We start from the raw sequence: 72,089 nt of genomic DNA on the forward strand, positions 1-72,089 counted from the left end.
TCCTAAAGGAAATGAACTCTGAATATTCATTGGAAGGACTGATGCTGAAGTTCCAATACTTTGGCCGCTTATGCTAAGAGACAGCTCATTGGAAAAAAACCCTGATCCTGGGAAAGATTGCAGGCAGGAGGAGAAGGGGGTGACCGAGGATGAGATGGTTGGGTGGCATCACTAACTCAATGGACATGAGTTTGAGCAAACTCTGGGAGATAACAAAGGACAGGGAAGCCTGACATGCTTCAGTTCATGGAGTCACAAAGAGTCAGACACAACTTAGAGACTGAACGCTTACTCTGCTCATGAAACAACCCCAGAAGTAGAAAGAGCAGGTTATTTTACTATGAGAAACTGAATTTGGAGAATTAAGTAGTCAACCATCAGGAAAACCTCAGGTTAACTGAACACTGGGGATGAGTTTCTGTCATTGAAGAAAGTCCCTGCAAGAAAGCTATTGAAAAACCTCTATATCCAGCAGAGCTCTGGGAACTCTGAGATGAGTTGCACTATCTGAGGTTACTTAATGAAAAAGGTATATGATACTTACCATACCCAGAAGAATGTTTCTTACTGAACTCAGAGTTTCTGCAGCTGCTGTGTCCAATGTAACCTACATTAACCTGGCCATCCTCCAGCAAGATGGCAAAATAAACAATAAAAACATATGCTCCTTTCACTTAATCCCCAGAACTGTGTACTGCTATAATGTGGCTGAGTTTTCTGGCCTGAACACTAGTTTTGTTTTGGCCTCAATCAGTGTCCCTGGAGTTTACTTTGTATGGAATATACTTTCCAGGTCCTTCCCAAGGTTCCCCAGTGTAGGGATGGCTACTTCAATCAGCACAGGGAAAACTGCTTTATCGCTGCTGCTGCTACTGCTAAGTCACTTCAGTCGTGTCCAACTCTGTGTGACCCCATAGACGGCAGCCCACCAGGCTCCCCCATCCCTGGGATTCTCCAGGCAAGAACACTGGAGTGGGTTGCCATTTCCTTCTCCAATGCATGAAAGTGAAAAGTGAAAGTGAAGTCGCTCAGTCGTGTCCGACTCCTAGCGACCCCATGGCCTGCAGCCTACCAGGCTCCTCTGCTCATGGGATTTTCCAGGCAAGAGTACTGGAGTAGGGTGCCATTGCCTTCTCCTAGGAACACACAAAGTTAACTCAGTTTTCTATTTGCAGATTACCACCCTGAGGTCATTTATGAACTTAACTATCTCATCATATAGACTTTTGATCCAGCTGCCATAGCTGAATTAGGTTTTTTCCTGAATTAGTATTTTTATTCCTCTATTATATTATTTAAAAATTTTAAAATTTTGTATTGGAATACAACTGATTAACAAACAATGTTGTGGTAGTTTCAAGTGAACAATGAAGGGACTCAGCCATACATATATATATATCCATTCTCTCCCAAATTCCCTTCCCATCCAGGCTGCTATATAACACTGAGGAGGGTTCCCTGTGCTACACAGTAAGACCTTGTTGATTATGCATTTTAAATATAGCACTGTGTACATGTTCTTCCCAAACTCCCTGTATTCCCTTATTATATTGAAAGCCAAGCCTCTTTCTACAGCTGGCCTGCTAGAGAGTGATGGAAAGACAGGGTGATAACTATTTCTCTAAACTGAGTTCCTTGAAAGAATCAGTATTTGAGACATAGTGGTGGGTAGCAGATCATTCTCATCAGGTAAGAATTTCAGGATAAGAAAGCAGCCTCTGTTACACTGATGTTGCACACTGACTCCTCATCTTTTGCTGGCTGCCTCAGTGATGGCTGCTCCTGGAGCCTTTGCTGTGTTGAAACTGATCTGCCTGGCAGTGGAAGAGTCTTAATCCAGGATAAAATGTGGTAGAGGAAGTGGACAGTGGTAGAGGAAGAACGTAGAGTAGCTTCTACATTCCATTTCACACTGATATCCCATTATAATAAAAATAGTCTTTGTTGACATTTTACCATATTCATCTTTGGGTAGAGTATACTCTCTCATTACTTCTAGAATAATCTTCTTTCTTGTCAGACATCATGGAGAGACACTTGGCCCTGAATCCTATTACTTTCCCCCCTCCAGATCTGCCTGTATAGTGTATAGCAGCTTTCTCTAGCTGAGTTGTTCTCAGACCCATAAATCTTAACAGTTTTCAGAAAATGTGCCATAAAGATAATTTCTAACATTTACAATAGTGGGGCTCAGAACCTCTTGGCAACTGCTACCAATGGAACATAGCCCTATCCCATAGTGGCTGAGATTCTGTGGATTAAATTTCTCTGAATAAGTTTATAACTTATCAGTAGTTGTCCCAGTATAAGCATAAATATCTCTCTAGAAGAGAAGAATGGGCAGGAAATGAGTAACAGGACGTTTCTATACATAGCCAGCTCACAGAAGCACAAGTCACATCCATGCCAGCTTTATTGTGTTAACAATAAAATGTGGAGGAGAACAATAGAATCCCCTTCAGTGTAGTATGGAAACCAACCCAGAGTTGGTGCCTAGAAATGAAAACAAAGCTATGGAAAACCGTCATCTGAATTTTAACTCTTTTCTGTATTTTAACTCTTTTCTGTATTTTAACTCTTTTCTGTATTTCAGCCCCAGGCTGAAGGTGCCTAAAATTTCTGTAAGTAACTAGGGGTCAAAGAGAAAGAATAAAAAATGGAAGAGCCACAGACTTAATAGCCAGCCTCTAGGACTGATAATAGATTCCTTTCCTAGTTAATCCACCCCACTCCCAGAGAGTCAGCGACATCACTGGTCCCAGCAACATCATAGAATGATTTTCAAGACCATAGCGTAAAGAAGACCAGCCTCCCCAGCCTGTAAATAAAGGATAGAATCACTCTTGTCTCCCACCTCTTAATCTGCATTTTTCTTAAATTTTTTCCCCATATAATTGGGGTGATGGAAAGACCTTTGGCAGGAGGAACAGAACTTCTCACATCTACTTTCTCGTTCTTATGAAAGGGCTCTTCTTTGTTGATTTACCAATCTTGGCCCCAGCTGGGATCATGTGAAAAAACTCTGCTGCTACTGCTAACTGCTAAGTCACTTCAGTCGTGTCCGACTCTGTGCGACCCTGTAGATGGCAGCCCACCAGGCTCCCCCATCCCTGGAATTCTCCAGGCAAGAACACTGGAGTGGGTTACCATTTCCTTCTCCAATGCATGAAAGTGAAAAGTGAAGTGAAGTTGCTCAGTCGTGTCCGACTCTTAGCGACCCCGTGAACTGCAGCCTACCAGGCTCCTCTGCTCATGGGATTTTCCAGGCAAGAGTACTGGAGTGGGGTGCCATTGCCTTCTCGGAGAAAACTCTAGTGAGCACAATAGGAACTCCCCACTTCCTTTTCCTCCTGTTAACCGTTTGGAAGATTACAATCTCAGAAATGGGAATATTTCGTTAGGGTCATAGTGAAGCCCTAATGGAACATTTGTTGCTAATACAATGCAGAACATAAATACTGAATTTATTTAAATGATCAGGAACCAGGAGAATAGAAATGGTGTCAGTTCCCTATGCCCTTGATAAATAGATGAACAGAGTGTCAGTAATGGAAGGCAGAACAAAATTGTGTTTCTTAAGAATAGTTAAGAAACTTAGGAATAGGAAAGGAACAAACTTTCCTTTGTTCTTTGTTGAAATTCAAAGAAAAGAAATAAGAGAAGAGTCAAGAGATAGATGTTTAGGAGTATTTTAAAGCACCAGTTTGGACTTTTGCTCTCATGGGATAGGTTTGGCTTAGATTTGCAAAGCTAGCATTCCAGAAGTTGTTTTATTTCTACCTAGGTATTAATTAAGCTATCACTAGGTGCCATTCTCACAGATAGTGGTTTTGAGGGTCAAAGATTGACATGCTTTTGAGTTTTTTAAAAAGGAATAATATTCTCATAAAGGAGCTAGGCACAAATAATTTCTAGAATTATCCTTAAGTGTAAAGAATTATACACAATTGGAGGCATTTTCAAAAAATACATAGGTGTGTAATTAATTTTATCCTATACTTATTTCAGTGTTATCAGTCATTGCTTATTCTAGTATTATCTTTCTTACTTCATTTTATCCAAGCCTTAAGAACAAAATTTTCAAATTTACCCTGAACTCTTCTTGAATTTGGTCCTCCAAGGGCCCTCATCACATTTCTAGGATTTTCAGCAGCTCTGCCAGCTACCAAAACTTCTTACTTCTTCCATGGAGGTTTTAGCAGCTTTAGACTGGTGTCTGCTAGTCTTGAACAAGCTTAGGTGACTCTGCCCACTGTGCCGAGTGCACAATATCCGAGTACTCAGAGCTCTTTCCTTCCTCAGCCGAAGAAGAACTAGAGGGAGAAAACACCTCCTTGACTACCTTTGTGATGGTTAACTCTGTGTGTCAGCCTGGCCCAGTTGTTTGGTCCAACACCAGTCTAGCTGTTGCTATGAAGTTATTTTTTTAGATATGATTAACATTTAAATCAACAGACTTTGAATAAAGCCGTTTACCTTCCACAATCTAGGTAGAGCTCATCTCATCAGTTGAAGGCCTTAAAATCAAAGACTGAGGTTTCCCAAAGGAAGAGGAATTCTCCTCAAGATTGCAGCATAGAAGCTCTGTCTGCCTGCCCTAAAGACTTCAGACCCTCCACCCTCTCAAATTGCACGAGCCAATTCCTTAAAATAAGTCTCCCCCTCTCTTTCTCCTATTGGTTTTGTTTCTCTGCAGAACCCTCGCAAATACAACCTTTCTAAAGTTATTTCTAGTGAAATAAGTCAGAGAAAGATGAATAGCAAATGATATTACATATTTGGAATCTCATAGAAACAGAGAAAATGCTGGCGGTTGCCAAGAGGAAGTGGATGATGGGGATGGGTGAAGGGGTCAGAGGCACAAATTTTCAGTTATAAGAAGTAAGTTCTGGCATCTTCCCTGGGGGTTCAGTGGCTAAGACTGTGCACTCCCAATGCAGGGGGCCTGGGTTCTATCCCTGGTGGGGGAACTGGATCTCACTAAGAGTTTGCATGCCACAACCAAAGATGCATGTCACAACCAAAACTGAAGGTTCCGTGTGCTGCAGCTAAAACCTGGCACAGTCAAATAAATAATAAACTTTTTTTTTTAAATAAAGATGTTCTAGGATGTAATGTACAGTGTGATGACTACAGTTAATAATATAGTATTATATATTTGAAAGTTGCTGAGAGAGTAGATATTGAAACTGTAATCACTAGAAAACAACATATGATTATATGAGATGAAGAATGTTAACTAGGCTATTGTAATCATTTTGAAATGTTTACATATATCAAGTCATTATATTTTACACCTTAAATTAATACAGTGTTATACTTGGGAAGAAAGAAAGTTATTCCTCTGTTTTTGCTTTTAGCATTTTTTTCTTTGAAACCAGAATTAAACTTCTAATCTGCTTCAATTACTTGCATTTATTTTCAAGCATTTCTTCATGGGTTCATGGGTTTCCTTAGTAATAGCTCTAACAGATTTCTACTGTGCAGCTTTTTTTTTTAAACCTTATTATTCCTGTATCTTTTCCAGAGAAGGACATTTCAAAATTACATTTAGTAGAAAGTACAGTTAATACATAAATACAAAGTGATTTCTTCATACTCCTTTGTCCCAATTTTTTCAGCTGAAGCTCTTGAAAGTATTTCAAGTCTTGAGGATATCTATTAGATAACGTCCATCTTTTTTTTCCCCTTTACTCCGTGAGATTAGAGTTTAATTTATTTTCATATTTTAAGTAAAACATTTCTGGAAAGGTTTAAATATTTCTGGTGGCATATTTGGTTTTGTGAGTGCTTTGCGTCTGGAGCCTGTTTGGAATTCTCACTTTTGCACTTAGAACAGCAGTGGGGCTGGACAAGCTACTTGTTCTCTCCTCAGTGTCCCCATCCATCAAATAAGAATGACAGGAGAGGCTGCCTAGTAAGGCCGTCGCACGGGTGAAGTCCTCTAGGATTGTGACTGGGGCTCATCTAGGGAGATGAAAGAGTCTTCTGGGATGTGACGTATTTATTAATCTGCTCTATTAAGTGGTTTAGCTCTTCTGTGTCATGTTTACCACTCTGAGCTTAACTCAGACTTTCCTGGCTATTTTATTCATTGTTTCTCCTTGGTTTTTGTCAGTTTTCTTGACCTTGTCGAAGTCAACTTTTGGTTTCATTTTCTCTAATTTTTTTTGTTTGTTTTCTACCTCACTTATTTCCAATCTAATCTTTTTATCCCTCCTGCTTGCCGTGGGTTTATTTTGCTCTTTTTCTGGTTTCTTAGGTAAAGGATTAGGTTGTTGATTTAAGATTTTTTTTCTAATTGGAAGATAGTTGCTTTATAATGTTATGGTGGTCTCTGCTGTACATCCACACCAATCAGTCATAATTATATATATATCCACTCCCTCTTGAGCCTCCTTCCCAAGATCTTTCTCTTTTAAGGTAACTATTTACAACTTTAAATGTCCCTCTTTTGTGTTAGCTCCATCCCATAAATTTGATATGTCGTGTTTTCATTTTCATGTATTTCAAAATATTTTCTCACTTTTCTTGTGATTTCTTCTTTGATCTTTTGGATATTTTGGAGAGTGTTGATTAATTTCCATTTATTTGTGAATTTCAGAAATTTCCTTCCGTTGTTGATTTTTAAGCTCAGTCCACTAGAGATGGGAGAACATGAGAGAACATGCTTTTTAAGCTCAGTCCACTAGAGATGGGAGAAGATGAGAGAACATGCTTTGTATGATTTCGGTCCTTTTACATTTTATTGAGACTTGTTTCATGGCCTCGTACGTGATTTATCCAGGCTCCCCTGGTGGCTCAGTGGTAAATCACCTGCCAATGCAGGAGATGTGGTTTTGATTCCTGGGTCTGGAAGATCCCCTGGAGGAGGAAATAGAAACCCACTCCAGTATTCTTGCCTGGAGAATCCCACGGCAGACTATAGTTCATGGGTCGCAGAGTCAGACATGACTGAGTGACTAAACAACAACAATCTCTTTTTAAAATCAGAAAAGGTATTTAATAAGTTTAAAGGTATTTAAAGAAGAGGTATTTAAATGAATTTAAGACATCAAAGGCTACAAAACTGATAGTAAAAATGACAGAATACAAATGCAATTTGTAAAGGAGAAGGTGGAGCAGTTAGTAGTGATAAACTAAGAATCCTATGGGAATTTCTCCTAATAAACTGGTAGCATATAGAACATGTGACTACCTTAAGTTCCTTTTTCCTCATCTCCCCTTTGTCTAAAGCCTCAGTGATGTCCCACCAGAAGGGCAGCTTTCCAAGACTGCAAGAATGCCTTCTTCATGCACATACTTGCTGGGGCTTGTGTGGCATGTAGGTGTTTCTTTGGGTAGGGAGATAGAAACACCTAGAAATATGATTTAGTCCTTAAAGAATAAAGGAACCCACTCAAAGGGGAGGATAAAGTTCCAAGCAATCAGCAACATTTTTTTGAGTACCTATCAAATGCAAAGCACCTCACTCAGGCTCTTGAGAGTGGTTCAAAAGGAAAAAAAAAAAAAGCAGGAAACACAGTTTATTTTCAAAGAAATGGACTGATCCTCGAAAGCAGAATATACTCTTTACTATTTAACAACTCCCAGTAGGATTTAAAATCTACATTCTACCTGTGGGAGCATTTTTGCCCTTTACTCAAGAACCGTATGGTAGGTCCCCAGAGGAGAAGAGGCCAGCTCTATTTCTCCAGTACAAATGCCCAGCAACAGCTGTGCCATCTATGTGCTCTCCACAGGACTTCTGCAGAAGGTGATGTCTCCAGGGCCACAGAGCTCCCCCTTAGCACTGAGTGGGAGAGTTGACCACTTGAGAATAAAGGAAACGTGTGTGAAAATATTTGACATATTTAAGTGGTATGTGTAAAGGGAATGTGATGTCTAGCTTTGTGTTTTTCCTTCTTTCCTGGGACCTGTTTGGGCAATTGTTATCAGTTAGTAGAAGTTGCAAGTCTGAATAGAAGCTCTCTGTTCTGTCCAAAGGGTGAATATAGCTGATGATTGAAAACTTGCCATTTCTAGAGAGAAAGAGGTGGCAGTAGCTCTTTTGCAGATGTCAGGCAGTGGTGAGAATTCTGGCCCTTTGTCCCTAAGTGTCATATTACACAAACTTCAACTTTTTCATTCAGTACTTTATTCAAGAGAGAGGAGTAAAGGATGAGTCTTGAGTTTTTAGCCTGAGGCACCAGAGGGATTGGGGGCAGGAGGAGAAGGGGACGACAGAGGATGAGATGGCTGGATGGCATCGCTGACTCAATGGACGTGAATCTGAGTGAACTCCGGGAGTTGGTGATGGACAGGGAGGCCTGGCGTGCTGAGATTCATGGGGTCGCAAAGAGTTGGACACGACTGAGCGACTGAACTGAACTGAACTGAACTGAACCAGAAGGATGGAATTACCTTAACTAAATAAGCAGAGGCAGACTCAGGGAGAAGTTCACTTTGGGACATGTGAAAAGTGAGACATCTATCAGACATGCAAATAGAAATGCTGAACAGGCAGCAGAATATGTGCGTGGCGGCAGGTCAGGGCTGGAATGTACATTTGGACATCATCCACATATGAGACTGAGATTCCCCAGGAGAAACTGTAGTCTTCAGACAAAGAGCCTAGGCTGAGCCCTGGGGCTGTCCTGTGTTTCAGGTCAGAAAGATGGGAGGAACCAGAAAGGAAACTGAGTAGCAGCCATTGAGGAGAGGAGGAAGTCCTGAAAACCAAAGGAAGAAATATAAAGTGATCATTTGTTGAGGACACTGTTGATGGGCCAAGTAAGGATAAAGAAGATGTGCCTTGGATTTTACTAGAGATGTTAGTAGCCATAACAAGGGCAATTTATGAGGAGAGGTGGCGGGAGAGGCCTGAGGGAGTGGGCTCAGAAGAAGAGGGAAGAGAAATTTCAGACAAGAGGAGTAGATTATTTTGAGGAGTTTTTCTGCAGAGGGAACATAAAGAGTAGTAAGCTAGAAGGGGAAGTGAGGTGAGGAATGGAATTTTTTTTTAAGTAAAAGAAATTATTCTCTGTATACTAATGGAAATGTCTTTTGGTTGTTATTTAGCACTGAGTTGTGTCTGACTCTTTTTCAACCCCATGGTTGGCAGCCTGCTGGGCTCCTCTGTGGGGTTTCTCAGGCAAGAATACTGGAGTGGGTTGCTGTTTCCTTCTTCGGGGGATCTTCTTGACCCAGGGATCAAAACACGTCTCCTGCATTGGCAGGTGGATTCTTTATCACTGAGCCACCAGGAAAGCCCAGTGGAAATGTCTAATGGAGAGGGAAAAAAATGTTGAATTGGTAAAGCAATTCTCAGAATACTCAACACATTCTAACTTTGTGCCAAAGTTTGTTCTTACTCTACACAACAAGTGCCGGCAATTCTGGTTAAGGAAATTGTTTCTGTAGAGACAAGTGGAAAGGCTTGTGGCGCTCATTTGAAAGCCACAGTCTCTGTATCCTGGAGCCCAAGGACAGGGCAAGTGGATGAAAATGCTGACCTCATTGTCTCAGCTTTGACCAGAGGATGCGTTTGTTTTCTAGGCATCCACACAAATATCACCCAAACATCCTTTCTGTGCAATGAAGGTCATAAGAAAACCTCCCTAAAACAGATTTGACTGTTTCATTTGTGATCAGTTGAAGGTACAAAAATCAAAGTTTCCCTTTACCTTAGAAATAAGCCTTTCCAAAGAAAAAGCTGTCCACAGAATTATACTGGAAATTTTGTTGTTGTTCAGTCACTAAGTCATGTCCAACTCTTTGAAACCCCCATTGGCTGTAGGATGCCAGGCTCTTCTGTCCTCCACCATCTTTTGAGTTTGCTCAAATTCATGGGAAATTTTATTAGTCTGGTGCAAAAGTAATTGAGGTTTTGCATTGTTGAACTTTGCTGTTTGATATTGGAATACATTCTTAAATGTGGTTATGTTATATATCATTTTAATGCACATTTCTTGCAGTATGTTTTTTTTTGCTAATGACTTATTACTTGCTGTTTATTTTATATTTATTTTAGGCTATAGAAATGATGTTAGACAAAAAGCAAATTTGAGCGATTTTTTAAAATTTTATTTTTAATTGAAGGATAATTGCTTTACAATATTGTGCTGGTTTCTGCCATACATCAACATGACTCAGCCATAGGCACACATATGTCCCCTCATTCTTGAACCTTCCTCCCACCTCCTATCCCATCCCACCCTTCTAGGTTGTCACAGAGCACTGGTTTGAGCTCTCTGGGTCATACAGCAAATTCCCACTGGCTGTCTGTTGTGCATATGGTAATGTATATGTTTCCGTGCTTCTCTCTTCATTCATCTCACCCCCTCCTTCTTCCTCCCCCACCCTCATCCACAAGTCTGTTCTCTATGATTGTTGTACATATATATGATGGAATATTACTCAGCTGTAAAAAGGACCACATTTGAGTGAATTCTAATGAAGTGGATGAACCTAGAGCCTATGATAGAGTAAAGTAAGTCAGAAAGAGAAAAACAAGTATCATATATTAACACATTTATATCAAATCTAGAAAGATGGTACTGATGAACCTATTTGCAGGGCATCAATTGAGTGATTTTTTTTTGAGTTCAAAATGGGTCATAAAACAGCAGAGACAACTTGCAATATCAACAATGCATTTGGCCCAGGAACTGCTAACAAACATACAGAGCAGTGGTGGTTCAAGAAGTTTTGCAAAGGAGACCAGGCCCTTGAAGATGAGGAACGTAGTGGTGGCCATTAGAAGTTGACAGTGACCAACTGAGAGAATCATTGAAGCTGATCCTCTTATAAAGATGAGAAGTTGCTGAAGAACTCAGTGTTGATCATTCTATGGTCATTTGGCATTTGAAGCAAATTGTAAAGGTGAAAAAGCTCCATAACTGGGTGCCTCATGTGAAAGTTTCTCAGTCGTGTCTGACTCTTTGTGACCCCATGGACTATACAGTCCATGGAATTCTCCAGGCCAGAACACTGGAGTGAGTAGTCTTTCCCTTCTTCAGGGGATCTTCCTAACCCAGGAATTGAATCCAGGTCTCCCGCACTGCAGGCAGATTCTTTACCAGCTGAGTCACAAGGGAAGCTCTGGGTGCCTCATGATGTGACCTCAAATCAAAAAAATTGTCATTTTGAAGTGTCGTCTTCACTTAAAATGTAGGCAGCAACGACGAACCATTTCTCGACCAGATTGCTAAGTGCAATGAAAAGTAGATTTTATATGACAACCAGTGATGACCAGCTTAATGGTTGGGCCGAGAAGAATCTCCAAAGCACTTCTCAAAGCCAAACTTGCACCAAGAAAATGTCATGGTCCCTGTTTGGTGGTCTGTTGCCCATCTGATCCTCTATAGCTTTCTGAATCCCAGCAAAACCATTACATCAGAGAAGTATGTTCAGAAAATTGATTAGATGCCCCAAAGGCTGCAATGCCTGCAGCTGGTATTGGTCAACAGAATGGGACAAATTCTTCTCCAAGTCATTGCCCGACCACACGTCCCACAACCAAAGCTTCAAAAGTTGAATGATTTGGGCTACAAAGTTTTGCCTCACCCCCATATTCACCTGACCTCTTGCCAACCAACTACCACTTCTTCAAGCATCTCCACAACTTTTTGCAGGGAAAATCCTTCTACAACCAGCAGAAGCCAGAAAATGCTTTCCAAAAGTCCATCAAATCCTGAAGCATGAACTTTTATGCTATAGGGATAAACAAACTTATTTCTCATTGGCAAAAATGTGTTGATTGTAATGGTTCCTATTTTGATTAATAGAGGTGTGTTTGAACCTAGTTACAATGATTTAAAATTCACAGTCCAAAACTGCGATTACTTTTGTACCAACCTGAAATACTTAGTTTTAAAAAAGGTTTCAGGCATTGTCTTCAATGCATATGCAAATAATGTTTCAATTTAGGAATTGATTTGTTATGAGCCCAAGTTTTCTTATATCAAATCAGTTCATTTCCTCCCACATTTCACTGAGATTCTTTATTAGGCAATGCTTTCTTAACCTACTTTGAACACACTAGAGTGTTAGAAAATATTGAAACTACTGTTCATATAAAAATATTTTGTTAACCTCATTTTTAAATAACTGAGAAAATCTTCTCCCTATACATATGCTTTAGAGAAGTTTTAAATAATTGATACCTTCCTAAGCTTTACTGAAAAAAAAAAGAAAACCAGTTCAATTAGGACTTTTCAGTATTCCACGTGTTACCGTTCCTAGCAGAGGAGAGCAAATAGTACTCTGGAGCATACATGGTTATGGTCAAAGTATGGTCAAAAATCATTATATTTCTTTGAAATCTCTTTTTAAAATATTAACATCCAAATGACTATTTCGCTTTACACTACAATAACGTCATACTTTTTTAAAGTATATTCAAATGTTTCAAATGATAATTTGGAAGGAAAGAAATGTTCCACTTGTCCCCTTGGTTGAGTGAAGAGCCTGCTTTTCATGGATTCTGTCCACGTCAGAAAACTGGGCTGCACCGCAGGCAGCTGACACCAGCACCAGGTTCACCATCTTGGCAATTCTCTCCTCTATTTTGGAGTCTCAGTGTCTCTAGAACCCACACCCACACCCCAGCAAAAAGGCAAACATTTTTTTCACTGCTTTATGGGCTATAAAAGGGGAAATGCTGAGGAAATATTTTTAGAATGCTGCTGGAGAGAGAATTACGGTGCAGCGTTTTCAGGTTCCTGAGATAAACAATTCTAGTAGTTGCGACATCCCACTCACAGGCCAAGTAACCAGTGTCATATGATCTGCTCTGTGACCCAGTCAGCCTTCTTTTTTTCTTTTTTACTGTTTCCACAGAATTCTTGTCAGAGCCCTTTTATGTTGAAGAAGATGACTAATGATGTTTTCTTGTTTTAAAGGAACACTCCCCCCCCACCCCACTAGCTGTGCTGAGTCTTTGTTGCTGCTCTCTGGCTTTCTCCAGTTGCAGTGGCTGGGGAGCCTCTCTAATTGCGGTGCACGCGCTTTTCACTTTCGTGGCTTCTCTTGTTGAAGGGCACAGGCTCTAGAGCATGGTTCCAGTAGTTGTGGGTCAAGGGCTTAGCGGCCCTGCGGCATGTAGACTCTTCCCAGACCAGGGATTGAACCCATGCTCCCTGCATTGGCTGCTGCTCCTGCTGCGTCGCTTCAGTCGTGTCTGACTGTGTGACCCCATAGACGGCAGCCCACCCGGCTCCTCTGTCCCTGGGATTCTCCAGGCAAGAACACTGGAGTGGGTTGCCATTTCCTTCTCCAATGCATGAAAGTGAAAAGTGAAAGGGAAGTCACTCAGTCGTGCCAGACTCTTCATGACCCCATTGCCTGCAGCCTACCAGGCTCCTCCATCCATGGGATTCTCCAGGCAAGAGTACTGGAGTGGGGTGCCATTGCCTTCTCCAGCATTGGCAGGTGGATTCTTAACAATTAGACCACCAGGGAAGTCCCAATAATGTTTTCTGTTTCACTAGAGCCCAAACTTCCTCTATCCTTAAATGAACCAAGAATCTCAAAGAAGTAGTCCTTATGATTTCCATCTAATTCTCAGTCTTTATTTTTATTATAGCAGTTTTACTGATATATGGAAAAGTTACATTAACACCTTTGCAATTGTTATCTGAAATTATTTAGACTGAAAACAAACAAACTAGAAGATATTTAGTAAGACAACTGAGTGAGACTTTATCATCAAAATGAACAAATTAGTCAAGCTATCCAGGTTTTTGTCTTTGGTCATCGCACAAAAAGCAAGTCAGCCCTGAGTTTGAAACTTTAACCTAGTGTACTTCCCCCATCCTGTATTATTTTGAACCAAATCCTAACTATCATATGATTTTACCATTAATATTTCAGTATACCAAAACATTTGATTAAGGGTGATTATGTCAGGAAATTGGGTTGGTTTACAGGGGCCAATAGTTTTGTGTATAACTCAAGTAGTAACAGTGATTTATGAGGTGAGAAACTTAGAAGGTAAATAAGTGTCAATTGTATAGTAGATATTTCAGCCTTTCTGGACTCACTGAGAAATCACATGTTTGTTTGTCTACTCGGGTCAAAGTATAAGCCATGTGGGTCACAGATATCCACAAAACTTGTTTCTGCCTTGTGTAGCAACCTGCATATTCACTTTTTTAAAAAGGCTCCAGAGCTAATATCAATGGTTTCCTTGATTACAACAAAGAATGCCAGAGTTTTCAGTCACTCTTTACACATAAAAATTTTCTACTCTACATTATGCATTCAAGAAAAACACAAGTTTGACTGACATGGAAAAGCAGAATTTTGCTAATTTTACTTGCACATGTATCACAAAACCTTTATAAGAGGCGAACATGTTAAACATTTTTTTTCCACATCCTGAAATAAAACTGACACTGTCTGAAAATGTACCATAGTTATCCTAGAGCTTCGAGGAGTGCAATTAAAATTTTCCAGGAACGAGTATGTCCCTGCTCAAGAGTAGAACGAATCTGAAGCCTTTGTGGTGTGTGTGTGTGTGTGTGTGTGTGTGTGTGTGTGTGTGTGTGTGTGTATTTACTGGCTAGAGGAGGAAATGTGAAAAATGCTCTAGGGGCGTGATGTGTGTAAGACTTCAAGCTGCTCCCTCTCCATGTTAGCAGGTATTAGGGGAGTAATTTCTTGGATTTGGAGGAGAGTGCAATAGGTAATTATTTTGCTTTCCTTCCTATCTCTTGCTCTGTTTTATTCCTCATTCTTTGAACCAGCCACTGAACTCATCACCCTTTTCCTACCTTTCCCCACAATTTTATGCACTGGAGCAGAGGGAAAGGGGAAGTTTGTGAAGAAAGGAACCCTTCCAGTTTTTTTTTCCTCCCTTTAGAGGCTCTCTGCCCTTGCTCTTGAATAATTATTGATAGTTTTATTCATTTTGTAGGTGCTGGTCAAACTGTAATTGGTGGTGTTGGAGAAGACTCTTGAGAGTCCCTTGGACTGCAAGGAGATCCAACCAGTCCATTTTGAAGGAGATCAACCCTGGGATTTCTTTGGAGGGAATGATGCTAAAGCTGAAGCTCCAGTACTTTGGCCACCTCATGCGAAGAGTTGACTCATTGGAAAAGACTCTGATGCTGGAAGGGATTGGGGGCAGGAGGAGAAGGGGACGACCGAGGATGAGATGGCTGGATGGCATCATGGACTCAATGGATGTGAGTCTGAATGAACTCCGGGAGATGGTGATGGACAGGGAGGCCTGGTGTGCTGCGATTCATGGGGTCGCAAAGAGTCAGACACAACTGAGCGACTGAAATGAACTGAACTGAACTGAACTGATTATGAAAAAAAAAGCATGCCAAACCTGTCTCATGAAACTTTATTCCTGGCAATGCTATTATCTATATAAAAATGTCATGACATTAATCAGTGTTCATTCATTCAGTAACTATTATATACCTGTGAAGTACCTGAGTGTGAGGCAGCTAGGAGGAATCAGAAATTAATTTTTAAAAATGGTCCCTGACCTTGAGAAATTTACCAAGGAGATAAAAGTTTGTCTGTACATAAAAACTATAATACAAATTGAAATATGGCATGTTCTCTGTTGGTACTTCTTTTAAGATGGTCTGATACCACCTCCTAAATCAAAATCTCTGGTTGCTGCACTGGAGAATCTGCATTTTAGCAAACGTTCCAAGGTGAGTCTCATACACATTAAAGCATTTTATACATTTTAACATTTTTTTTTTTCTGGGAGAATATGAGAAAGGGATCAATTTCAGCATAAAAAGAATCAGAGGGCTTCCCTGGTGGCTCAGATGGTAAAGCATCTGCCAGAAATGCAGGAGACCGGGGTTTGATCCCTGGGTTGGGAAGATCCCCTAGAAAAGGAAATGGCAACCCACTCCAGTATTCTTGCCTGGAAAATTCCATGGACAGAGGAGCCTGGTAGGCTACAGTCCATGGGGTCACAAAGAGTCGGACATGACTGAGCGATTTCACTTCTCTTCACTTCCCTGGTGGCTGTGGATGAGAAATCGCCTACCAATGCAAGGGATGCATGTTTGAACCTCTAGGGGCAACTAAACTCAGGTGCCACAACTACTGAAGTCTGCTCACCTAGAACCTGTGCTCTGCAACAAGAGAAGCCACCACAATGAGAAGCCCACGCACATCAATGAAGAGTATCCCTGGCTTGCTGAAACTAGAGAAAACTAGCATGCAGAAAAGAAGACCCAGTGCAGCTAAAAAATAAATAAGTAAGAAAAAAGAATCAGAAAAAATAAGACAGTAGAAAAGAAAATGAAGAAAATGTTATGACTTTTTCCAGTAATGAATAAATGACTAAGAAGAAAGGTTTTTTTTCCCAAACTTTAAACTTTTTATTTTGTGTTGGGGTATAGCCGATTAACTATGTGGTAGTTTCAGGTGAACACTGAAGGGACTCAGCCATACATAAACATGTATCCATTTTCCTCCAAACCCTCCTGCCATCCAGGCTGGCACATAACACTGAACAGAGTTCCATGTGCTCTACAATAGGTCCTTGTTGGTTATCCATTTTGAATATAGCAGTGTATACATGACCTTCCAAACTCCCTAACTATCCCTTCCCCCTGGCAACCAGAAGTTCATTTTCTAAGTCTGTGGGTCTCTTTCTGTTTTGTAATAAGTTCATTGGATATGAATCTTTTTAGATTCCACATGTAAGGGATGTCATACGATATTCCTTCCTCTCTGACTTATTTCACTCAGTATGACACTTTCTAGGTCCATCTATGTTGCTGCAAATGGTATTATTTCATTCTTTTTAATAGTTGAGTAATATTCCATCACATATATATATGTACACATATATGTGTACATATATATATCATATCTTTATCCATTTCTCTGTCAGTGGTCATTTAAGTTGCTTCCATGTCTTGGCTATTGTAAACAGTGCTGTGGTGAACATGTATGCATGTATACATGGGGTGCATGTATCCTTTCAAGTCATGTTTTTCTCTGGATATATGCCCAGGAGTGGGATTGCTGGGTCATATGGTAGCTCTGTTTTTAAGCAATCTCCATACTGTTCTCCATAGTGACTGTACCAATTTACATTCCCATCAACAGTGTAGGAGGGTTCCTGGAAGAAAGTATTATTAGACTCTTCTCTTGATAGCTGATGTTAAGAATGTCATTAGCTCAGTTCAGTTCAGTCGCTCAGTCATGTCCGACTCTTTGCGACCCCATGAATTGCAGCATGCCAGGCCTCCCTGTCCAACACGAACTTCTGAAGTTCATTCAAACTCACGTCCATTGAGTCGGTGATGCCATCCAGCCATCTCATCCTCTGTTGTCCCCTTTTCCTCCTGCCCCCAATCCCTCCCAGTATCAGAGTCTTTTCCAATGAGTCAACTCTTAGCATGAGGTGGCCAAAGTACTGGAGTTTCAGGTTTAGCATCATTTCTTCTAAAGAACACCCAGGACTGATCTCTTTTAGAATGGACTGGTTGGATCTCCTTGCAGTCCAAGAGACTCTCAAGAGTCTTCTCCAACACCACAGTTCAAAAGCATCAATTCTTCGGTGCTCAGCTTTCTTCACAGTCCAACTCTCACATCCATACACGACCACTGGAAAAACCATAGTCTTGACTAGATGGACCTTTGTTGGCAAAGCAATGTCTCTGCTTTTGAATATGCTATCTAGGTTGGTCATAACTTTCCTTCCAAGGAGAAAGCATCTTTTAATTTCATGGCTGCAGTCACCATCTGCAGTGATTTTGGAGCCCCCCAAAATAAAGTCTGACACTGTTTCCACTGTTTCCCCATCTATTTGCCGTGAAGTGATGGGACCAAATGCCATGATCTTCGTTTTCTGAATGTTGAGCTTTAAGCCAACTTTTTCACTCTCCTCTTTCACTTTCATCAAGAGGCTTTTTAGTTCCTCTTCACTTTCTGCCATAAGGGTGGTGTCATCTTCATATCTGAGGTTATTGATATTTCTCCCGGCAATCTTGATTCCAGCTTGTGCTTCTTCCAGCCCAGCGTTTCTCATGATGTATTCTGCATATATGTAGTCATTATGTAGCAGATAAACCACTTTCAATTGAAGATTAGGTAGAAACTCCTAAATTACACGGTTAGATGAATTTGAAATATGGAAAATTTCCTTTGTACTTGCCTTTAGGTTTGAAAAACTGCTGGAAATGTAATCTGAGCTCAGAAAATTTATCTGTTTATAAAGCAACTTGGTATGACTTATGATTGAAATAGAATTGGTTATCATCAAAACCACTTTATTATGCTATGAGTTTTGCACCTAAGCACTGTTTTGCCTTGTAACTTTAGGTTGACTTTATTAAGAAACATAATCAAGTCTGCAGCAAAAACTCATTTCCAAAGCTGCTTTGTATTCAATAATAGTTCAGTTCAGTTGCTCAGTCGTCTCTGACTGTTTGCGACCCCATGAATCGCAGCACGCCAGGCCTTCCTGTCTATCAGCAACTCCCAGAGTCCACTCAAACCCATGTCCATCGAGTCAGTGATGCCATCCAGCCATCTCATCTTCTGTTGTCTCCTTCTCCTCCTGCCCTCAATCCCTCCCAGCATCAGGGTCTTTTCCAATGAGTCAACTCTTCCCATGAGGTGGCCAGAGTATTGGAGTTTCAGCTTCAACATCAGTCCTTCCAATGAACACCCAGGACTGATCTCCTTTAGGATGGACTGGTTGGATCTTCTTGCAGTCCAAGGGACTCTCAAGAGTCTTCTCCAACACCACAGTTCAAAAGCATCAATTCTTCAGTGCCAGTGATAGTAATTGAGGGCAATTCTCTTTCACAAAAATTTTCAGTCTTGACCTGAGCTCAAAAAATTGTGTTAGAAACTTTACCATTGCTAAATCATTGAACTACTTCATGGGAGGGCAAGTCAGAATAGTCATACAATTCTTCAGTCATTTAAAACTCTGTATTGACTCCTCCAATAATGAACAACTGAACAGTATCAGTAACATCTGTAGCCATATCAGTAACCCATCAAGAGCCAAGGAAAACCACTCAAAATCATTTGCCTTTATGTTTAATTGATTATTGATGTTGCTCCCAATGTCTTCAACTCCTGTAGCAACGCTTTGCACCAAAAGTGAACTTGCCAGCAGTAAGTGGCTTTCCTTGCTTGGCTAACAAATGAGCCAGTAGGAAACTTGCTTTCATTGCAGCCTTTTTTCCACTTTTTTTTCTGGTGAAGAAACTTTTCTGTGATGAGCTATTCCCTTTAAATTTTTCCAATTTTTCTGATTGTTCCTCACCAGTGAGTTGGGAATATTGTGACTAATATTTAGATTGGTAATGTCAGCACAGCCATAATGTCATTGTATAATAAGCACAAGGCTTTGCCATCTCATTTGTTCAAAATAATGCACATTCCACTGTGCCTTAGAAGCATTTGAAGTCCACTCTGCTTGTTTTGACATGATGGGTATGCACTGATAGTGAGAAAAAAAATGTCACAGATACCGTGATACATAAGGCACTTGAAACACTGTCAAGTTCTAACTGTGTCCGTGTGATTCATAGCTCTTGAGTGGCAGTGTGAAGCAGTGATGATAGCGCCGTGGAAAGTCTCTGTCCCCACTTACTCAACTCTGCCATTGTAAGCACATGAGCAACCACAGACAACACAGAGGGGAGTATGCATGTCTGGATTCCATAAAATGTTATTTATGGAGACTGAAGTGATAATTCCATGCAGTCCTTCGCATGTTGTGAAATATTCTTCTTCTTTTGATATTTTTCAACTACTGAAGAATGTCAAAGCCATTTTCAGCTCCCAGGATGTTAATAACAGGTGGCAGCCCAGATTTGGCCTGCATACCATAATTTGCTGAATCCTGCTTTAGAGGATGAGCAAAGGGAAGAGTTTTTTAAGAAAAAATCTAGCAAATGGCACTGGAACTCTCAGTTCTGTGTTGAACCCAGAGAAAGCAGTTTCTGAAAATGTGGGGGCAAACTTCACATATAAGTGGATGGTAAGAAAGTGACTATGAAAAATATAAGCAATCCTTTCATGAAATTTCCCTCTGAAAGGGGACAAGGAAATGAGAGGTAGCTGGGGGATGATGTTTTGCTGTTATTGTCGTTAAAATAGGAGAGGTTTGACCACTTAACCTTTATTTCCTCTTTCTTTTTTAATAAGGAAACTAACACCTATCTTAAAGTTTATTAGAAAGGTCAGATGAGATAAAGTATATTCTGTACCCAGAATGATGCCTAGCCTATGATAGGCTCTCAATAACTGATATTAATATTCATATATGTTCATTATTTTTTGATAAAACCAACAAAGTTCATGCTTCTTACATTACTTTTCTATTAGATTTCTAAACTATCTTATTTAAAATCAAGACTGTACTCCTATTGAGATGTTTTGGAAATTGTTAAATAAATTGGAAGTTTACCAGTCAAGATTTCGTAACTTCAGTAATTTTGATTTTGTAACTCTCTCAGCTTTCCTTCTAGTCTGTGCTTAATCAATTTAGCCTGTCTCCATGTGGGAACCACTTTCCCTTTAGATCTTTTTCATAATCTTTTTGAACCATAATACAGTGATACCAACCCTTATACAAATGAATCATACAAATCATATACTGATTTGGTGTATTAGTGAGTTTTATTCTTACTAGTTTTTTTTAATGTTAACTTTTTTTGTGTGTGTGTGTCCTGTACGTCATACATGGAGTTACCATATGCCCCAGCAATTCCACTCTGGGTCCACAGGAAGATTTGTACACAAATGTTCATAGCAGCATTATTCATAATTTCCCCAAAGTGGAAATAACATACATGTTCACCAACTGATGAATGGACCAATAAAATGGGAAGTAACTGCCTAACAGAATTTTGTTGAGCCGTAAAGAAGAATGAAGTGCTGACGTGAGCCACAAAGTAGATGAAACTTGAAAACATTTTGCTAATGCTAAGTAAAAGAATTCCATCACAAAAGACCACATTTTGTATGATTCCATTTATTAAATTGGTAGAATAAACACACCTATAGAGATAGAAAGAAGATTAGTAGTGGCCTAGAAGAGAAATGGAGAATGACCGCTAATGGGTATGCAGCTTCCTAGTGGCAGGATACTTTACCGTCTCTTGTTTGATAATCTGGTATCTGGAGTCTCTGTGGATATGTTTCTGTTGAATATTTTGCTGACGGGGTCTACTCATGCATCTGTCTATCTTTGGTTGTGTATGGTATTTTGTATATGAAATTTTATTTTTAGAAACAATTTGCAGCCTAGATAAATACTATGTTGCCTCAAAGAAGAATTTTGATCACTTTTTTCCAGGTACCTGGGAGAGCCTGCAATCAAGTAATCACTTTAACCCAATTCCAAGCTAGAGATTTTCTGGGCTACTCAGATGATTTGAATGAGCTGTAGACAGTGCAAGGACTGGTTCACTTCCACTTTAATTCCTGGTGTGCAACCAGATTGTGTGATTTGGTGAAATTCCCTCAATTTCTTCATCATGCTATTTAGAATTAGCTGTCTAAAGGCTGCACATGATTAGGTACTAAAGTGGATTAAACAAATGCTTATCTTCACTTTCCCCTGAAACTGCCCTAAAATGATAGTAATGTAATAACAAGGTAAAAACCCAAAAGGACTAAGAGAAGGGAAAAAGAGAGAACAGTAGATGACAGCTGCCCTAAATTATGGGGGAGTCAGGACAGCTGATGGAGGAGTGATGTCTAATCCAGACAGCATGGTACAGGCAGCAGAGACCAATGTGAGTCAGTTCACCACAGAATCCCACAGAATATGTGTTGTTCCCATTATCAGTCACCAGGGGTTGGGGGCAACAGCAACTTGCATTCATGTTTTATGGCCCATAATACTGTACCACCTCAAGGATACTTGAGCTCTCACATGTATTGTCATAGTCTGGTCAGGTGGACCCCTGATCTAACACAACTGGACAACATTCTAACACATTATATTGATGATATTATGTGTGCTCAGTCGCTGTCATGTCCAACTTGTTGTGACCCCACAGACTGTAGCTCACAAGGCTCCTCTGTCCATGGGATTTTCCAGGCAGGAATGCTGGAGTGGGTTGCCATGCCCTCCTCCAGGGGGTCTTCCCAACCCAGGGATCAAACCCACGTCTCCTGTGGCTCTTGAACGGCAGGTGGATTCTTTACCACTGAGCCACTGGGGAAGCCCTTTATGACCTTAGCAAGGTCTCTTTAGCTTGATCCTCAATTTTTGAGAAAACAATATCATTAGAGGGCTTCCTCAGTGGATCAGCAGTAAAGAATCCGCCTGCCATGTAGGAGACTTGGGTTCGATCCCAGGGTTGGGAAGATCCTCTGGAGGAGGGCATGGCAACCCACTCCAGTATTCTTGCCTGGAGAATCCCATGGACAGAGGAGCCTGGCAGGCTACAGGCCATGGGGTCACAAAGAGTTGGATGTAACTAAGCATGCATGCATACCTATGTAGTTACCAGTTAACACATTATAGTGGTCAGACCCATGAACTTTATTTTTAAAAGGCTATTCCTGAAAGGAATACCTTGCTTTTTACTAGGAACTAGACCTGCCCTGGCGACATTAGGTATTTTTATTTAAACTTACTTAGCTGTTTCCCTTAGCGAGTCACACAGGCTTGGTGTGCCCTAGGAAGAATGGTAACCCACAGTTGTTGGCACGTGATCTGAAAGCCAGGGATCTGCGGCAGTGTGTTGTGGGGCTGCTGCCTGCTACAGAGCCTGGAGAAGCCGGGGTTGCAGGAGTGGTGGATGGTGGAAAGAGGCCCGAGAGCAACTGTGATATGGAAACCAGGATGCTTGTTTCCCTCCACAACTCTGGCAAGAGAGCACATGCACAAGCAGTGCTCAAGGACTTTAAATAGACTTTATTAAATCATTCAGTTGATCTTTGTTGAAATAATTGTCTTCTTTAATAACCACACAAAAGGCCACTGGAAGAGACGAGATGAGGAAGAGTCCAGGATGGCTTGGTCAACTGAGTCAGTTGTGATATTGTGTTGAGACTGCGATACCTTTGCGCCTCCAGATAGTCTGCAGACAATTGGAACAGTAACTAGGTCTCAGGACCAGGCCTAGATTAGAAGGTCCAGGCCGAGGGTCTCCTCTCCCTCATAGCCCCTGGGAGTTATTGATGGATACATGGAGGGGAAGACCTGTGCACAGGTGGGATAACCTATCAGGACCCAGGAGAGAAGAACAAGCCCCAGGCAAGCACCCTGTGAACATCCACCCTTAATAGAGGAAGAAGACAATCCAGTGAGGTGCTCAAATGTCAACAAGAAGAGATGGGAGAAATCAGCGTCTCAGTAACCCCGAGGAGGAGAGACATTGAAAGGAATGGTCAGTAAGGCCTGAATAGTGTTGCTTGGAAATGACACTGAGGTCAGGGATCTCAGAAGTACATTGAAGTAATTAGGTGGAAATCAGATAGCAAGAGATTGAGGAAATAAAAGGTGAAAAAGTGGAAAGAGGAATAGATCGTTCTTTTTGAAAGCTGAGCTCCAAACAACATTGATAGTTGCCAGAGAAATAGTTTTTGTTTTGAACATTATTTTGAACATGACTATTTGCCAAGAAAACACACACACGCAAGCACATGCACAGAGCCTAGAGTTATGAGATGATGATAACTGATGTAGCAAGTTCCTGAAAGAGAGATTGGTTCTAATCTAAGGACAGTTGTGTGGATTAGACCTGGTCAGAAGGTTCAAGGTTCACCTCTTCAAGGTTCACCTCTTTTTGCAGCAGTGAGAGAAGTGTCTCTATGTAGAGGGCTGAGAAGTAAAGCTGAGTGATGAGAGGAAGACATGACTTTTCTCTTTAGAAGCTTAGCTAGTACAGGCAAGGAGAAAAAAAGAGTTTCACTAGGGAATACAAACACAGGTAAACCTATAGAGGCTTGCAGCAGAAAAGCCAATGGACTCTGTTTCCTCTGTGAAAGATGAAACAATGTGATCAGATAAGAGAATAAAGTGAAAGTTTGAAATAGCCACTGAGGAGAATGTGGAGGAGTGTCTAATAGAATTGCTGAGTAGTATTTGGACCTGGGAATATATACCCTAAATGTGCACCAATCCATAAGATTGTAAGGTTTCTAAAGCAAGATTCAGTCCAAGTGTAGAATGGGCAGGTATTTCTGCGGTGTGTGGAAAAAGACACCAGGAATCAAGGGCATGATGGAAGCCCTTTCGAAGTATACTTCCCCCTGACCGACCTCCACAGATTTTTCATAGGTCAAAATATTGAGCTTCTTGAGAATGGAGACTTTATCCTCTTCCAGGACCTAGTCCCTTATATTCAGAAAACATTTAGATATTGTTGAATGATTGGATTAATCAATAAATGAAATCTGACTGTTAAACATTTCTGAATAGAAGAGTTAGGTTTAAATTTTTATCTACTGGGGATGAATGTATCGATTAATCCAATGCATAAGAATTCTGTTTCAAGAGCTAAGTCCCATAACTTAGTTATGCTTAAAATAATTAGACTGATAAAATCCATTCTGTAACACAAAAGTTTATTAGAATAAAAATACATGTACAGTATCCAACATTAAAATTATTTCACATGACATGTAGGTTTTACCTCCATTAGTTTTTTTTTTTTTAATGCTTTTAAAGTCTGTGCTTTAAATGATGTGCACATCTGTAAACAAATCTTAGGTTACCAAAGTATCCATTAGATACTGAACATGAAAATCTAGAAATTGTAACTTATCGTTATATCCTATTGCACTAAATATTTCTGTAAAATTCTGAACAGAGGAGAAAAAGAAGAGATGAGAATAAACTACTTGAAATGAGGTAAGTTGTATGAAAAGGTTTTTAGTAGCAAATATCACCAATGTTGAGATGAGAAGATTAAAAATATTCATGGAAAATTCACTTAAATGTTTGCATAGTCTAGGTTATTTTTTTTTTAATGAAAAATTAAAAATGAATAGAATTCCTTATCAGAAAAAGAGACAATTATCTGGTTCTACTTAAGATCTGTATACATTCTGAGTCTTTCATTTAGAAAAAAGAAGTGATACAAACATTCACAAGTTTAGCAAAAAGGAAAAAAAAAAGTGAAGATTAGAACCAACATTTCAAGCTGCCTTATGGAAAGAAAATTAAAAACAGAGGTAGACGGTTAAATGTATTAGTGGCCACGTTACTCAAATGACTAATTTTTGTTTTGGTAGACATTCACCAAATTTTTATGCTTGAAGCCAAACAGTAAAAAATTTAGGAGTAGAGAGTAAGACCTAACACAAGTTATTTTCCTTTTATCAGAGAAAAGTAATAAAAAGAACCCAGGCTTAAGACCCCTGTTAAAAATATGATTGTTTAAAGCACTACAGTTGATGCACTTTTTAAAGCAGGAGAATGAACCTTGTCCCTAAGCTTCCTAGGTTTATCTGAGGCAAAGCCCCAAGCCCCAGCAGGCCTGGTCAGTCAAAGTAGGACTGTAGGGTGCCCCGGCGACGGACATCGCAGGTCCAGCAGTGGAAGCCTCCTCCCAGGGAATTGGCATTACGAATGTTAACCTTAATGGTACTGATACCTGCATGAAAAGAGAGAGACGTGGCCAGTTAGATGGACTCGTGTGAAGAGTCTCATAGAAGTGAGCCTAAAAATGGATAGGAATCCTGCTGTTCTAACCCTTAAATCTACCCCAACCTAGGATAGTCTTTCGATTTTTATTTTCACCAATTATATTTCATCTAATCTATTCCACTGCTAATATAAAACCTTCACCAGAAAGTCAACAGAGACTCTGAAGTCTATTTTGTTCTATTGACTATTCACAAGTCAACAGGTTTCATAAGCAGACATATCAGACAAATGATCAAAAACAATCCAAGTAGTAAAATGTTAAGTCCTTTTAGAATTATGTTTTAACTACTGGGTCAGACTGTTTCTATTTTTACCATGTCAATTTAAGAAAAAAGGAAAATTTAGTCACCTTGAAAAGCTGACTTTACCTACTCACATATAAGCAGAATTTATCTGACACAATTAGCTCAACCAGGCCACCTCAAGGAAATAGTGGAACACAGCTCATCTGTGTGGTATGGCCATACAGGTGCCAAAGCATTTCAGCCAATTAGTTTAATCCAGCACCATCTGTATTAACATGGTGATGATGTACATGGTACAAGCAACCAATGGCATTTAGGAAGAATCTCTTGTGTTTGGCATAATTGGATTTTAAAAAGAAAATCTATTCTCCTCTCTCTCCAGGAACCCATTATTTTTAGAGAGAAGCTAAGCTACAGAGTTGCTAAAAAGGGTCCATTGGTATAGTCAGAAAGGCAGTATGAGTCATCTGGAAAGCCCTTCCTGAGAAAGTGAGACTGAGCAGGACTTTGAAGAATAAAAATAGGGTTTTGCCATGGGTTAAGGAGTGGGCTTTTAACCACAAGCATATGTTTCCTGATAGAAAGACATACCTATCTTAGATGGCTACAGTTGTATTAGCCCTAAATTGGAGAGAATTCAATTTGCTCTAACAAGTTCCCTATGTTCAAAAAGATTTTATTAAAAATAAAACTATATGGCTTCCCTGATGGCTCAGTGGTAATGAATCTGCCTGCCAATGCAAGAGATACGGGTTTGATCCTTGGTCTGGGAAGATCCCACTTGCGGTGAAGCAGCTAAGCCTGTGGGCCACAACTATTGAGCCTGTGCTCTAGGGCCCAGGAGCCGCAACTACGGAAGCCCGTGCGCCCGAGAGCCTGCGCTCTGCAGCAAGACAAGCCACCACAATGAGAAGCCAGTGCACTGCAACTGGAGAAGAGTCCCTGCTCACTGCAACTAGAAAAGAGCCCATGTAGCAATAAACACCCAGCATGGCAAATAAATAATAAATTTTTAAAGTTATAAATCAAATATTTGGTACTTTATAGTATTTTAAGTTGAGAAAATATAAAATCTTAATAGATAAGGAAACTTACCCAAGCAATTAAAAGCCAGAGGGGAAAAGTGGCATAGCATTAGGGGTGAAATAATTAGGTTGGGTTCAATCTAAAACTAATAGGCTAATCCTTTTTGACTGATACTTCTTTAAAGAGAGATGTTTCAAAGAGGCAAACAATCTCTTTTGAGTAGCACACCTGAAATATAACACATAAAACATGACTTGATTTCAACCAGTGTACTGCCTGGCTTTATTCAGCAAATATGTATTAATGTCAAATATGTGATATGTCAATAGAATGATACAGAGTGATAAACACACATACTGCTGCACCCTAGTATGAAAATTTTTTCAACACTTTCTCAGTATAGAATAACTGGTCTAAATTTTGAATACCAGGAAAACCAAACTCCCACCCAAGTAATAACCAGTCCTGCTTTTTTGAAATGATTTACTGACACTCTTTATTTCATTTGTTTGTTCACATTGCTTATCTAAGTTACTTCTGTATTTGTATCCTTATATGTCCTTTAAAATATGCAATGACAATTAAATTACTTTTAAAGGATCCTGACAATTTCTTTTTGAAAATAATTTTTTTGGCTGTCCTGGGTCTTCGTAGATGTGAGGGCTTTTCTCTAGTTGTGGTGAATGGGGGTTATTCTCTAGCTGTGATGCTCGGGCTTCTCACTGGGGGGTCTTCTCCTGTTGCAGAGCATGGGCCCTAGAGCGCGCTGGCTTCAGTAGTTGCAGCTCCCGGGCTCTAGAGCACAGGCTCAGTAGCTGTACTGCACAGGCTTAGCTGCTCCGCGGCAAGGGGGATCTTTCTGGACCAGGGAGTGAACCCGTGTCGCCTGCACTGGCAGGGGGATTCTTTGCCACTGAGCCACCAGCGAAGTCCAACAATTTCCTACTTGGGAAAGAGACAAACCATCTATGTGCTCATCTGCAAAGGGGTAATTCTCCACCCTTGGGCACCAGGAGGTTAGATGAATCATAGAAGATTGATACATTATTGCCAAGGGGTATCTAAGGAGCCCAGGAACTGTTGGAAACAAATCTACTGTCCACCTATGAAATAATAATGTGGTGCTTCTAAAAAGAATAGAAATTTAATTCACTAAATCACACATCAGACCTATCATGTCACTTTCTTATCATTTAATATTTTCAAATATGGCAATGTGTTTCATTTATGGTACATACCCAGCTTTTCAAACATCTTCTGAATTGGGACCTCGTTGGCATCCACCATAACACGCTTTTCATCTAGCATTAAGACATTCATGGAAAGCCATTTGGAGGACATCCAGAGTGGGTGATCTAAAGATAGCGACAACTGTTAAATCATGTCTGCTGCCATTCTTGGTTCAAGCAAAGAAGGTTCGAAAGTGAAGAATATTCAAGTGACTGCTCAATTCTTCCAGTATTTCAGTTTCCCTGTGAAGTTTTATTTTAATTCTAAGGCTATCTGTAAAAGTTATGAATCAACACACATTTGGATTTCACCTTGTTGTCTTTAAAAACTCATTTCCTGCTTTCCGTGATGTTGCTTTATACTGATTTTTCCTGTATTTTCAATTTCATTTTCTACGGAAGGAGAGGTTGTGAACACAAGTCTAGCCTTGTTCTAGTACCTGTAGCCCTAAGCGCCAATTTATTCTTTACTGGGAAAACATTCTAAATTGCTAATATGTGGGCTGCTGTCTATAGGTGGAAGATGCTTGGCCACTGAAGTAATCATTGTAGGCTATTGAGTATACAAAAGTAAACATACCATCTGGGATGACTGGTCTTGGAGGAGTAACTATGGTCCATCCTGCTTTCTTGAAAAGATCAATCTGCAAGACCAAAAAAACCCCCCAAACCCAAAGAGACTTAAATCTTTAATAGATACTATTCTTATTCTTGACCTCCGGGAGTCCTTATGATTAACAGTTCTTTTTGAGACTCTGTCTTCTCAAATGTCAAAATTAAAAAATGAAAATTTCAAAACATTTGGATGATTTTGTCTGAATCTTAGTTAAAATGTACACAAAATCCTCAGATTGCCAGATTATAGTTAAAAAAGTAAGAGAAAAGTTAAAAGCTTTAAAAAATATTCTTGTGCTTTTCACAGGTTTCAGATATTTGAAAAAACCAAAGACACTTTCTTTGAGAAATTCTCATTAAAGAAAATGAAAATATTTCCTATTTATAAGAACACAGAATATGACTATGTTAAACCCATAGTCCATCCACTTCACAGTCAGTCACCTTGCAACTGTGATCATGGTATAATAACAGATGTTAGGAGTGTACTCCCAAAGAACCGTAACTGTCCTTAGTGACCTATTACAACCCAACCATCCCTATGATCACGTACCCACTTAGTATGTCAATAAATTATGTCTTAAAATATTTAATATGTATAATTTATATAAAATGAAATGAATAGGTAATTGTTGTCATTGGGTCTAAAGATATGGAATGAAAATGAACAATGATATGGTAAAATAGTTAATCTCACAATGGTGTACTGCAACCCAGAAATAACACAAAATCACTCACCGCCCAACTGGAAGTAGAGGGTAGTGGGCAGAGGTAGGAGGCTGCAGGAGCAGCAGCTCCATTCCTCCCTGCAGGGTGGAGGTGGGGGGCTGAAAGGGCCCCCACTGGAGAGGGAAGAGGACACCCACTACCCAGTGGTGTGACCCCAGACATGCAGAGCTCATCTTGTTTGCAATTCAGCTGCTGAGGAACCTCACCTGCAAGTTATGAGTTAATACTACTCTGTTCAAAAAAACACACACAAATGCACAAAATTGAGGCTCTGACAGCAGCAAGCAGTCAAAGTTAAAGTCTAATTATCACAATTACAAATGTATATTTCTGTGTTGGACATCCTGTAGTAAATGTAACAAGCAATCCAGTGTTTGATCATAATAGTATTGAGCATTGCTGACTCTGTCATTTAGAACCATTAGGAATCATGGAAGTGCTTAAAATAAAAGTGGCAATTCCTTCAGTTGCCAGACTCTTATTTGTTTTCCGGAGTCCTAAGAACTCCCCTACCTGGTGACATGGTCGGTCAGGGTTGGAAAGCACAAGACCAGGCCCAATGATATTGAAGGTGGCGTCAATGTGCATGGGATTGGGGTCTTTAAAGGAAATAATGTGCACTCTGTAGTCTGGAGCGAGATGCTTACGCATCCATTCAATGCCCATGTAGTTTGTAACCTGAAAACAGAGAGAGAGAGACATAAGCCTGTAAAAACTTGGTTCTGTGTTTAGATAAGTAAAAACAGGGTGAAAATATTTTAATTTAGAAATTTAAAATATAATAGTAAAGTGAGAAATTTCCAAGGCAGCCTTTGTCAACCTGGCTTCTTTGTACGAAGATATCTCTTCCAGCTCGAATGAAATCAGCAGCATCAAAGCATGGCTCAAACTCAGTTGTCACAAACTTTCCCTGAGCAGCCAATTTGTGTCTGTCTTCTACAGAATGGATGGGGTAATCCTAATTGGAACAAGAACAGACACACACAGTCCATTGGTTCATGCGGAAAAGGGCCTTTATCATTAAGAAATTAGTTCAATGTCATCATTTCCCCCAATATTACTACCCTGTTCTAAACTAAAACATGCCTGGGAAGATGTAGGCCTATGCTAAGCAAACCAAAATAAATAAAACCAACAAGAAAGAAATTTAAAAACTAGTCGAGAAAAGTTTCTGATATTCAATACTTGGAAGCAAGTGATACAGAGGAATACAATGAAAATATTCCATAACCCATACGTTGACTTATGAAGCTATCCACAGTATTGAAAATCAACAGGATGAAGCCATTCTGTTCTTTTAGAAAAGGAATTTGGCCCTGAGCCTAACTCCTACCATAAAATGAATTGCCCTGCATCCCCAGCTAAATCTGATTCGGTGTGTATACTAGGTAACACATTCATTACTTCCTTCTGTCTTTGTTTTTTTTTTTTTTGGCTACTCCATGCAGCATGTGGGATCTTAGTTCTCTGACTAGGGAACTGCACCCCCTGAATTGGAAGCATGGAGTCTTAACCACTGGACCACCAGGCAAGTTCCACTGTCTTTAAACTCATAGAGGGTTTAAAGAAATTTTGACTTTTTGATTCTTTGCATAAGTGATTAAATAGTAAGTGATCTAATAAGGGACATATACACTTCCTTTTACTGTAAGTATGGCCTACAGACCAAATTCTTTTTCTAGAAGAGGCTGAAGTTCAGCCTAGTGACTCTTCTGTCTCCACCAATGAATAGGTACGTCCCTTTAGGCAAGTATTCTTCCCTGTAATGGAATGAAGCTATTCCCTCATAGGGTTGTGAAAAATAAACAGAACTGAAGAGGTAAATAAAGTGCTTAGCTCAAGATCTGGCACATGGTAAACAACAGTAAGTGTTAGCTGTTATCACAATATAATTTACTCTTATTTTCATCATAAGACAATCATTTATTGAAAAGTAGGTGATCTCAGTTTCTGAAATACATAATAAATACAAGGTAACAGAGAATCTCTCAGTCTCTGTGGATTATGTAGAAAAGTTACTAATAAGCTTTCCTACAACTGAGGACTTACTTGGTCATAAAGCTCATCAGCCATTGTGGGCTTAGGAGCCGTTGTCCACTTGGCCCCACGGCGGAAGTAGTCTTTGATAATTGCTCTGTATGCACGGTACTCAAAGAAGCGAGAGCGCCAGGCCATGGGGGCCTCGATAATCTCATTTCCCACAACTATCAGGATGTCTCGAGGCATCGCACCATATAAACCTGTTAAGCCGGAAAATTCCAGAGCAACCTCAGTGATGCTGATTTCCAAGACAGAAGAGTCTATATAATATGATCCCTTTCTTTGGTAAAAAATAAATAAATAAAAATTACAGAAAACTTGTATGTGTATAATATATATAATTACATGCAGATGAAAAAATATTAAATGATACATGCTAGATAATGTTAACATGAATTCTGTATGGAGATAATGAAGCCAAAAAGAGAAGAAAGGAAGAAGAAAAGGAAAAAAAAAAGGTTCCTCTTGTTTGAAGAGCTATCGAACCACCAAGTTTTCACCTTTGTAACTCCTAACAGTGTTTTTCAGGGAATATCAGTACTACAAGATGAAAACTGGCCCAAGGATCACTTTTACAACTGTAAATTAGAACACTGAACTCAGGGACAAGAACAATCTTGCAAGAATGTCAGTTAAAAATAAGATGGGAATGTCTCTGTCCCCCCCCACTTTAAACAAAATTTTCCATTTTATTTTTAAACTCATTCACGTTTTTCATGTTCTTTGCTCACGATTTTGTTTCTTGCATTCAAGGCACTTCTAGGATTGGTCTCCTGCTGCTGATGTACATCCAGTGGTAAGCAGTAAACTAGAGGTGTGTGGGGATCCCTGATCTGTAGTGAATGTATTCCCACCATGTTCTGTTCCCCTTTTAATTTCTGTTCTTGAGGAAAATTAAATGGAATCCACTGTTCTTATGAAAGGAAATGCTCAGGAGGTTTAGAAAAAACTTCTGCTTCTTTTAAGGAGACTCTAGATTTATAATGGAGTTGAGAATGTATACATCTCAATCTTACCAAAAAGAATTAAACTGTCCCTAAATAATCTTTAAAGTTTCGAAAGATTATTAAAACAAAGGAATCTCTGAGAAATAATAAGAGCTTTCCCCTTACACACTGAGAAAAATGAAAAACTCTAAACACTAGCAGTTTAAATATTCAACACGACTTACCCGTAGACTCAAAATCAGGAGTTTTATACTTCAGTGACCAGTCAATGGGGTCAGGCCTCCTCACTGTCACTCCTTCCATTTTTAAAATATTGCACATTTCTTCAATTTCAGCAACAGCCTTTTTCAAGTGATCTTTGGGAAAATAATTGCCCCCATACTTTTGGTAAAAAGGCCAGAACTTATCATATGTGTTGGCCTAGAACCAGAAGAAAGTAAATGAAACTTAACAGGAAAAAAAATACAACTCAAAATAGGTTCATAGGGTGTGAACAATAATTTGTATAACTTAAAAGAACTAAGACTGAGACTACATCCGGTCTAGTGTTCATCCCCAGAAACAAGCACACTTGATTGACTCTCTGGGGAGATAATCAATATTTGTTGAATGAAGATCTCTAAATTCTCTTGATGTTTTGAGAGCTTTTCTTCCTTCTGCCTGAGATCTCATGCCTTACCACGCACAACATGACTGCCCTCACAGGGGCTTGGAATGCTCTTGGGCCAGTGTTCACGTGCTACATAAACAAAATAGGACACGGTGCTCCCAATGGACAGTTGCCATGAAGTCAACTAAGAGAACAAACAGAACAGATAAAGAGAAGAGAAGATAAAACCGTGGGCTGTCCATGCATCCCAGAATTTTGCCTAAAAACAGCACTTCAGGACACTTTGTAGAAAACTGCTCCCTTAAAGGTTAGGGACATGCTCTCAAATATGCTTTGTTTCTCTTAAAAATCCATTCGTGATTATTTTCTCACTCAACAGAACCACCACTTGGCAAAACTGTGCAGCGATACAAGTCTGCTTTTAGTGTTTCCTGTCCTTCCCCGCCAACATGTCTCTCCTCACCACAGCTCTTCTCTCCCCAATCCATCCAAGCTCTGCTATTGCCTCAGGTCTTTCACCATAAAAAGAAGTGATCTGATAAGCAAATTCACAAATTTTTAAGTAGCTGAAAAAAAAAAAAAAGCTTAACATTTAGGAAGTGTGCAAGGGCTATCTATGCATATTAAAAGACACCTGAATGGAAAGAAGTTGAATGTTTTAAAAATGCCCAATCAACTGCCAAAAATTACTGTTGAATCAGGGTAGGTAACAACTGTAAGATGTTGGTTTTCAAAAGTATAAAACTCTGAAGGCTTTTGCATTTGGATTGTTTTGCTTGTGCCAACTTCTCAGTCAAATTAAGGAAATATGTTGGGGAATGTAGGGGATGCATATGGATATAATTTATTGAGACAGAAAAAGCAGAATTCCAATCAAAAGATCCAACTGCTAAGAAAAAGCCTTGGACTTTCATCAAAAGATTGGCAAATCAATGTACATTTGTATGTCTCAAGTTTTGTTGTTTTTTTTTAAATGTAAGCTGGTGTTTTTTAAATGTTTCTTTGTATTACTGATTAACCAGACAACTATGAGTCCTAATCATGTCCTATAAGGTTTCCATCACCAATCAGACAATTACAGACAGTGGTTAAGTGGCATAAAGAAGGGTAAATTGGGTAATGAGATAAGACTGTCTAGATGTCTAGCTCTTTAATGTCAAAGACCATATCTTTTCCAGATTTTATGTCTCTACTTCCACTTTCATCTCAGCCTGATAAATATCAAACATATGGAAGCAGACCTGCCTCTTGTCAGTTCAACATCTAGGTTCACATCAATTAGGCTGGAGCGGAGCCTACTGGAGATGGACTAAAAATCTGAAGAACAGGTCTTCAGCAAACAGGGAGAAGCCAGTGAAGGTGTAAAACAGGGGCTGGCAAACTAAAGTCCATGGGCCAAACCTGGACTGTTGCTTGTTTTTTTTTGTCAATAAAGTTTTATGGAACACAGATACACACACATTCATTTACACATTGTCTGTGGTGGGTTTGCACCACCGTGGTAGAGTTGAGAGTGGTGTGACAGAGACCTATAGTGTACAAAGCCTGAAACAATTATCTAGCCCTGTACAGAAAAAGCTTGTCAAGCCCTGTCTAAAGGATTTAGTTGCTTTCATTTTGAAGACCTATATGCAAACAATAAGCTCAAATTCTGGCCCATAAACAATGTTATCAAAATTAAAAATGTGAGTACTTTTTAAGATCAATCCACTCTTTAAAAAAAAAATAAATTAAGAGCACTCTACGGTTTTCTACTCCTAGGAAGTCCTGCAGTGGCAAGCAGAGGAGGGGATAATAATGGCTCTTTATTTTCCTCTCAGACACATCCTGGTACTACTCATCCATTCACTGCTTCCTGCTTCTCATGCCAGGCACATCTCTTACAGTCCACCAGGGGACAAGAAGCCTTTGAAAGTTTTACACTGGGTAACAGCAGAGGCGCAGCCGTGCTGTCTCACTGGACACATTCCAGAGTAGCCCACGTGACTATTTGTGCAGAGTGGAGCCTGCTTGATAAATATAAAGTAAACTTTCCTGGGAGAAAAAAAGTTATTTGAACAAGTGTGAATTCTCTTGTGTAGCTCAAACTCTGGCTAAAGGTTGGACAAAGTCTAAATGATCAGGACAGACTACATTTTCCAAGAGATAGTTGGAAATTATTTACACTTCCTTTAGAACCCTGATAAATGAGTTAGCAATCATTTACCAAGGGTCTGCAAGATTTAAAAAAAAACCCACTATACTAAATGCTTAGCATGTGATTTTTTAATAATCTGTTGCAGAGATGTGGCTGTATTCCTAGAAACTGGATAGTCATTCAGAGCCTAAAATCCTTCAGAGGAATTTGCCAAATTAATTTTAAACACTGTCTTTGGAAGGTTAGGAAATCTCAATAGAAACTTATTATTTATCCAGCTGCAAACTTACATTATATTAACCTTGATCGACTTTATATTTTTAAAATTTAGTCCTTTCATCAAGGGCATTATTTTAAAAAAAAAGGCAAAAAACATATTTGATTGAAAGTATTCGCTATGTTTTGCAGAATAAAAAGCCATATAGCTTTCAAAACTTGTGCTTCCTGGTGACTATGTTCCTCATTCCCATAACATTTCTCTAGCACTTATATCTTCCTGCATATCTTATGCTATAACTACCTATAGTTTACTACATTATATTTTACTGGTCCCAAACTGCTTTATATAGCTGTCATTTTCCTCCAACTAGAAGGTAAGACGTTGTCTTCTAGTCTTAATTTCTTCTCTCTCAATACCTAGTTTCATATGTGGCATAAAGCAGAAATAACCAGAGAAATGAATGAAATCAGTACTGCTAATGCTACTATTATTTACAATCATTACATCCTCAATGGACGTGGCAAACTGCATCCATACAACTATAATGAGCCGTAGTTTTTTCCTTTAAAAGTAATTCACATCTAAAACCCTTTACCTTCTTACTTAATCTCACTGGATGGATAGCAAACCATTTAATATCTTCATTTTGGTGAGGCCCAGAAATTAGTGGAATCAAGATCACAATGTCAAACAACTGATTAATTGAGATTAGCTAATAAGCTTTTATCAAATAACTAATTCAATCCTGGTCTCCTGACTTTAGCCTAGCACACCTTCCAAAAGCCCATGAAATTCCAAAATATAAGGTCATAAATCAAATAACAAAGAACTCAAAATAATGTCTTAGAAGTCTGATTCCATAAGATCACATGATATAAAAGTCAATCATTCTAAAGACAAATAGAAGGATAAACTACACCTGAATTTGAAATTTAATTTCACCCAGTCCACTTCAGTATTCTTGCCTGGAGAATTCCACGGACAGAGGAGCCTGGTGAGCTACAGTCCATGGGGTCATAGAAAGTGAAGTCGCTCAGTCATGTCCGACTCTTGCGACCCCATGGACTGTAACCTATCAGGCTCCTCCATCCATGGGATTTTCCAGGCAAGAATGCTGGAGTGGATTGCCATTTCCTTCTCCAGGGGGTCTTCCCGACCCAGGAATCGAACCCGGGTCTCCCGCATCGCAGGCGGACGCTTCACCATCTGAGCCACCAGAGAAGCCCTATGGGGTCACAGAGTCGGACACAATTGAGCGACCAACACAATTAAAATGGTTAGGTGATGAGAAATCCTTCTAAGAAAAGACTTAAAAGATCATGCCTTTTTAAAACATGTGGATGGTACATAAATTACTCTGTTCATCATATTTCACATATCAGAACCAAATGTAGTTTCAGAACAATCAGAAGCCTTCTCTTCAAGGTCTAACTCAAGAATTATTTTCTTCCTTTAGAAAGACATCCTAATTGTCCAGACTTGGTCACTGTTTTTCCCTTCCCTCTCCTGGCACTTGAATTCAACTGCCTTGTCAGTTAGTTACCATAAGATACAGAGTAACAATCTCAGTTGCTAAACATAAACATTATAAATATCCTCTCTCTCCAGATGGAAAGGAAGTTATTTTGTGCTAATAACTCTGGAGCCCTGATACAAGATAGGCAACATATCTGATGATGATGATTTTTGTTTAATTCCTCAACCCACATTACAAATAATATGTTAACATTCAGGAGGAATTTAAGTGTACCGAAGATATATTCATAACCTATTATTAATGGAAGCCTAGACTGTGCCTGCAGTGTGGATGGAACTGTTACGCCGTATACAACTAGAACACCAGCCCACAGAGGCTCTGGTTATAAAAATATTACAGATAAAGAGCACTAAGAGTTTTTAAAAGAGAAGATATTACTTGTTGCCAGGGAAATCTTGGAAGGCTTCGTGGGAGGTGCCATGGGAACTAGGAAGGAAGAGGAGGAGGTTTAAACTGCAGACAAAAGGAGTGCATGAAAGTATGTGGGAGAGTTCTATGTGGGAGCAAAGGCCTGAGGCTTGTTTGGGGAGCAGTGAATAGTCTAGTTTGGTTGTTTAAATGGTTATCTTACAAAGTCAGCTGAAAACTGGGGGAAATTATTAAGAGGTGAGAGGCTGGCAAAATAGAGGACTGACAGAAGCAGATGAGTAACAACACTGAATTCTGGTTTTAAAAAATCACTCAGACAGAAGCTGGAGGCGGTTTAGATAGCACAGCAAGTAAGGGAGACCAGTTAGGAGTTAACTTCCCTGGTGGCTCAGATGGTAAAGAATCTGCCTGCAATGCGGGAGACCCAGGTTCAGGACCCGGTTGGGAAGATTCCCTGGAGAAGGAAATGGCAACCCACTCCAGTATTCTTGCTGGAAAATCACATGGACAAAGAAGCCTGGTGGGCTACAATCCATGAGTCCGACATGACTGACTAACACACACACGTACAGTTAGGAGTTAACTGCAACAGTTCAGGCACCAGATGAGATCCTGACCTAAGGTAGTAGCAGAGAGACGGAGCTAAGGTGCATTTTGACAAAAGACTTGTTAGATCTTGGAGAATGGACGTGCAGGATGTGACTGAAGGAGAAACAAAAGATGATTCTTTGATGTTTAGCTTGAGTAAATAGGAATGCTAAAACCTGAAAGAAAGGAATGAAGGCCCCAGTTTTGCAGACTGGCTGGTAGCTGAACTCAGATGTGCCACATTTGAGGTCCAATGGCAACATCCAATAAGGAATTTAGTGTGTTCATATGGACAGAATTCAGGAGAGAGATCTGGACCAGAGCGGAGGTGTGGAATGAAACTGTGAGAACAGCTAAAGTGAAATTCTGTTCAACATTATAGACAGTAAAAGAAGGTGATGTGAGAAACAGTGAAAAAACTAATATCCACTCCCCCACCCTCAGAAAAGGTCTCACAGAACCTGAAGGGAGAGTAATCCCTGGAGTAAATGACGTCAAATACTACAGAGATGCCAAGTAAGGTAACATTGGCCACTGGATTTGGGTGGTCCTGAGTAAGCTAGAGAGAATGCATTTCCAGAGGAGTGGGCGCAGAAGCCAGACAGCAGACAGTGAACCCACGCAGACATGGGAAACCCTTGCTTTACCTTCACCTCCACGGTGAATGGTGGAACGCAGGCATTTTCTGCTCTGCCCACAATCACTTCCTCTAAGGGGTCCCATTCGTTGAAAGAGGAGACAGGGCAGTCCTTGGGCAGAGGATCAGTGGCCTTGTCATCAGCTGCACAGGAATTCCGGGAGGAAGCCGTAGCTGCCTGGGTGCTCTGGAAAGTTCGCTGCACCCATCCTGTTACAGTTCTTCCAAGCTTCCAAGAACAAAGAAGAGATTATTGTGTGGTCCTGTACAGTACTTGTGGGAGGGAGAAGCAGAAGTGGGATGAAAAGCCAGGCTAACACAGTCAGGCATTTAAAATCTTTGCAGAGAATGTAAACTGAGATGTTAGCCTATAGGTGGGTAGTGGGGTTACAGAAGATTGACTTTCCTGTTTATTTATACATGTACTTTTAAACCTTTTTTTTTTTTTGAGTTGGAATAACTCTTTAAAACTCCTCAGAATATTTTGTCCCTAAAGACCATACACCCCAATTTATATCTCAGAAGAGTTTTCTGCAGTCAAGCTTTAAGCACTTCTGTGGGTGATGGGTCACCCTTCTTCCCAGAAAGCCACGGAAAGCAACCTCCCTGCCAAGTCCAGCTGGGGGAGGGAGCCTCCTTCCCCCTCCAGATCAAAGGTTACTAATATTAGAGTTTCCCCACCTCCTCAAATGAAAATATAGAAGCATTTGTAAAGGACTTTATCTTTTAGAATAATCAGTTTCAAGCCATAAATCTCTCCTCACTGACATACACTTTACAGTCTTTGGCACTGCAATTATGAGAGAGTGACCAAGTGCCACGGGCTGCATTTTGCAGATGGTCCATAGTACCCTAGCCAAGATAAGGATTAACTAACACAGGTGCAAATTTAAACGACTGGAAAGGAGATCTAAGAACTTCGTAAAAGCCTTTTGAAAATGTAGAGCCTATCAATTCTAGAGGAGGGAGAGTCCCTTAAACGCAGGACAAACCTCGCCCTCCCCCCACCGCCAAATATTTGTTAAAAGTCTTAGGAAGGAGACAGGAGGGGAGCCAGGTTGGAGACCAAAACAGGAGGGAGTGACAGCTGTTCTGAAGCCAGTTGCAGGGGGAAGCCAAACTATTCCAGCTCCAGGAGCTAGAGAGGGTCTGCAGGCCTGCATACCAGGGAAGCAGAGGGCAGGACCGGCCAGAAATCTGGGTAAAGATTGAACTCGCTCCGACTCCTCTCGCGTCTCAGGACTCCATGTTACACTTGGAACAGGCCTGCTCGCTCCCCGCTCTGTCCCCGAGCCCCACTCCGCCCCTTCTCCCGTCCGTCCACTCTACACGCCTGCCCAGCTCTCTGCCCGCCCCGGGCACCCCCAGCCCCGAGTCCACCCTTTCACTCAGAGGTGTTGCTTGTCACCCCAACCCATCCGGTTGGGGAGGGCGGCGCCCCCTGCTCAGACAGCAGCTGCGTCCACCCGGTGTGGCCCCAACGCACGCCCCCTTCCCCAGGGACACCGCCGAGCTCCCGACAGGCGGCGGAGGCTCTTGAAGCGAGCTTCCGAGGGGGCCCAGAGAGGACACGGTCGGGCAAAGCTGGCGGGGGACAGCGAGGGAAGGAGAGGGGGAGAGCACGCGGCCGCCCGACGAGGCGGCGGCGCACGCACCCGAGACCCGATGTAGTGCAGCGCTTCGGCACCGCGGCTCCCGCCGCGCAGACACCGCACCCGCAGCATCGCCCCGCGTCCGCCTGGTCCTCACGCCGACCGTGTCCGGAGCTCGGCCGCCTCCGCCCGAGCCTTCTGAGAGCGCGCCCGCGGCGGGGAGTCCTGGGCGCACGGCCTTTTGTAGCTTCGCCCCGCCCCGGCCGCCCCCCGTGCGCCCCATTGGCTGCCGGGAGCAGGTGGCGGGGCCGCCAGAGTTAGGAACTGCGCGGACCGCGGGGGCGCGGGGGCGAGTCGGCGAGGCCTTCGAACCGACCTTTTGTTAGCGTGTTGATCCGCCCACTGACTTGTGCAGTGGCCTGTCGGGGCCCCTCGAACGACGGAGAGGGGGACGCTACTTCTGAGGAGGCTATGCAATGAGATATATACATATATATATAATTTTAAATTCACATTTATGGATTTAAATATGCAAAGAATGAGTACAGCCTCAAGTTTAAGTTCATCTCGGTGCACAGGCTGACCCAATCCCCGCCCCCCCCCCCCCCATTTTGCAGTGAATGAAACCACCTCAAGATTTGGGAGCTTCTTAGAGCAACACCGGGATGGAGACTAGAAGGGACTAGGTCTGCAACTCCAGTCACCCTCTCCCGCGGTGCTGCGCTGTCCACCCGCTGGCCGGTTGGGTGTTCTTTGGAATACGTGCGTTTCCAATAGTCATTGGCCGTGTGCCCCTGGCCTGAGAAACTCAGGAAAACAGAGATAAATGTGGGCCAGAGACAAGGGAGGACCGCAGAGAGTTTTTTCCTTTTCCCTTCTATTTTATGTATTTAAATTTTTGTTTCAATTTGATAAGGGTACGTTTGTTAGGAAAGCAGCAACCCTAAGAGCGTGAGGTTTTAGTTGCTGTGGATTTGTGTAGAAGTGGAGAACTCGCTTTAACGTTTAAATTGCTGGAAGGACAGGAGACAGATTTGAGTATTTCATGTCTGTACCAACAAAATAATGTAATTGTTAATTTTTAATGAGCTGTCTTTTAAATTCTGGTGTCTCATGCTTGTTTTCCACTTCACTGACAGAAGGCCCTAAGACAAGCAGGATAGCATTATGGAAACAGCCAGGGAGAGGGAGTTGGGAAAACTGGGTTCTGGTCTTGACTTTGTCATAGACTACTATGTGTCTTCTTGAGTTGCAATCTTCTTATCCTCAAAGGGCAAACAATCGCATTTATTGTCTCCAGCACACAACTGGGCCAAAAGGAGAGACTGTAACATAGAAGTTAATGTAGCACTAAGAGCTATATGAATGCGAGGTAATATTTCAGCAACTCTAACAATAGGGAGGCCTCGGAATGTGATAATCAGGTGAAAGGAGCCAGTAAACCTAGGTTCCTGTCTTAGGTTTGCTACTCACTTGCTTTGTGACCTGGGATCAAATTCTTTCATCTTTCTGGTAAAGGTTTTTGGAAATCTCGAACATTTCTCAAAATTTACAAAATGCCTTCTCCCTATGATCAAATGCTGCCACGTCTAAGGTCTAATTGTCTCAATGTACTTAGTGTGGCCAGAGATGTGTTGTTGCTCCTCAACAAAGGGATGTAAGGGGACAGGAAGTCTATACAAGTGATTGACACTGTATGTATGTGTGTTAGTCGCTCAGTCATGTCTGACTCTTTTGCAACGCCATAGACTGTAGCCTGTCAGGCTCCTCTGTCCATGGAATTCTCCAGGCAATAATACCAGAGTGGATTGCCATTCCCTTCTCTGCAGGATCTTCCTGACCCAGGGTGGTCTCCTGCATTGCAGGCAGATTCTTTACCATCTGAGCTACCAGGGACATTACTCAGTTCCATTTCTGTCTGAGATCTGAGGACATCCACATGTCCCTCATTAAAGACACCATTTTAATTTTGTAGAGGTAAGAACTGAGAATGTCTGGATATAATAAGACTAGGGTGTTTTAAGATTTACATTAAAAAAATATTATAGCCATAGAACATCCTCTTATCTCCTGGAAACCAGAGAAAGTTATATAATGTGTATGGATAGGGTCCCCCAAACTAATCGTACTGCTATAAAAACAAATCAAAGCACTTTCGCACCCTTTCTTTCCTTTCCTATTTATTAATTTATGATGATTATTTTGCTTGGAAAAAGTTTCTGTAGCAATTTTCAGATTGACCTCATCAATTGGAAGCAGAAGTCTTCCAAACTGGTTTTGTTTGTGTACTACTGAGCCAATTCTCCACAGTATTGATGGTGGTATAATACCTATTGCCTTGGTCTTCGGTTGCTGCTTTTTCCATAGAAATGACATAGACTGTGAACTCTGCCTTTTTATCTCTCATTGGTAATAGGTTGATGTGATACCAATAACTTTTAACTGAACCAGTACTTGTCAAGAATCTTGGTGGTCTCCTAGCTACCGGTTACGCATCAGTTCAGTTGCTCAGTAGTGTCCGACTCTTTGCAACCCCATGGACTGAAGCAAGCCAGGCTTCCCTATTCACCAGAGACTCCCAGAGTTTACTCAAACTCATGTCCATTGAGCTGGTGATGCCGTATAACAATCTCCTCCTCTGTCATCCCCTTCTCCTTCCACCTTCAATCTTTCCTAGTATCGGGGTCTTTTCAAAAATGAGCCAGTTCTTCGCATCAGATGGCCAAAGTATTGGAGTTTCAGCTTCAGCATCAGTCCTTCCAATGAATATTCAGGAATGATTTCCTTTAGGATGGACTGGTTGGATCTCCTTCCAGTCCAAGAGACTATCAAGAGTCTTCTCCAACACCACAGTTCAAAGGCATCAATTCTTTGGCATTCAGCTTTCTTTATAGTCCAACTCTCACAGCCATACATGACTACTAGAAAAACCATAGCTTTGACTAGACGGACCTTTGTTGGCAAAGTAATGTCTTTGCTTTTTAATATGCTGTCTAGATTGGTCATAACTTTTCTTCCAAGGAGCAAGCATCTTTTAATTTCATGGCTGCAATCACCATCTGCAGTGATTTTGGAGCACAAAAAAATAAAGTCTGACATTGTTCCCACTGTTTCCCCATCTATTTGCCATGAAGTGATGGAACCAATGCCATAATCTTACTCTTCTGAATGTTGAGTTTTAAGCCAGCTTTTTCACTCTCCTCTTTCACTTTCATCAAGAGGCTCTTTAGTTCTTCTTCACTTTCTGCCATAAGGGTGGATATTGGAGGTTATTGATATTTCTCCCGGCAATCTTGATTCCAGCTTGTGCTTCATCCAGCCCAGCATTTCTCATGATGTACTTTGCATATAAGTTAAATAAGCAGGGTGACAAAACACAGCCTTGACATGCTCCTTTTCCTATTTGGAACCAGTCTGTTGTTCCAGCTGTTGCCTCTTGACCTGCATACAGATTTCTCAAGAGGCAAGTCAGGTGGTCTGGTATTCCCATCTCTTACAGAATTTTCCACAGTTTATTGTGATCCACACAGTCAAAGGCTTCGGCATAGTCAATAAAGCAGAAGTTGATGTTTTTATGGAACTCTCTTGCTTTTTCGATGATCCAGCGAATATTGGCAATTTGATCTCTGGTTCCTCTGCCTTTTCTAAATCCAGCTTGAACATCTGGAAGTTCTTGGTTCACTTACTGTTGAAGCCTCGCTTGGAGAATTTTGAGCATTATTTTACTAGCATGTGAGATGAGTGCAATTGGTACTTTGAGCAATTGTAGTTTGAGGTGTGGTAGTTTGAGCATTCTTTGGAATTGCCTTTCTTTGGGATTGAAATGAAAACTGACCTTTTCCAGTCCCGTGGCCACTGCTGAGTTTTCCAAATTTGTTGGCATATTGAGTGCAGCACTTTCACAGCATCATTTTTTAGGACTTGAAATAAAGTTCAGCTGGAATTCCATCACTTCCACAGTTTTGTTTTTAGTGATGCTCCCTACGGCCCACTTTGCATTCCAGGATTTCGGGATCTAGGTGAGTGATCACACCATCATAATTGTCTGGGTCATGAAGATAGTTTTTGTATAGTTCTTCTGTGTATTCTTGCTACCTCTTCTTAATATCTTCTGCTTCCGTTAGGTCCTTAACATCTCTGTCCTTTATTGTGCCCATCTTTGCATGAAATATTCCCTTGGTATCTCTAACTTTCTTGAAGAGATCTCTAGTCTTTCCTATTCTATTGTTTTCCTCTATTTTTTGCATTGATTGCTGAGGATGACTTTCTTATCTTTCCTTGCTATTCTTTGGAACTCTGCATTCAAATGGGTATAATCTTTCCTTTTCGCCTTTGCTTTTCACTTCTCTTCTTTTCACAGCTATTTGTAAGACCTCCTCAGACAACCATTTTGCCTTTTTACATTTCTTTTTCTTGGGGATGATCTTAATCTCTGTCTCCTGTACAATGTCATGAACATCTGTCCATAGTTCATCAGGCACTCTGTCTGTCAGATCTAGTCCCTTAAATCTATTTCTCACTTCCACAGTATAATCATAAGGGATTTGATTTAGGTCATACCTGAATGGTCTAGTGGTTTTCCCCACTTTCTTCAATTTAAGTCTGAATTTGGAAATGGTAACATCCACAACTAGTTGTTGGTTTTGCTTTGGCTCCATGTCTTCATTCTTTCTAGAGTTATTTCTCCACTGATCTCAAGTAGCATATTGGGCACCTACCGATCTGGGGAGTTCATCTTTCAGTGTCCTATCTTTGTGCCTTTTCATATTGTTCATGGGGTTCTCAAGGCAAGAATACTGAAGTGGTTTGCCGTTCACTTCTCCAGTGGACCACATTTTGTCAGAACTCTGCACCATGACCCCTCCGTCTTGGGTGGCCCTACACGGCATGACTCATAGTTTCATTGAGTTAGACAAAGCTGTGGTCCATGTGATCAGATTGGTTAGTTTTCTGTGATTGTGGTTTTCAGTCTGTCTGCCCTCTGATGGAGAAAGATAAGAGGCTTATGGAAGCTTCTTATCTTTCTTTAAATTATGAATAAGAATAATATGAATATGCATAATATGGTTATGCATATTCATGTCTAATAATAGTATACTCCTGTAAGTTAATCTAAAGGCATAATTTATGGTAATATGGCTGGGTGGGGGCAGCTAAGAGGGGAGAGAATACAGAATACATCAGAAGTATGGCAAATGATTCTTTCAGTTCCTCTCTCATTACTGTTGCTTTGGGGATATGCCCACCTCTACCTGGTTCCAACCAACAAAGTAAAGAGTTTTTGAAATGTGTCCTGAGATTAAATCGAAAAGCTTGCATAGTCATTGGGTCAAGAAAATAAGTAACAGAAGAGCTTATTGTAAGAATTCATTATTTCGCTATCAGAATCTATGCATAGGAAGCAAGCATAATGTATTCCTAGAACTTAGAGATACAGATATTCTGTGAAGCTCATAACACACACACACACACACACACACACACACACACGTGAGATTGGCGATCGGTGGAAGTTACCCACACTGAGACATTTGTATCTTTAGTTTATAAGAGACAGGATATCTCTCAAATTAAATCAGGAAAAAAGTGAGATTACTTAATTTCAAACAGCTGACTAAAATATATTCTCATGACTGGAATGTAATTTAAAGAAAGATGCAATTTTTAAGAAGTCCCATTTGGACTGAATTAATCAAATATCCTTGGAAGGGCACACAAGATATGGATAATATAAATTTACCCTGGGGCAGGGGCCTGAGTGACTGGAGGACAAGGCAAGAGGGAGATTTTTTCACTCTCTACCCTATTGTTCTTTTACATTTTGAGCATATGAATGTGCTACCTAATAAACAAATCAATATTTAAAGGGCTGCATTTATAGAGGTATGATTGTCAAAATGGAGTTTTTTACAAAGGAAACCAGAGTGTACAGTCTCTCAGAGTCTATTCATCCAGCTCCAACTGAGGATAGAGTCAGAATATTCTGGTCCCTGGAAAGGTTGATATCCACTGAAGACAGGAATAACTTCATGGGTTTTGAAGTTATTCTTTAAGAATACTTCTTTTATCATTTAAGAATATTTACTTCCTTCAGACTCTGAGTTTACCAAGTAGCCTTCTCATTCTTGGGAACCTTGGCGTGGGGAAGGGGTTATCCTGCAGGATGAGGACAAAGTGAAAGACAGGGCTGGAAAGATAAAGCCTTCATTATCAAGCATTAAATCATTATTTCAGCTTATCCTTCAAAATCTGCTGAGTTTGGTAGGTGTAGCTCAGTACTTGCTCTCAAAGTATGTTCTTCTTAATGTTCTCTGTTTCATGCCTGCCTGCCTGCTTGCCTATTAATTCTGGGTAAACTGGTGAAATTCAGTTTCTGGGTCTGAGATGCTATGGGTCTGACTTGCTCTGAAAACACCATGTTCTCTGACCTCACAGTGTCTGTCACACTGCATTGGAATTGCCTGCTCATCTGTTTGTCTCTTGTTGGGCTGTTAGCTCCCGAAGGGCAGGGAGCTTGTTTGATCTGCCACTGTGTCCCAAGCACTTGTTTAGTTGCTAAGTCGTGTCTGACTCTTTGTGACCCCATAGACTACAGCCCACCAGACTGCTCTGTCCATGGGATTTCCCAAACAACAGTACTGGAGTGGGTTGTCATCTCCTTCTCCAGGGAATTTCCTGACCCAGGGATTAAACATGTGTCTCCTGCATTGGCAGCCGGATTTACCACTGAGCCTCCTGGGTATCCCAAGCACACTACCTGATGAAACATAGGCCCTTCATTGATTGTTCAAGGAAGGAGGTGCTGCTCTGGAAGCCCAGGCTTGAATAACTGGACATCACTCTTTGATATTTGACTTGCAGTCACTGATTTCCACATCCTTTACATCTCTAGAAATCCTCTCACATAACGTCAGCTATCCCCACTATTCAGATGATTTCAGGTCGTTCTTTCCATGTAGCACCACTTTGTCTCCGAGGTGTCTGATCTACATTTCCGAAAACTTGGAGCTCAGAATATTAGCCTAGGAGCTCTGATATCAATTTTCAGCTATACTTTGGGCAAGGCACTCCTCCTCACCCAGCCTGAGATTTCTTATTGAAAATAAAGGAACTGGAAAAAAAAAAGAAAAGGAAAGAAACTGGTTACTAGATAATCAATATGTTCCCTGCTGGCTCTAAAATTGCTAAACTTATATACAGTATTTTGTCAGCATCTCACACTCTGTGTCTGCCGTGGAACACACCCCAGCCCTTCTTCCTGACTCTTGTCAATGATGTCTTCATATTCTGGTCATTTCAGCTTAAAATTCTCTAGGTATCTTTGCCTCATCCCCTTACTCTAGTCCTCCATATCCAATGAGTTGCAAAATTTTATGAAAGCAGCCTCTTTACTGGCCTCTTACAGATCTTTTTAGGATGTTTATTAGTTGTCAACAGCATGGGTCATTACTGCCCAGCATTTCTCAATGTGGTGGATTGTTTCTTCAGATGAAAAGTGCAAAACAGTAGCTCCAATTAAGTTAAACCCAGCTTTCTTCAAGATTTAAAATAATCTCAGCTTAAATTGGCATTCAAACTGACCTGGCTTTAAGAAAACTGAGGAAAAAACATATAGAACCTGCTTCAAGGAATCTTCTAGTTTCTTTCACTTCAGTCTTTTGATACCCTCTGGAATTTAAAAATAGTAAAACACTATTCTCCTCTTTCAAGTCCTAAGTAAACTTAAACTAAAAGGCAAAGGTCATAATGATAATATGTAATAATGTCTTGATACATGAGTATATGGCAGGCAATTTTTGTTAACAGAAAAACAACTGCATCTGTTCCAGCCCAGTCTTTTCTTTTTAAATAGCAGCCTTATGGAGATATAATAAAACATAAAGTTAACTCCATTAAACAGTACCAGTCAGCAGTTTTTAGTATATGCAGAGTTGTCCACCTATCATCACTAATTTCAGTATATTTTCATCATACCCCAAAGAAATCCTGTACCCATTAGCAAACACTTCCCTTCTACCTCCTCCCAGCCCCTGGCAACCACTAGTCTTTTTATCTATTGATTTATCTATTTGGGGCATTTTGTATAAATGGAACCATACAATATGTGGTCTTTTGTGTCTGGCTTGTTTTGATTAACAGTTTTTTCTTTACTTTTTAAATTGGAGCCCAATAGACATTTAGGTTGCTTCCATGTCCTAGTTATTATAAATAGCGCTGCTATGAATATTAGGGTACATGTTGTCTTTTTAAATTATGATTGTTTCAGGGTATATGTCCAAGTAATGGGGTTGCTGGGTCATATGGTGGTTTTATTCCTAGTTTTCAAAGGAATCTCCATTCTGTCCTCCATAGTGGCTGTATCAGTTTACATTCCCACCAGCAGTGCACGAAGGTTCCCTTTTCTCCACATCCTCTCCACCATTTACTGTTTGTTAATTTTTTGACGATGGCCATGCTGACTGATGTGAGGTGATACTTCATTGTAGTTTTGATTAGCATTTCTCTAATAATGAGCAACGTTAAGCATCTTTGCATGTGTTTATTAGACATCTAAATGTATTCTTTGGAGAGGTATCTCTTTAGGTCTTCTGCCCGCTTTTTGATTGGGTTGTTTGTTTTTCTGATATTGAGCTGTATGAGCTGCTTATAAACTTTGGAGATTAATCCTTTGTCAGTTCTTTCCTTTGCAATTATTTTCTCCCATTCTGAGGGTTGTCTTTTAATCTTTTTTATTGTTTCTTTTGCTGTGCAAAATCTTTTAAGTTTAATTAGTTCCCCTTTGTTTATTTTTACTCTATGAGTTTGGTCAAAGAGGATCTTGCTGTCATTTATGTCAAAGAGTGTACTGCCTATGTTTTCTTCTAAAAGCTTTATAGTTTCTGGCCTTATATTTGTCTGTAATCCATTTTGAGTTTATTTCTTGGTATGGTGTTAGGAAGTGTTCTAGTTTCATTCTTTTGTATATAGCTGTCAATTTTTTTCCCAGCACCACTTATTGAAAAAGCTGTCTTTTCTTCATTGTATATTCTTGCCTCCTTTGTACAAGATAAGATGCCCATAGGTGCATGAGTAGCATAGTGTTTTTAAGATTAATCCATATTGTAGCATGTATCAGTATTTCATTCCTTTTTAAGGCCAAATAATATTCCATTGTATACATTGATGTACTACATTTTACTTACCTGTTCATCAGTTGATGGACGTTTATATTATTTTCATTGTTGGCTTTTATGAATAATGCTGCTATGAACATTTATGTACAAGCTTTTTGTGTCACTGCATGTTTTCATTGATTTTGGGTGTATATCTATGAGTGGAATCGTGTTAACTCCATGTTTAACACTCGGAGGAACTGGGAAACAGTTTTCCGAAGTGGCTGCATGAGTTTTACATTCTCACGAGCAATGTATGGGCTTCCCTAGTGGCTCAGACAGTAAAGAATCTACCCACAATGCAGTAGACCTGGGTTCCATCCCTGGGTTGGGAATATCCCCTGGAGGAGGGCATGGCAGCTCACTCCAGTATTATTGCCTGGAGAATCCCCACGGATAGAGGAGCCTGGTGGGCTACAGTCCATGGAGTCACAAAGAGCTGGACATGACTGAGTGACTAAGCACAGCACACCAGCAACGTATGAGGGTTCCAGTTTCTTCACATGCTCATCAACACTTGTCATGTCCATCCTAGTAGGTATGACATGTCATCTCACCACGGTTTTAATTTTATGTTACCCCAATGGCTGATAATGTTGATGATCTTTCTATGTGTGTATTAGCCATTTGTACATCTTCTTTGGATTACTTCAGTCTTAGGACAGATAAAAATTAAAATATCTTTATTTAGAAAGGAACTGATGCCTCTTTATAGGAACTAATAGCATTCTTTCAAGTGAGGCCAAATTAATAGTTGCTTAAAAACATTAATACAAAGGGAATATATCTTTAATTATGTGGCATAGGACTCTGGGGTTAAAAACACTTTAATCTTTAAAAAGTAGCCAAAGTTAACCTCAAAACTAAGTGATTGAGAGGAAATTCCTCTTTTTTTTTTCATTTTTATTGGGGTATAGTTGATTTACAATGTTGTGTTAGCTTCTGATGTATAGCAAAGTAAATCAGTTATATGTATACATCAGTTCAGTTCAGTTTAGTTGCTCAGTCGTGTCCGACTCTTTGTGACCCCATGGATTACAGCACTCCAGGCCTCCCTGTCCATCACCAGCTCCCGGAGTCTACCCAAACTCATGTCCATTGAGTCGCTGATGCCATCCAATCATCTCATCCTCTGTTGTCCCCTTCTCCACCTGCCCTCAATCTTTCCCAGCATCAGAGTCTTTTCAAATGAGTCAGCTCTTCGCATCAAGCGGCCAAAGCATTGGAGTTTCAGCTTCAATATCAGCCCTTCCAACAAACACCCAGAACTGATCTCCTTTAGGATGGACTGGTTGGATCTCCTTGCAGTCCAAGGGACTCTCAAGAGTCTTCTCCAATACCACAGTTCAAAAGCCTCAATTCTTCGGCGCTTAGCTTTCTTTATAGTCCAACTCTCACATCCATACATGACAACTGGAAAAACCATAGCCTGCATGAAGCACAAGCTGGAATCAAGATTTCCGAGAGAAATATCAATAACCTCAGATATGCAGATGACACCACCCTTATGGCAGAAAGTGAAGAAGAACTAAAGAGCCTCTTGATGAAGGTGAAAGAGGAGAGTGAAAAAGTTGGCTTAAAGCTCAACATTCAGAAAACTAAGATCATGGCATCTAGTCCCATAACTTCATGGCAAATAGATGGGAAAACCATGGAAACAGTGGCTGACTTTATTTTTGGGGGCACCAAAATCACTGGGGATAGAGACTGCAGCCATGAAATTAAAATACACTTACTCCTTGGAAGGAAGTTATGACCAACCTAGTGAAAGAAAGTGAAACACTTTCTACTCCTTGGAAGGAAAGTTATGACCAACCTAGACAAGCATATTAAAAAGCAGAGACATTACTTTGCCAACAAAGTTCCGTCTAGTCAAGGCTATGGTTTTTATACATATATCCCCTCTTTTTTAGATTTCCTTCCCATTTAGGTCCCACCACAAAGCATTGAGTGGAGTTCCCTGTGCTATACACTAGGTTCTTATTAGTTATCTATTGTAAATATAGTAGTGTGTGTATGTCAACCTCAATCTCTCAGTTCACCCAGCCACCTCTTTCCCACTTGGTGTCCGTGAGTTTGTTCTCTACATCTGTGTCTCTGTTTCTGCTTTGCAAATAAGTTCATCTGTACTGTTTTTCTAGATTTCACTTATAAACAATACTATACGATGTTGGTTTTTCTCTTTCTGACTCACTTCACTCTGTATGACAGTCTGTAGGTCTGTCCTCACCTCTGCAAATGGCATTATCTCATTCCTTTTCATGGCCGAGTAATATTCCATTATTTTTATGCACCACATCTTTATCCATTCCTCTGTTGATGGACAGTTAGGTTGCTTCCATGTGGAAATTTCTCTTTTAGAGTAGATAAATAAGTAATAAATACTGTTTGCTTAAAGAATTAAACAACGGGCTCGCAGGAGACCTTATCACCAATATTTCAATTTTTTTGGAGGAGCCCTTGAGACTTGCTTAAGAGTTAGTGGATAATGTAACAAATCTACTGGTTTGAAAAAGGTAAAGTTATCATTGTAATATAAATGACCCCATATCAAAAAACCCAGTTCACGTGAGAGATGAAGTATAAGGCCCTGCCTCTGAGACTGCTCAATTAATATATGTTGACCAAATTAATTTTAAAATCACTTCCACTCTACTTAATAACAGTTACTATTTACCGAGTGCTTATATGTGCCAGATAAGAACTTCATATATGTTATCTCATTCACTCATCTATGAGGAGGTATTCTTAAAATAATCTCATCTCTCATGTAGATGAAGAAATCAAGCCTTTAGGTTAAATAAATTGCCCAGAGTCAAACAACTGCCAAGAAACTGACAGCCAAGTTCAAACCCAGATACAGACTTCAAAGCCTGTGCTCTTACCTTCTATAATTCTTGACTTTCTCCAGATTCTCAGGGAAATATCTGTTGCAACACAAGGTATATGTGAGCTCCAGCTACTTTCAGTATTAAATCTGTAAGCTCCTGTGGTGTCACATGCTTCTATTTATCTTTCAGGATATCTCTGAGTGTTTCATCTGGGAGTTATTTATCAGATAATTGTCCATCTTAGGGTAACACTGTATCTAAGTGTTAAATGTTAGTTGCTCAGTTCTTCCTGACTCTTTGTGACCCCATAGACTGTAGCCCGCCAGGCTCCTCTGTCCATGGAATTCTCCCGGCAAGAATACTGGAGTGGGTTGCCAGGCCCTCCTCCAAGGGATCTTCTTAACCCAGGGATCTAACCTGTGTCTCCTGCATTGCAGGCAGATTCTTTATCATTTGAACCACCAAAGACGTTTGTGTAATAGAGTCTTTGACAAACTGAGCTTCTACACATTACCTACAGCTGAATCCTGAAGACAGAGAAAAACAAGAACACAGTATGAGCAGTCTCACCAAGCTCAGGCATGGCTTAGACGCTTTACTGAGAATGCTCCAGCAGCAAGAGAAAGCATTTTAGAGAAGGCATGTCTGTTGCTCCTCCGCTGTAGTCAAAGAAAGGAGAACACCAGAAAGGGGATAGATGCACCAGAAGGGTCCATCCCATTGGAATAGTTCTGAAAATAGACTACATATTCATTCCTACTTGAGTCAAACCTTAAGACTTTCAGCTGGGGCTAAAATGGCTCTGGGCTACCCAGGTAGCACTATGGTAAAGAAACTGCCTGCCAAAGCATGGGTTGCAGAAGACACGGGTTCAGTCCCTTGGTTGGGAAGATCCCCTGGAGTAGGAAATGGCAACCATTCCAGTATTCTTGCCTGAAAAATTCTACGGACACAGGAGCCTGGCAGGCTTCATCCATGGGGTCGCAAAGCGAGGACATGACTGAGTGATGAGCGTGCAGACAAAATGGCTCCATTCACCCTGCTGAAAGAGCTGTGCGTCACATTTCCCCATAAGTTGGCACTTCCCTTTCCTAACCCAACAGCCACTAGCTCTGCAGGTGTTGACCAGGGGTAGGCCATGTATTATCAGAACCCAAGAATGAGGAAGGTATTTGGTCAGTTCCAGAAATGGTGGAGAAATTACTGAATCACCATCATTATCTTACATAATACCGTGCCACAAAGATTTCTTTGCGTATGAATAATTCCTGGGTTTGCAGAAAATACCCTGGGATGCGTCAGTGGTGGGAGGGCAGCTTTCACTGGGCCCTCTCCATCAGCTCATTCATTCAGCCTAAATTCCTCTCCCAGTATTTTTTCAACCCTCTTCTTAAATCTGACTCCCTATTTTCATCTCAGGCCTAAGTCTTTGAAAATGCTAAGAAATAAGAAATGAATTGCATGAATAACAACTGGAGAATAGTTAAAGAAATAAAAATGCATTAAGCATTGGGCTCCTAAGTGAATAAATAAAAATTTTAATGAATATTTCTTAAATGAATGAATAAATTTAGGATTTAGAAGAAATCAATTTCATCCTAGGATAAAACATACAGCCATGGACTTTCCTCGTGGTCCCTTGGTTAAGAATCCACCTGCCAATGAAGGGGACACGGGTTTGATCCCTGTTCTGAGATGATTCCACATGACATGGGGCAACTAAACCCATGCGTCACAACTACTGAAGCCCTAGAGCCCATGCTCCACAATAAGAGAAGAAACCACAATGAGAAACCCTTGCACTGCAACTAGAAAATAACCCCACTTGACCCAACTAGAGAAACCCCAAATGCACCAACAAAGCTGAATAAATAAATAATTTAAACAAAACATACAGCCACTATTGAAAGTTTCAGTTCAGTGCAGTTCAGTCGCTCAGTTATCTCCGACTCATTGTGAGCCCATGGACTGCAGGCCGTCAGGCTTCCCTGTCCATCACCAACCCCCAGAGCTTACTCAACCTCATGTACATCGAGTCGGTGATGCCATTCAACCATCTCATCCTCTGTTGTCCCCTTCTCCTCCCACTTTCAATCTCTCCCAGCATCAGGGTCTTTTCATATGAGTCAGTTCTTAGCATCAGATGGCCAGAGTGCTGGAGTTTCAGCTTCAACATTAGTCCTTCCAATGAATCCTCAGGACTGATTTCCTTTAGGATGGACTGGTTGGATCTCCTTGCAGTTGAAGAGACTCTCAAGAGTCTTCTCCAACATCACAGTTCAAAAGCATCAATTCTTCAGTGCTCAGCTTTCTTTATAGTCCAACTCTCACATCCATACATGACTACTGGAAAAACCATACCTTTGACTAGACAGACCTTTGTTGGCAAAGCAATGTCTCTGCTTTTTAGTATGCTGTCTAGGTTGGTCATAACTTTTCTTCCAAGGAGCAAGCATCTTTTAATTTCATGGCTGCAGTCACCATCTGCAGTGATTTTGGAGCCCAAGAAAATAAAGTCTCTCACTGTTTCCATTGTTTCCCCATCTATTTGTCATGAAGTGATGGAACTAGACCTCTTGATCTTTGTTTTCTGAATGTTGAGTTTTAAGCCAATTTTTTCACTCTCCTCTTTCACTTTCATCAAAAGGCTCTTTAGTTCCTCCTCACTTTCTGCCATAAGAGTGGTGTCATCTGCATTTCTGGGGATATTGATATTTCTCCCAGCAATCTTGGTTTCAGCCTGTGCATCATCCAGCCCAGCATTTCACATGATATACTCTGCATAAAAGCTAAATAAGCGGAGTGACCTTATACAGCCTTGATGTACTCCTTTCCCCATATGGAACCAGTCCACTCTTCCATGTCTGATTCTAACTGTTGCTTTCTGACCTGCATACAGATTTCTCAGGAGGCAGGTAAGGTGGTCTGGTATTTTCATCTCTTAAAGAATTTTCCACAGTTTGTTGTGATACACACAGTGTAGTCAGTGAAGCAAAAGTAGATGTTTTTCTGGAATTCTCTTGCTTTTTCAATGATCCAGTGCATGCGTCAATTTGATCTCTGGTTCCTCTGCCTTTTCTAAAACCAGCTTGAACATCTGGAAGTTCACGGTTCATGTAATATTGAAGCCTGGCTTGGAGAATTTTGAGCATTACTTTGCTAGTGTGGGAAATGAGTGCAATTGTGCAGTAGTTTGAACATTCTTTGGCATTGCCTTTCTTTGGGATTGGAATGAAAACACCTTTTCCAGTCCTGTGGCCACTGCTGAGTTTTCCAAATTTGCTGGCATATTGAGTGTAGCACTTTCGCAGCATCATCTATTAGGATTTGAAATAGCTCAACTGGAATTCCATCACTTCCACTAGCTTTGTTTGTAGTGATGCTTCCTAAGGCCCACTTGACTTCACATTCCAGGATATCTGGCTCTAGGTGAGTGATCACACCATCGTGGTTTTCTGGGTCATGATTATCTTTTTTGTATAGCTCTTCTGTGTATTCTTGCCACCTCTTCTTAATATCTTTTGCTTCTGTTAGGTCCATACCATTTCTGTCCTTTATTGTGCCCATCTTTGCATGAAACGTTCCCTTGGTATCTCTTATTTCTTGAAGAGATCTCCAGTCTTTCCCATTCTATTATTTTCCTCTATTTCTTTGCACTGATCACTGAGGCAGGCTTTCTTATCTCTCCTTGCTATTCTTTGGAACTCTGCAATCAAATGCGTATATCTTTTCTTTTTACCTCTCTTCTTTCCCCAGCTTTTTATAAGGCCTCCTTGGACAATCATTTTGCCTTTTTGCATTTCTTTTTCTTGGAAATGGCCTTGATCACTGCCTCTTGTACAATGTCACGAGCCTCTGTCCATAGTTCTTCAGGCACTCTATCAGATCTAATCCCTTGAATCTATTTCCCACTTCCACTGTATAATCATAAGGGATTTGATTTAGGTCATACCTGAATGGTCTAGTGGTTTTCCCTACTTTTCTCAATTTAAGTCTGAATTTGACAATAAGAAGTTCATGATCTGAGCCACAGTCAGCTCCCAGTCTTGTTTCTGCTGGCTGTATAAGGCTTCTCCATTATTGGCTGCAAAGAATATAATCAATCTGATTTCAGTACTGACCATCTGTGATGTCCATCTGTAGGGTCTTCTCTTGTGTTGTTGGAAGACGGTGTTTGCTATGACCACTGCGTTCTCTTGGCAAAACTCTGTTAGCCTTTGACCTGCTTTGTTTTGTACTTTAAGGCCAAATTTGCCTGTTATTCCCAGTATCTCTTGACTTCCCACTTTTGCACTCCAGTCCCCTATAATGAAAAGGACATCTACAGAGTTTGAATAATCTAAGGCAATTCTGTGTCACGATATTAAAAGAAATAGAACAGACTATGAAATTATACATGTACTATTCCTTAACCATGATGAATACCTATGCGTATAAAATCCTGGAAAGAATTCACTAACATTTTTTTCTTAATTTATTTTTATTTGAAGGGTAATTACAATATTGTGTTCGTTTCTGCCACATATCAACATGAATCAGCCACAGGCATACATATGTCCTCTCCCTCTTAAGCCTCCTTTCCACCTCCCACTCCATCCCACCCCTCTAGGTTGTCAATGAGCCCTGTTTGAGTTCCCTAAGTCATACAACAAATTCCCACTGGCTATCTATTTTACATATGTTAATATATATGTTTCCATGCTACTGTTTCCATTTGTCCAACCCTTTCCTCTCTAGTGGAAGTGGTGAGTAGATTCAAGGGATTAGATCTGATAGAGAGAGTGCGTAAAGAACTATGGATGGAGGATTATAACATTGTGCAGGAGGCAGTGATCAAAACCATCCCCAAGGAAAAAAAATGCAAAAGACAAAATTGTTGTCTGAAGAAGCCTTACAAATAGCTGAGAAAACAAGAGAAGCTAAAGGCAAAGGAGAAAAGGAAAGATATACCCGTCTGAATGCAGAGTTCTAAAAAATAGCAGGGAGAAATAAGAAAGCCTTCCTCAATGAACAATGCAAAGAAATAGAGGAAAACAATAGAATGGGAAAGACTAGAGATCTCTTCAGGAAAATTAGAGATACCAATGAAACATTTCATGCAAAGATGGGCACAATAAAGGACAGAAATTGTATGGGCCTAACAAAAGCAAAAGATATTAAGAAGAGGTGGCAAGAATACAAAAAAGAACTATACAAAAAAGATAATCATGATCCAAAAAACCACGATGGTGTGATCACTCACCTAGAGCCAGATATCCTGGAATGTGAAGTCAAGTGGGCCTTAGGAAGCATCACAACAAACAAAGCTAGTGGAGGTGATGGAATTCCAGTTGAGCTATTTCAAATCCTAATAGATAATGCTGTGAAAGTGCTCACTCAATATGCCAGCAAATTTGGAAAACTCAGCAGTGGCCACAGGACTGGAAAAGGTCAGTTTTCATTCCAATCCCAAAGAAAGGCAATGCCAAAGAATGCTCAAACTACTGCACAATTGCACTCATCTCACACGCTAGCAAAGTAATACTCAAAATTCTCCAATCTAGGCTTTAATAATACGTGAACTGAGAACTTCCAGATGTTCAAGCTGGTTTTAGAAAAGGCAGAGGAACCAGAGATCGAATTGCCAACATGTGTTGAATCATCGAAAAAGCAAGAGAATTCCAGAAAAACATCTACTTTTGCTTCATTGAATATGCTAAAGCTTTTGACTGTGTGTATCACAACAAACTGTGGAAAATTCTTCAAGAGATGGAAATATCAGACCACTTTACCTGCCTCCTGAGAAATCTGTATGATAGTGAAGAAGCAACAGTTAGAATCAGACATGGAACAGTGGACTTGTTCCATATCGGGAAAGGAGTACATCAGGGCTATATAAGGTCACCCTGCTTATTTAACTTCTACACAGAATACATCATGCAAAATGCTGGGCTGAATGAAGCACAAGCCGGAACCAAGATTGCTTGGAGAAAATTAATAATCTCAGATATGCAGTTGACACCACCTTTATGGCAGAAAGTGAAGAACTAAAGAGCCTCTTGATGAAGGTGAAAGAGAAGAGTAAAAAAGATGACTTAAAACTCAACATTCAAAAAACTAAGATCATGGTATCTAGTCCCAACACTTCATGGCAAGTGGGTGGGGAAATAACGGAAACAGTGACAGACGTTATTTTCTTGGTCTCCAAAATCACTGCAGATGGTGACTGCAGCCATGAAATTAAAAGATGCTTGTTCCTTTGAAGAAAAGTTATGATCAACCTAGATAGCATAGTAAAAAGCAGAGACATTAGTGTGCTGACAAAGGTCCATCTAGTCAAAGCTATGGTTTTGCCAGTAGTCATGTATGGATCTGAGAGTTGGAGTATAAAGAAAGCTGAGCACTGAAGAATTTATGCTTTTGAACTGTGATGTTGGAGAAGACTCTTGAGAGTCCCTTGGACTGCAAGGAGATCCAACCAGTCCATCCTAAAGGAAATCATTCCTGAATATTCATTAGAAGAACTGATGCTGAAGCTCAAACTGCAGTACTCTGACCATCTGATGCTAATAACTGACTCATTTGAAAAGACCCTGATGCTGGGAAAGATTGAAGGCAGTAGGAGAAGGGGTTGACAGAGGATGAGATGGTTGGATGGCATCACCGACTCAATGGACATGAGTTGGAGCAAGCTCTGGGAGTTGGTGATGGACAGGGAAGCCTGGCATGCTGCAGTCCATGGGGTTGCAAAGCGTCAGACATGACTGAACAACTGAACTGAAATGAGCTGGTAAGGAACTGTACCTGACAGGAGTTGATAAGGAACCACACATAGTGAGAGCTGACTATGACAGCTCTCATGACAAAGGAATATTTTAAGTGCCAAAGTCCTAAGTTTGAAAAGATCTTGGTGTGTTTAAGGAACTGAGAAACCAATGCGGGTGAGGGAGAAAGTTGCCTGAGATATGAAAGAGGTAGGTAGGAGACAAATCATGCAGAGCCTTTAGGTTATGGCAAGTTTTTGAACTTTATTCTAAGTAAATGCAGTGGGAAGTTATTGGAGGGTTTTAAGCAGGGCACTACTGAGTGACTGAACAACTCCTTCCACCCTTCCTGTGTCCATAAGTCTGTTTTCTATGTCTGCATCTCCATTGCTGCTCTGTAAAAAGGTTCATCAGTATCATCTTTTTAGATTCCATATATATACGTTAGTATAAGGTATTTGTGTTTCTATTTCTGACTTACTTAACTCTGTCTAAAAAGCTCTAGGTTCATCTACCTCATTAGCACTGACTCAAATGTGTTCCTTTTTATGGCTGAGTAATATTCCATTGTATATATGTACCACAGCTTGTTTATCCATTCATCTGTTGGTAACATCTAGGTTGCTTCTATATCCTAGCTATTGTAAATAGTGTTGCAATGAACACTGGGGTACATGTGTCTTTTTATTGTGACTTCCTCAGGGTATATGCCTAGTAGTGGGATTGTTGGGTCATTATGGTAGTTTTATTTCTAGTTGTTTTTTTTTTAAGGAATCTCCATACTGTCTTCCATAGTAGCTGTATCAATTTACATTCCCACCAACAGGGCAAAAGGTTGCCTTTTCTCCACACCCTCTCCAGCATATATTGTTTGTCGATTTTTTGATGATGGGCATTCTGACTGGTGTGAGGAGAAATTCATTAAATTGTTAATAATAGTTATTATCCTTGTATAGAGATATATAATGGGTGTTATTTTTGTTCTTCTTTCCAATGTTCGGTACCTTCTGCAGTTTTCTCTATGAATCATTCTTACACTTATAATCAGAAAAAAATAAACATAAATGTCAGTATTTTTTTCTTTAGAAGCAAAGGGGCCTGTGTTATGCTATAAAGAACTCTCTCATTGTCACAGATGTTTTCTCTCACAGCTCAGCCCCAGGAAAACTGGAAACACTGCTCTGGGAGAAGGCCTCCCACAGCCACCTGGCTCCTCTCGTGTCCACACACGTGGCAATCTAGCAGAATGAAGAGATTAGTGTGGGAAGGTGCCTCTGTCTGCCATGCACTTTGCCCAGCTCTCGCAGGTCTGTGCTTGCCATTCCATTCCTGTCTGTCTCACTTGTTGCTGGTGAGGAATTTTGCCAAATTATCACTCCCAGCGAAAGGCATTTCTCTAACTAGGTCTTGGGAGATGGAGTCGTAACATTCGCCAGGTTTCTGAACCCGTCTCTCAGGTTGACTTGGGTCACATCCCAGGAGAGAGCACTTACCCTACCCACCTCAGGATCATTTAAGTGGCAAAACAATCCCCGAGCTGTGTCATGTTCTCACAGAAGAAAGGCCTGCCTACACAGAATTTTTCAGAATTTGCAAGCTTAGTGTCAGTGTAGGAGCCACTTTTTAATATTTTGCTTAGGACTCCTACATTTCCATTTCCACCATGCTGTTCAGAATTTAAAAGCAAAACTCTATACTAAGACTGAGGACTGCAAGGCCTGAGCCACAAATGTTCAGCCATAAGATGGAAATGAAGTGATCTGAGAGGTATGAATGTTTAATGAGGCCTGATTTGGAAATGACAGGATATGCAGCCAACACATGGCCTTTTCTGGAAAGTATTGTTCGTGTGACAGCAATTAAGTCACCCCAGGGGACAGATTTCATGCATATCAACATTCCGCAGAGAGGCGAGTCTGCAACAGGAGACAATGTGCTTTTCTGGCCCAGCTCTGTAACAGCCACATTTCTGACTTAACAGTCCATTTATGGCAGCGAAAATCCAGTAATCTCAAATTATCATACACAGCCAATTTAAAAAATTGTGTAATACTCTAGGACAGGTTTGTCACTGACTCTGGTTAGGTTAATTTGTAATATTTCATGGTGATCTTGTTTCTCAGGTCCAAAGCTTCTTAAACCTCCACAGGCGGAGTGAAGCAGTTCCACCCTGAGTACCAGCGCACCTTGTTAATGCCTCTTTTACAGCACTTGTTACATGCCTGTAACCGCTTGTTTACAGATCTCTATCACTGGACCAAGACTTCTGACGGGCAAGGGCTAGAACTCTTGTACTGAGCACAGAGATTGCCACTTAATAAATGTCTGTGGCACTAACTGTCTGTCAAAATGTTCATTTTTCCCCCTCAGAATTGATACCACACTTTAAACAATGTTTAACATAGTTGAGAGAGGTATATTTATAGAATTTTAGAACCCAGAGGGAACCTCATTTTGTTGGGGGGATAACCACAACTCAGAAAAGCCCAGTGACCCATCCAAATTCTTCAAACATTGCTGAACTGAAACATGTATACTACCATGTGTAAAACAGATAGCTGGTGGGAAGCTGCTGTGTAACACAAAAGCTCAACCTCGTGCTCTGTGATGACCTAGAGGGATGGGATCAGGGGCGGGAGGGAGGCTCAAAAGCGAGGGGGCAGTTGTATACTTACAGCTGATTCACGTTGTGGTATGGCAGAAACTGACACAACATTGTAAAGCACTTATCCTCCAATTAAAAAAAAAAAACATTACTGAGACCATTTCTCAGGGCAGTTCTGTTTGTAAGAGTTAACTGGGCTTTAGGAAAATGGACTTTTCTTTTACATTCTGGGAATTCAAATCTGTAAGCCTTTAACTTCCAAGTTTACCAAAATGGTGCTAACAGGCCTCAAGAAGTATTTTAAGTGTGGATAGTATAGGTCATTGTTTGGCCCAAGTCTGCCCTCCAAACGTGAGGAAGATATGGATCAAGAGAAACCTTACTTTAATGTGTTAAAACTATTTTCATGAGTTTGTGGGACATTTTATTTTTATTTTCCATTATAGTTTTAGATTTATAGAAAAGTTACAAAGCTAGTACAGAGTCCTCATAAATCTGTTCACCCAGAGTCAGTTTCACCTAATGTCATCTTACATTATCGTGTGTATTTGTCAAAACTAAGAGACTAACACTGTGTGCATTCCTATTAATGGAACTGTGCATTCCTATTAATGGAACACCAGAATTAATTCAGATTTCACCAGTTTTTCCACCAATGTCCTGTTTCCATACCAGGGTCCCATCCAGGATGCCACCGATGGTTAGTTGTCGTCTCTTCTCTGAGCTTCTCTGGTCTGTGACAGAGAAGGGTCTTTGCTCCATGACAACTTGTTTGCTTTTAATTTTTATTGGAGTATAGTTGATTTACAGTGTTGTGTTGGTTTCAGGTGTACAGCAAAGTGAATCAGTTATACATATATCCATTCTTTTTTAGATTCTTTTCCCATATATGCCAGTACAGGGTATTGAGCAGAGTTTCCTGTGCTATACAGTTGGTCCTTACCAGTTACCTATTTTATATATAGTAGTTTATATATGTCAGTCCTGACAATTTATCCCTCCCTTCTTCCCTCTGGCAACTCTGTTTGTTTCTATATCTGTGAGACATTTCTCTTCTGTAAGTAAGTTCATTTATATTCTTTTTTTTTTTGGTTCCACATATAAGTGATATCATATGAAATTTGTCTTTGTCCGACTTACTTCACTCAGTATGACAATCTCTAGATTCATCCATGTTGCTGAAAATGGCATCATTTTGTTCTTTTTTATGGCTACCATGCCAGCTCTGAGGAGTACTAGTTGAGTATTTTATAGATTGTCCCTCAAATTGAGTTGGCCCTGTGTTGTCCTCATGAGTAGACTGGAGTTATGGGGTTTTTGGAAGCATACCACAAAGGTGAGGTTCCCTTCTCATCACATTGTATCAGGAGATGAGTGATATTCCCATGCTATCACCGGTGAGGCTAACCATGATCACTTGGTGAAGAAAGGTATTTGCCAGGTTTCTCCACTGTAACGTTAGTATTTTTCCCTTCTATTCTCTGTTCTTTGGAAGTGAGTCACTAGGATTGTCCTGGAAGGAAAGAAAGGTTTTATGTTCATATAGTATTTGGAATTCTTTTGTTAGGGAGATTTATCTCTTCAGTTCAGTTCAGTCATTCAGTCATATCCGACTCTTTGTGACCCCATGAACCGCAGCATGCCAGGCCTCCTTGTCCATCACCAACTCCTGGAGTCCACCCACCCAAATCCATGTCCATTGTGTTGGTGATACCATCCAACCTTCTCATCCTCTGTCATCCCCTTCTCCTCCTTCCCTTAATCCCTCCTAGCAGCAGGGTCTTTTCAAATGAGTCAGTTATTCACATCAGGTGGCCAAAGTATTGGAGTTTCATCTTCAACATCAGTCCCTCCAATGAACACCCAGGACTGATCTCCTTTAGGATGGACTGGTTGGATCTCCTTGCAGTCCAAGGGACTCTCAAGAGTCTTCTCCAACACCACAGTTCAAAAGCATCACTTCTTTAGTGCTCAGCTTTCTTTACAGTCCAACTCTCACACCCATACATGACCACTGGAAAAACCATAGCCTTAACTAGACGGACCTGTTTGACAAAGTAATGTCTCTGCTTTTTAATACGCTGTCTAGGTTGGTCATAACTTTCCTTCCAAGAAGCAAGCGTCTTTTAATTTCATGTCTGCAATCACCATCCATAGTGATTTTGGAGCCGAGAAAAATAAAGTCAGCCACTGTTTCCACTGTTATCCCATCTATTTGCGATGAAGTGATGGGACAGGATGCCATGATCTTAGTTTTCTGAATTTGAGCTTTAAGCCAACTTTTTCACTCTCCTCTTTCACTTTCATCAGAGGCTGTTTAGTTCTTCTTCACTTTCTGCCATAAGGGTGGTGTCATTTGCACATCACAGGTTTCTCCATTGTAACGTTATTGATGGTTATTGATATTTCTCCCAGCAATCTTGATTCCAGCTTGTGCTTCCTCCAGCCCAGCGTTTCTCATGATGTACTCTGCATAGAAGTTAAATAAGCAGGGTGACAATATACAGCCTTGACGTACTCCTTTCCCTATTTGGAACCAGCCTGTTGTTTCATGTCCAGTTCTAACTGTTGCTTCCTGACCTGTATACAGGTTTCTCAAGAGGCAGGTCAGGTGGTCTGGTATTCCCATTTCTCTCAGAATTTTCCACAGTTTCTTGTGATCCACACAGTAAAAGGCTTTGGCATAGTCAATAAAGCAGAAATAGATGTTTTTCTCAAACTCTCTTGCTTTTTCGATGATCCATCTCTTATCCTCCCTTTATTTTTGGACAGTTTGGTTTAATAGATAATAGCAATTCCTTGAATTTGTGGGAAGCTAAAATAAATTATAATTGTATAAGATAGTAAATTTGGACAGATTAAAAAATAAGCATATGGTGTTAGAATATGAATTTAAGTAGTAAACACCTTTTTGGGGGATACCACCATGGCTACCCAGGTGATTCAGGTGGCAAAGAATCTGCCTGCAATGCAGGAGACACAGGTTTGATCTCTGGGTCAGGAAGATCCCTTGGAGAAAGAAATGGCAACCTACTCCAGTATGCTTGCTGGGAAATCCCATGGACAGAGGAGTCTGGTGGGCTACAGTCCATGGGGTCGCAAAGAGTTGGACATGGCTTAATGACTAACACTTTCACCATGGCTGAGAGGATTCACATCAGTAAACTTTCCAAATAACTGAAATGCATTTCTTTAATCATTAAGAGGTTTTTTAAAAAATATATAAACTTCTCCCATTTTTCCGGCTGCCTTTCCAAGATGTATGCTTTTATCTTCTTGAACAGAATATTCTGAACACAAATATAATGTTGTTACAAAGATTGATCATTATACTGAAATTCACAGTAATGATGACGGTTAAAATTGACCTCTAAAGTTTTTTTCCAATCCAAGTTTAACAACTATCAGACAAAATTAATGTTGCTCTGTCCCCAAATGACCAAAGACTTCTTGTTTTAAACCTGAGGTTTTTACCTTCAGCTGGGGTATAGTGGTGTCAGCCTTACTTCTAGACCGGAAGGAAGCAACAGGTGTTCACACAAGAGCATGCAGGACAGCTTATACAAATCTCTCAGGGAGGTGGTTAAAAGCCAGATTCTGATTCATGCCTGAGATTCTGCATGTCTAACAACCTTCCGGGCGGTGCTGGTGCTGCTGGTCCATAGATCGCTCTTTGAGTGGCAAGGACCCAGGGAACTCTACTCACCAAACTTTGCAGTCTGGCTGTTGGCAAGGCTTGAGGAGGCCAGGAAGTTCCTGGCACAGAGCAGAGCTGCAAAGAGCTTTGACTAGACATGGATCATTCACAAAGTACAGACCGAGCTTAGAAAAAGAAGGAGCTAGGTGACAAAAATAAATCACTCATTCTTCTAAAATAATCCAAAGGAAGGAAAGAGAATTCCCTTCCTTAAGAGATGTATTAATACTTTAGAGACAAATATTTTCTGGTCTTTGTGGTTCCTTTGATGTTGAAAAGAGGTACTTAGGCCACATCAAAAAAATAATAAGCTATGTTACATAAAGATCAGTTTTGTGGAGAGAGGTCCACTTCTACAGCTTGAGACTTCTTATCCTAAAATTACACTTGAGAATTTTAAGATGGCACTAATGTGCATTTTGGCTCAGACAGTAAAGCATCTGCCTACAGTGCTGGAGACCCAGGTTTGATCCCTGGGTTGGGAAGATTCCCTGGAGAAGGAAATGACAACCCACTCCAGCATTCCTGCCTGGAGAATTCCATGGACTGAGGAGCCTGGTAGGTTACAGTCCATGGGGTCACAAAGAGTCGGACACGACTGAGCGACTTCACTTCCTTTCAGTTTCAAAGTGCATTTTATATGATTGCTTCTATTATTTTCTCACAAACAAATGTTGGTTTGTCCTTCACGATCCAAGCCACCACAGCCAAACCCTTAGCTGCTTTCAAATTAAGCTAATATGACATATGGAATCTATTTATTTAAATCTAAAATCATTCCTCACTATCCAAAGAGGGTTGGCTCCAGGACTCCTGTGGATACCAAATCCATGGCTGCTCAAGTCCATTATATAAAATGTTTGCATATAAATGATACGCATCCTCCAGTATACTTTAAAACATCTCTAGATTACTTATAATACCTAGTACAATGTATATGCTTTGTGTATAGCTGTAAATGTTAAAGCTATATAAATACCCTCCTACATTTGGTGGGAATGTAACTTGGTACAGCCATTATGGAGAACAGTATGGGAGTTCCTTAAAAAAAAAAAATAGAGCTACCATAAGACCCAACAATTCCACTCCAAGCATATATCCTGAGAAAACCGAAATTTGAAAGGATGCACACACCCTAAATGTCGTTGCAGCACTTTTCATAATAGCCCAGGATGCTAGTAAAGTAATGCTCAAAATTCTCTAAGCCAGGCTTCAGGAATATGTGAACCGTGAATTTCCAGATGTTCAAGCTGGTTTTAGAAAAATAGAGGAACCAGAGATCAAATTGCCAACATACGCTGGATCATCGAAAAAGCAAGAGAGTTCCAGAAAAACATCTATTTCTGCTTTATTGACTATGCCAAAGCCTTTTACTGTGTGGATCACAATAAACTATGGAAAATTCTTCAAGAGATGGGAATACCAGACCACCTGACCTGCCTCTTGAGAAATCTGTATGCAGGTCAAGAAGCAACAGTTAGAACTGGACGTGAAACAATAGGCTGGTTCCAAATAGGGAAAAGAGTATGTCAAGGTTGTATATTGTCACCTGCTTATTTAACTTATATGCAGAGTACATCATGAGAAATGCTGGGCTGGAGGAAGCACAAGCTGGAATCAAGATTGCTGGGAGAAATATCAATAACCTCAGATATTCAGATGACACCACCCTTATGGCAGAAAGTGAAAAAGAACTAAAGAGCTTCTTGATGAAAGTGAAAGAGGAGAGTGAAAAAGTTGGCTTAAAACTCAATATTCAGAAAACTAAGATCATGGCATCCGGTCCCATCACTTCATGGGAAATAGATGGGGAAACAGTGGAAACAGTGGCAGACTTTATTTTGGTGGGCTCCAAAATCACTGCAGATGATGACTGCAGCCATGAAATTAAAAGACGCTTACTCCTTGGAAGAAAAGTTATGATCATCCTAGACAGCATATTAAAAAGCAGAGACATTACGTTGTCAAAGGTCCATCTAGTCAAGGCTTTGGTTTTTCCAGTAGTCATGTATGTATATGAGAGTTGGACTATAAAGAAAGTTGAGCGCCGAAGAATTGATGCTTTTAACTGTGGTATTGGACAAGACTCTTGAGAGTCCCTTGGACTGCAAGGAGATCCAACCAGTCCATCCTAAAGATCAGTCCTAGGTGTTCATTGGAGGGACTGATGTTGAAGATGAAACTCCAATACTTTGGTCACCTGATGCGAAGCACTGATTGTTTGAAAAGACCCTGATGCAGGGAAAGATTGAAGGCAGGAGGAGAAGGGGACGATAGAGGATGAGATGGTTTGATGGCATCACCGACTCAATGGACATGAGTTTGGGTAGACTCCAGAAGTCGGTGATGGACAGGGAGGCCTGGCGTGCTGCGGTTCATGGGGTCAAAAAGAGTGGGACATGACTGAGCAACTGAACTGAGGACATGGAAGCAACCTAAACGTCCAATGACAGAGGAATGGAGAAAGAAGATGCAGTACATGTGTAGAATAGAATGCTGCTGCTAAGTCGCTTCAGTCGTGTTCAACTCTGTGCGACCCCATAGACAGCAGCCCACCAGGCTCCCCTGTCCCTGGGATTCTCCAGGCAAGAACACTGGAGTGGGTTGCCATTTCCTTCTCCAATAGTCAGCCATAAAAAAGGAATGAAATAATGCCATTTGCAGAGATGTGGATGGACCTAGAAATTGTCATACAGAGTGAAATAAGTTAGAAAGTGAAAAATAAATATGGCATAATATTTAGAATCTAGAAAAATGGTGCAGATGAACTTATTTGCAAAGCAGCAATAGAGTCACAGTTGTAGAGAACAAACTTACGGTTACCAAGGGAGAAGGTGGGGTGGGAAGACTTCTGAGATGAAATTGGGATTAACATATGTACACTACTATTTATAAAATAGATAACTAATGAGAACCTACTGTATAGTACAGGGAACTCTCCTCAGTGCTATGTGGTGACCTGAATGGGAAGGAAACATAAAGAGTGCATATATGCGTATATATAACTGACTCATTTTTCTGCACAACAGAAACTAACACAACATTATAAAGCAATTATACTCCAATAAATATTAGCTTTACAAACCATGTAAATAGATACCAGAGTGCACAAAATTCAAGTTTCACTTTCTGAAACTTTCTGTAATTTTTTTCTAAGTATTTTTTATCATGATTGAATCTACAGATGTAGAACCTGGGGATACAGAGGGATGACTGTGCAATGAAATTATGATTCCTGAGTGAAATGTCTTTATTAGGGCAACTAATGAAGGATTTCTTTCTTTTTAAAATTTATTTTATTTTTGATTGTGCTGGGTCTTCATTGCTGTGCACAGACTTTTCCCTAGTTGTGGCGAGTGGGGGCTTCTCCTTGCTGTGGCATCTGATTGCAGAGCATGGGCTCTAGGCACACGGTGACAGCAATTGCAGCGCATGGGCTTGGTAATTGTGGGGCACCGGTTTAGTTGTTCCGTGGCACGTGGAGTCTTCCCTGATCAGGGATCAAACTTGTGTCCCCTGCATTGGCGGGCAGATTCTTGTACCACCAGAGACGTCCATGAAGGGTTTCTTGACTGTGAGAAAGCTTTCACATCATCACATGCGTTACAGCAGACTCTCGGAAATAGTTCTGGTCAGAAATGCAGTACTGAGGGGAAAACATCACAGACGGATCTGGAGACCTGAATTCTAGCCCCTGCTCAACCAGTAACCATTTGGATAACGTTTACCACTTGGGCAAGTCACTTAGCCTCTCTAGGCCTAACTGTATAAACTAGATGACTTCAGGGTTTATTTCAAGCCCTCGTTTTTCACCACTCCATTCCCGTATCTCAGAAAGATGTTTTGCATACATTTCAAAATAATACTTATCCCTGTTTACAGTGTCATTAATAAAGCTGATTCTGCCAAGTTGTGCTTAATCCTTGAGCAAGTAGAAATTGAATGTTATATCAAATAAATATCAGAGAAAAAAATAGCTTAGATTTGACCTCATTTCTTGAGTAGATATGTTTGTGGTTGTCAGCTAACTAAGCCACTACTTTAGTTAATATTATACAGAGTTATTGCTAAACTCTCCTTTCCCCCAGATAATGACTAAAAATCAAAGTTTATAGCATGGGTTTATAGCATGGGTTACCAGTTGGTAAAACTCTGAATTCATCATACTGGGTAACAAATATTATATTAGAGTTGATTTTATTTATTTATTTAAAAAATTTTGGCCGCTCCACCCGGCATGTGGGATTTGAGTTCCCTGACTAGGGTCTGACCTCATTCCCCCTGCAGTGGAAGCACAGAGACCCCTGGACTGCCAGGGAAGACCCCAGAGTTGATTTTAGATGAAAAAAATGACTCTAGTATCATTGACTGAAAAGGTAAAGAATAAAAGTGCTGACTGCTGCCTGAAAAAATTTAGCTTGGTAAATATGTATCTGAAACAGTGGCAGGTCTGTGGCAGGATGAGATGCAATCAGCGTAGCAGTGAGAACATGGGCTGCAAAGCTGTATATTCAGATCTGAAGTCTGACTCTACTACTTGCTGGTGGTATGACTTTGTAAAGTTGCTTAAACCCTCTGGATCTCAGCTTTTTTGAATGCGACAGGAATAATACTAGCACCTAACTCATAGAGTTGTTAGGATGATTAAATAATACATGTAAACACTTAAAACACCACTCATTACATATTCTCTGTTGTTACTGTTATTAATAGGAACTGAAATGGGAAGAAGGAGAACTAGTCAAGACGGGAAGGCAAGCATGGTCACATTAAGAAAAAGATGCTGAGAGCAAGTTCAGAAATGGGGAAGATAGTAGTACTTTCCATGTCTACTTCCTACATTGATTATTCTCTGGATGTGACTACAATACTCTTGTATATAACTCTTCACTCTCTGCATGTGTGGGGGTAATATTTCAAAGTGATTTCATACATATCTCATTTGATTATCAGCCATCTAGGGAGGTAAAATCTCTTACCCAATCTAGCAAATACTGCTGACTCCCACAGAATGTGGGTAAGGCAAGCCCAGGACAGTCCATTAGAGCACATGAGCACAGTGCCAGAGAGCACAGCAGGCCGTCTCCTATCTGGACGCCCAGAAGTGTTGCTGGGCTCTTTATATGCCACTGGAGATGTAATGTGGGGTTGTTTTCTTTCCCAAGATGACCTTATTGTTCATTTCTTGAAAGCATTCCGTTTGATCATTTCATAGCTTCACATCTACCACCTGTACTGCATGTTTGTTGGTAATAATAGTAAGCAGATTTTGCATGCTTCACCCAGACTTGCACTTCCCTTGTGGCTCAGCTGGCAAAGAATCTGCCAGCAATGCAGGAGACCTGGGTTCAGCCCCTGGGTGGCAAGATCCCCTGGAGAAGGGAAAGGCTACCCACTCCAGTATTCTGGCCTGGAGAATGCCATGGACTGTATAGTCCATGGGGTTGCAAAGAGTTGGACACGACTGAGCGACTTTCACTTCGCTTCACTACTCGACTTTAACTTAACTGAGCGACTTTCACGTCACTTCACCAGCCTTAATTTTGTATCAGAAGATAGCCATTTAAAGCACTTTCCTTGCTTAACTCTGGGAGGTACTTGTATTGCTGCATCTTATGTTGTTTGCTTTTGCTATGATAGCAAAACAATACCCTATGGAACAGTGCCACAAAAATATGTCATATAGAGTTAGAGAAAACCCATAGTAATGCTCTATTTGGTGATGATAGAACATAATCTCTGGCTAAGTAACCGGAAATGTGTCATAGAAGTTATTGGCTTATTATTATAAGTTAAGACAATAATTAACATCAACCACTTTCTATGTGCCTGGCAATAAGCCAGGTGTTTTGTGTGAATATAACCCACATGATATTGCAGTATGCCCAGCATATAGCAAACAGTAGGAGTCTAATAGATATTTGTTGAGTAAATAAATCTATGGGATAGGAATTACTTTTATCCACTTTACAAATGATGAAAATCAGGTTTAGAATTTTAAGCTTTGCCTAAGATCACAGAACTATTTTTTTTTTTTACATAACTATTAAGTAACTAGTGAACCTAGTTGGTCAACCGAAATTTGATTGTAGCATAACATAGTGTAGTGGTTCAGCGTGGGAATTCTGGAGCCAGCCAGACCACCTAGTTTTGAATCCTAGCTCTGCCACTTGCAAACTGTATGACTTTGGGGAAGTTACTTGGCCTTTCTGTGCCTCAGTTTCTTCATCAGTAAATTAGAAATAATAATTTCAACCTTCCAACGTCATCAAGACGATTAAATGAGATCATACATGTAAAGCACTTAGAACTATGCCTGGCACTCTCTAAATATAACTATCACTGTTGGCTGCTGCTGCTAAGTCACTTCAGTCGTGTCCGACTCTGTGCGACCCCATAGTCAGCAGCCCACCAGGCTTCCCCGCCCCTGGGATTCTCCAGGCAAGAACACTGGAGTGGGTTGCCATTTCCTTCTCCAATGCATAAAAGTAAAAAGTGAAAGTGAAGCCACTCAGTCGTGTCTGACTCTTAGCGACCCCATGGACTGAAGCCTACCAAGCTACTCAGTCCATGGGATTTTCCAGGCAAGAGTACTGCAGTGGGGTGCCATTGTCTTCTCCAATTACTGTTTAGTAGAGTCTTATATTACATACCAGTAGAGCTTTCTACTTTTCAAAGAAAAATTTTTATAAATTATCTCATAATATCCTTATAAGGTACTCAATAATCATTATAATTAATATAATAGTATCTTATACAGTATAACCTATAAAAATATTGAGTCACTATGTTGTACACCCAAAATTATTATGTCAACTATACTTCAATTTAAAAAATAATAATATCTCACTTAATCCTCACAATAGTCCATTTTATAGATTACAAGAATCAGGCCCAGAAAGATTAAATGGATTGCTAAAGATCACAAAGCAACTAG

General features: G+C 40.5%; 1 protein-coding gene and 1 pseudogene across 1 annotated transcript; one reads left to right on the forward strand and one right to left on the reverse strand.

Annotated features, from left to right (window-relative positions):
• Positions 10,022-11,765, forward strand: LOC108636905 (annotated as a pseudogene).
• Positions 24,499-40,435, reverse strand: GATM (glycine amidinotransferase). The gene is made up of 9 exons (XM_018054151.1): positions 40,188-40,435; positions 38,543-38,761; positions 32,659-32,854; positions 31,497-31,687; positions 30,268-30,405; positions 29,961-30,125; positions 28,684-28,747; positions 28,113-28,229; positions 24,499-25,550 (listed from the first exon to the last, which is right to left on the reverse strand). Exons 1-9 carry the CDS (start codon positions 40,254-40,256, stop codon positions 25,438-25,440), a joined length of 1,272 nt encoding a protein of 423 aa, XP_017909640.1. The 5' UTR covers positions 40,257-40,435; the 3' UTR covers positions 24,499-25,437.

Source organism: Capra hircus, chromosome 10 (assembly GCF_001704415.2).
Source record: "Capra hircus breed San Clemente chromosome 10, ASM170441v1, whole genome shotgun sequence".
Lineage (NCBI taxonomy): Eukaryota > Metazoa > Chordata > Mammalia > Artiodactyla > Bovidae > Capra > Capra hircus.

Coding starts and splice junctions, on each gene's coding strand:
- GATM (XM_018054151.1), bottom strand. CDS start 40,256: ATGCTGCGGGTGCGGTGTCTGCGCGGCGGGAGCCGCGGTGCCGAAGCG. Junction 32,855..38,542: donor CATTCACCGTGGAGGTGAAG/GTAAAGCAAGGG, acceptor TTCTGGTTCTAG/GCCAACACATATGATAAGTT. Junction 28,230..28,683: donor AAGACCAGTCATCCCAGATG/GTATGTTTACTT, acceptor CGCTATCTTTAG/ATCACCCACTCTGGATGTCC.